Source organism: Nicotiana tabacum, chromosome 19 (assembly GCF_000715075.1).
Source record: "Nicotiana tabacum cultivar K326 chromosome 19, ASM71507v2, whole genome shotgun sequence".
NCBI lineage: Eukaryota > Viridiplantae > Streptophyta > Magnoliopsida > Solanales > Solanaceae > Nicotiana > Nicotiana tabacum.
In genome coordinates this window covers 55,245,722-55,317,810 of record NC_134098.1, presented here as the reverse complement: position 1 = coordinate 55,317,810, position 72,089 = coordinate 55,245,722, and the positions used below count along the sequence as shown (strand labels likewise).

The 72,089-nt window shown below is 41.1% G+C and overlaps 1 protein-coding gene and 1 pseudogene across 1 annotated transcript; one reads left to right on the top strand and one right to left on the bottom strand.

Moving 5' to 3' along the window:
* The first annotated feature begins 27,674 nt into the window (after positions 1 to 27,674).
* On the top strand, positions 27,675 to 29,303 carry LOC107826539 (protein ELC-like). Its single transcript, XM_016653526.2, has one exon. It carries the CDS (start codon positions 28,111 to 28,113, stop codon positions 29,152 to 29,154), a length of 1,044 nt encoding a protein of 347 aa, XP_016509012.1. The 5' UTR covers positions 27,675 to 28,110; the 3' UTR covers positions 29,155 to 29,303.
* Positions 29,304 to 43,114: 13,811 nt separating this feature from the next.
* Positions 43,115 to 57,677, bottom strand: LOC107826538 (3-ketoacyl-CoA synthase 2-like; annotated as a pseudogene).
* Positions 57,678 to 72,089: the final 14,412 nt, after the last annotated feature.

Sequence of the window (72,089 nt, the reverse complement as noted above, 5' to 3'; positions counted from 1 at the left end):
TATTCTGATAAACAAGATAAATAATGGCACTTAGTTTTCATTCTCGTTTTACAATATGTGTTTACCCCAAAATTGGGTAACAATTAAATTTGTACGCGGTTTAAAGGATACGTGATTTAATTCAACACGAATAATTAAGAGTAATAGATAAATAAATTAAAGATGAAATAAATGATGAAACCAATATCAATGTTAAGACCAGGACTGATCTTAGATTGAATAGTGACCTCGTCCTCGATTGGACCCTTTGTCGAGCCCAGTCGTGAATGAAGTAGAGAACAAGTGAGCAAAGTTTTTAACAGTATCTAGAAGGCAAAAGTAAGCTTTTATTACTTTGAATTACGCGTTACAATGTGTCAAACTAAAGAAAAACTTCCCCTTTGTATAGTAGGAGAGTTTCAATCCTAGTATAAGTCTAAAGAAGGTAAAAATCTTCTTTTTCCGGTAATTGTTGATCCATAATTGACATCAAGCATGATTTGCACCGTGATATCCGATTTAGGGCGAGTATTACGGCCCTCTATCCGTCATTCATAACAGTTCACCGTGTCTCCCAAAGTCTAGAATATATACTCGGCCTGGGCGCGCCGCTTTACCATGTCCGATGTTATACCGTTCACTCTTCCTGGGTCTCGATACGAAGGGTCTCCGACCTCGATTACAATCTCGCGGATCTGTGCCCCATTCCTTTTCTCATCGAGAAATCGGGGTAGACATTACCCCATATTTTACTCGCACACAGATAGTCCCCTCGTTTTCGGAGAGTAGATTTATCGAAACGACAGAAAGCGATAAATGACCCCAGGTTCCTTCCTTCGTACGTTACAACCGAGATGACATGTCAACGAAACATCCCATCAGTCGCGTCGTTCTAACTTCGGACATGTGTCAACCGCCGGTTGACTGCCCTCGAATGTGAAACATCACGCAATGATTGTACTTCCTCTATAAAATCTCCAACCCCCTTTTTACTTCTCCATTTTCCCATTTCAGAGCTCTTTGATTTACCCTCGAATTTTCTATTTAACTTTAACTTCTTCAAATCTTCATATACTACTCCTTATATCTTCATATCTTCAAACTTTCTCTTTGGATCTTTAACTCAGGCCTTCATATTTTCATCCCATCTTCAAATCTTTATATATTTTATTCAAACCTTCGTATTCCCAGAACCCGATGGCGAAAACTTCCAAATTCGTGCCTCAGCAAACCGCCCCTTTATCTTCAAACCCGACCACAGACGCCGAGGTGGCTCAGGAGCTTCGCTTGAAGAGCTTCATCCCCGGAGGCTGCTCCATCGAGAATGACATTAGTGTCGATAAGGCCTCCAGTCAACATGACCGAGGCGAGGGAGCGTGAAGGTACATATGCTCAGTTACTGAGGAGACACTACCCAAAATTCAGGTAGATTGTAAATGTGAGGGAAATGAGGTGGTCGTCCCCGATCCCAACGAAGACATCACTACTCATGTGAAGGGTACCTAAGTGTTTATATTTACCCCTTCACGCTCGCCCCGATGGACCCCATAATCCTCGACTTCTGCAAAAGGTACAAGGTCTGCCTTGGGTAGATTCACCCGTCCTTTTAGAGGACCGTAATCCTCCTCCGACACTTCATAAACAACACCGAAGCACCTCGGTTCACCCTCGACCCTTTGCTTCGTCTATACAGTCCCCTAATCTTTTGAGGGGGGTTGATCAAGCTCGTTCGCCGAGCAAGTAAGGCTCCGTTCTCTAGCATTGATAAGAATTGAGATCGAGGTTGGCAGGGGAGTTTCGTTCGAGTGAAAAACGAAGACCTCATCCCCTCCGAATTTCTACCGTTCCCGAAGAAGTGGAATGCCTCCCATAAGTCTTTTCCTTCTCGAATATTCGGCATTCCCTTTTATTATTTTTCTAATTGCCTGTGTTTGTCGTTGTGCTGCGGTTGCCCAGGTTCCTAATGCAGTCCCCCGCATCAAGAGGTGGATCGAGGGGATCTGCAAACAGATGTCATATTTTGAGCGCGCATGGCGCAAGCTCTTGAAGGTCAAGTAGGAGGCCCGTTCCCATGGCGAGGATCTCTCTCGAAAGATTACATATATACTCTTAACTTATACATCGCTAAGTCTTCTTCCTTCTTACAAGTTTTCCCAAGGCCACCGAGCTCCGGCCGTTGGATGAGGATCCATCCTCGCTCGTCGAACCCTCCACTTCGGGACAGCCCGGGGCTGCCGCAAAGGAGGAGAACAAGAAGAACAAGAAGAGGAAATCCTCGGGCTTCTTGGACACCGAGGTGAAGAATAAGAGGGTGACCATCCGGGTCCGAAAAAGCAAAAAGAGCACCAAGTCTAAGGCACCGGACTCTGATTCCCTCTACTGACTCAGGGATTACCCCAAGGACGACGACCTTGAGTTAATTGCTCATAAGTCGACCCTCAACGAGTGGGAGCAGGCGGCAATCGAGAAAGGTGACCACGAGGTCGATCCCCCTCTAGCTCGGGAACTAGAGGGAGAGACGGAGGCTGCTGCCTCCCGATAAGCCGCTCCTGTACTGAAAGAAGTAGCTGGTGTCATTGACATCGTGGAGACGCCATCTTATACTGAGCCCATGCTCGATGAGGCTCAAGCGGGTAAAGAAAAATCAAACGAGACATCAGGCCCAGATGATGCCCTCAACATGTTCTTCGATGGCATGGACATGGCCGCGTTGGAGGACTTTTCCGGGCTTGGTCACCTGGAGGTCCCAAAAAAGGGAGCGGGCGAGCTGAGTTAGATCCTGAAATTAGTGAAGTGGTTCCCTGCCCCGAGTGTGGACCCCGACCATAAGAGGACGACCGTTCTTACTATCCTAGCAGACGCCCGCGCCCTGTTCACTCCGGTGGGCTTAGCCAGCTACCTTCGTTGCATGGTGACCGAAGAGCACCGAGCAAAGATGAATGAAATGGGTATGTGGAGCCTCTTCAACGAGGCGCAACATGCTCTGAACCGGGTAAGGCGTCTTCCAACCCCTTGCGAATATTGCTTAATTTTAGACATATTCTAATGACTTTGTTGTTTTTCAGGCTTTTGTGCTTCATCATGAAAGCTTCCTTCTGTCCCGCTTGGAGATCAGCCAGCTCGAGTTCGAGCTCAAATAGCAAGTCCGGAAGAAGGACATATATAGGGCTCTCAGTGAACAACAAGATGAGGCCCTCAAGGACCTCCCAATTTTTCGAGCCAAGCTAGAAAATTCTTAGAAGGAGGTTTTGTCCGTGAAGTGGGAGAACGTCGACCTGGTCGAGAAGGTAAGGATCTTTGAGGCTAAAAACGAGAAGCTACTCGTGGTGACAAACAACGCAACTTCACAGGTGCAGGAGAAGGTAGACCTGATCGACCAACTTCGGACTGAGATGGATGAGGTTAAGGCCACGACTGAGGCGTGGAAGGGCATGATGGACCTATTGGCTTCGGGAAAAAAAGGCTGCAAAAGCGGAGCTGTAATCGGTCAAGGACCAACTCCGGGTAGCAAAGGATAAGGTCGACAAGTGGTCTAGGATAAATGATGAACTTCGGGCATAGCTGAACTCAACCGTCACGGAACGGGATGCCCTCGGCCAAGAATATAGTGAGATGAGGTCCAAATTGGAGGCAACTTCGACTGATTCCTCCGATGTTGAGGAGATGCTGGCCCAGTATAAGGCTGATGTGGAGATAGTTAAGTCTTGATTAAAGACGAAGACCGAATATGTGAAGCGACTATCCCGGAGAGAAACCCTCGAGGAGATTCACACCCGAGGTTTTGACCTGTCGGCCGAGATCGAAGAAGCCAAGAAACTCTAGGCCGAGGAAAAGGAACTCTACGAGACTGCGGGTCCCTAAGGTTCTGGTGACAAGTCGAGCCCTGGTGAAGATCAACCGTAGATGCCTTAGTTCTTTTTTTTGGTTTTCCCTTGTATATTTTCTTTTTTATTCATTTTTGGTCCGTTTTATCGTGTCTTTGTAATATTTTTTTTTGACATATATAAAATTTCTCCTCTTTGGTAATACCGTATCTTTACCTTTCAACACCTATTTGCAATCTTTTGCTTGTGAAATGATTTTTAATGCCTTAACATAAAATCAAATGTAGTCTAGAGCATCTGTTCTTCGGAGGTCTGAATGGGCCCCGATTTCGATGACAACCCCGGATTACTCGTGGTTTCAAGTCTTCTATAAAATCGAAGTCCTTTAAGATGCTTAAGTATTTTATTCATACACGACGATATTTTTACCGAGGGTGAACTTTTAATAGGTTTTGATTATACGTAAGGGCCGTACTTTCTGGGTACGGACTTCAGACGTCTCCGAGCCATTTTTAAGGTGGCCGTAGCCTTTAATATTTGGGCACTGTCTAATAGGCTTTGTGCCTCCAGGATTTGATTTCCCGGACCGTTCGAAATTTTTATCGGGACGACAGTCCTCGAGTAGGGGTAGCTTGTGGGCTTTAGGTTCTCGGATCGAAGAAGCAAAATGCGTAGTAATAATGTATATGTGAAGCAAAAATTTCTTTCATTGCTTTACATATAGGATACATGATCAGAGGCTCATAAACTTTGTGTCGTGGCTAGAGTGGGCTATATGGGCACTACTCGAATGACCTTTTGACCCTTACAATGAATCCTAACCACCAAGCCTTGGCGTTCGACATATAAAATTTTCTTTTCCCTTGCTAAAGATCTTAATCTAGGGGTAATGGCCCCCAATATTCGAGGTCGAATCTTGCCAGGTCTCGGATACTGTTGATTTGGTGCAATCGATCATCGATTTCGTTCTAAGGTCAGTCTCTAAAACTAAGGTAGCACGCTTTACTATTGCCTAGTTAAAAATCATGCCGAAAACCCCGCTTCATGACAAAATCGGTTCAAGGAAAAAAGATTACAACACGTGCTTTCGTCCCTAATAGTCGCTTCCGTCCCTGGCCGAGTACCTGCATACGTTAGTCCGTAATGTAAAATTAAAAAAGAATTAAGTTCGTACCTTAGCAGTAGTACCGCTTTAAATGTGCCACGTTCCAGTTGTTTGGTAGTTGTATACCGTTTTCCGCTTCGAGTTTATATGAGCCTTTGTCGGTTATTCTGACGACTCGATACGGTCCTTCCCAATTCGGGCCCAGTTTTCCTTCATTTGGGTTTCTGGTGTGTAGTGTTACCTTTCTCAATACCAAGTCCCCGACTTGAAAAATATTGGAGGTTGGATCTTCGGTTGTAGTACCTCCCTACTCGTTGCTTCTGGGTGGCCAACTAGACCATGGTGACTTCCCGCCTTTCGTCCAATAATTCTATGTTCGCGGTTATGGCCTCGCCGTTTGACTTTTTGGTAGCATACTAGAACCCGAGGCTCGGTTCCCCTACCTCGACTGGTATTAAGACTTCCGCTCCGAAGACCAGAAAGAACAAGGTCGCCCTGGTACTTGACTTCGAAGTCGTATGGTATGCCCACAGGACTTCGGCCAAGGTTTCCTTCCACTTTCCTTTAGAACTGGTCAACCTCTTTTTCAAGTTTTGGAGTATAGTTTTATTCGTCGATTCCGCTTGCCCGTTCACACTAGGGTGGTTAGGCGTTGATAATATCTTCTTGATCTTGTGATCCTCGAAAAACTTACATACCTTGCTGCCGACGAATTATTTTCCATTGTCGCAAACGATCGCAACTGCTATCCCAAATCGACATATTATATGATCCCAGATGAAGTTGATGACTTCTTTCTCTCGGACCTTCTCGAACGCCTGAGCCTCAACCCATTTGGAAAAATAATCGGTCATGAATAGTACGAATTGAACTTTACCGGGTGCCCATGGTAGGGCACCGACAATGTCCATTCCCCACTTCATAAAAGACCATGTTGCCAGGATTGGGTGGAGCATCTCTCTAGGTTGATGAATCATCAGAGCATGTATTTGGCACTTGTCGCATATTTACACGGAATCTTTCGCATCCTTTTCCATTTCATTCTAGTAGTACCGGCTCTGATTAGCTTCCGAACTAAGGATTCTGTCACGACCCAAAATTATGTGACCGTCACCCGATACACTGGCCAACCCGGGAGGACCAACCTGTACAAGAAAGCCTATCTATATTCTTAATAGCTACATGCGAAATCCTTTATGAAAATATCATCCTTTTAAATAATTAAACTATACATAAAATATAATCTTTAAATCCCTTATTTTCAATAATTAGAAATACATAAAGATAATAATTTGTTTTACGCATGTAGTATAATAACTCTTGATTACAACTCAAAAAAAATAACAACTATCTATGAAATCTGTAAGACACAATAATGAAATAAATATGTGGGACAATCCCCAATTTAAAAGAAAAACAAAATATGATTAGCTACCACAAAATAAAGTGGTGCCTCACAATATACCTCGGAAAGAGAGTCATCCTATATATCCATATCCATTCATCATGAACCGCACCTCATCCTGAAACATGTAAAGTAAGCGGGACCCTAAAGGGGCCCTTAAGGACTTAGTACACTACCACGATACTCAATAAGTATAATAGACTCTCTCTAACTCAAGTTCCTGAAACAAGACTTTTCAAAACTAATACAACCAATATTCAATATAAAGAGGTTAACAATTATAACAATCGTGCTCTTTATCATTATTAAGTGAAATGTAAATGAGGATATAAACTTTTAAATTATTTATGTCAATCCAAAATTTTAATAAAAATCATTTAAATTGTATTTAGTCATTGAAATCACTTTCGGCTCCTTAGGCCTAAACATAAGAAAATCCTCTTTTACCTTTCACTAGGGATACTATACCGACACCAATATAAGAATAAGGTCAACTAGGTGATGAACCTAGTGGCAAATATCATATACCCTACTTGCTCATGTCGTCTCATCGTAGTATCGCACGAATTGACCCAGCCATGCTAATAAAGTACATTTGTCCCGCTTGGGGACTTATTCCACAAACCTCGGCTTAGCCTTAGAATGTGTCCCTACACCGGCACATGTAGTTCCATGGAAACGAACTCAATATTCAAACTAATCTTGGTGATCTCCGCTAGTAACTCCCAAAACATTTATAATCATCAAAATGGAATAATACGACACCTATAGGCCTCACAATTTCTATTCTTGAGCACTTTGCAAATATTGCCCCTTTTAAAACCTTAAAAACATGTAACATGTAATTCAATTCACCGACACACACAAAGCTTTTAAAAATATGAGAACAATCCGATTTCCTTTTTAAACTAATTGTCATTTTACACATTTAGCTTTAAAGTTTAAATACCATTAAAATATCATTTAATCCGAATGGCACTTCAACCTCATACTTTGGCAAACAATTTCGAAAACCCCATTTAAGTCACATTTCATGCTTTTAACATCAAAATAAGTTTTTAATAAAACTTATCACATTTCCATCTCAAGTGTCATTTTTATCCCGTAAATTTCAAAACGAGAATTTTATTCATAAGAATTATTTACAAAATCAAACGATATTTTATATGCACCACAATTTATAACACATTGTGAAACTCGCACTCGCTCGTCCCCACAAGCACATATTCACATTTACAATCAATTTATATGAAGTTATGCATTTAGAGAAAATCCCTCAAGCAAGAGTAAGTTTCATAAACTTACCTCAAGTTGCTTTTCAATTCTTATCCCAAAATAATACTACAATGCTTCAAATTTGATTAAACTTCCCAAACGTTGCCAACAAGCCGATATCTACCTAATGAACGTATATCCATCAACCAAGTATCAAAACAATACAACTTTATCAAGTAAATTCCCAACACTTAGGTCTAGTTCTAAAAGTTCTCCAAAAATTCATATTTCACCATTTGAAGTTTCTTCTTGAGTTTAGCTCCAAATCACTTAATAATTGAGTGACGGAATGTAGTCACTTCAATAGAAACCCAAAACGACACCGTGCAAGTAAACCCAACACTATTCATCTTCTCTACCAATAAATTTTTCATCTTCAAAACTAACTTTCTAAGTTTTCATGAATTGATGCTTAGATACAAATCTCCCTTCATACATATACTCAACCATGTCCATGGAGTATAATATATATGATTTTAAAGAATTACCTCTTGATAACCCTAGAAGTTTCAAGACTTGTGTTCTTGAAATACTCTTGAGAGATTCTTCCAGAATCTAAAGATTCCATGTAATTGGAGTATTAGGAATTGGAGTATTAGGAGATGGACTAAATGAACCAAATTTACCAAAATACTCATTAATTACTCGTGGCATCAATAGTGCAGGAGCTTCCCCTTCTCTCTAACCTTCAAGATCTTGCCCCAAACAAATAACTTTCCTCTCTCCCGAAATAGCCTTTAAAAGGCTTCAGTTGCCTCAGCGCTATGACAGGCACGACGCACCACCATAGCGCGCAACCTAACTACCTTGTAAATTTTTGGTTGCCAAGTTTGTGGCGTTGAGGGCAGTTCACTGCCAAGCTTCTTGGCAATAGAGGCACTGAAGAGAGTTTTTGATCAATGTTGTTCCTTATCTTTGAGGGTAGGTCTATTTTGGTCCCTCAAATATAATCTTGAGCATATTTAGTCTCTTAAGTATGTTAAAGTGGAGCACCTTTAGTCTCACTGACACAATTTGTTCAAAAACTAACGGTGTTACCCAACTCTTATTTATGAAACAAATCTTCTGCTCTAAAGCAAAATATATATATATTTTTTTTTGGATAACGCAAATTACCACTTTAATTCCTCATTTTTAGATAATGTCTTCTAAAATTTTGACCTTGAAAATATCCCCTTCTGTGCTAGTTTTTAATGAGAAAATGACAATGTATAGCCGCTGTAAAAATAATAGCCGAAAATATATATAAAATTTATATATTATTTTTATATATATATATATGCATTTAAAAATTTCGGTTGATTTTTCCAAAAAGAAAAGTTAAAATTTGAAAAAAATAGAACTGCCAGGATCACTTCTAGGCATATTATTGAAGCAAACAAATAACCAGGTTGTATTATCACTTTTAGCCCGTGCTAGAAACTATTTACATCTGGTAGCGGAATACATTTTTCGGCTATTATTTTTACAACAACTATACAATGTCATTTTCTCATGGAAAACTGGCACAAAAGGGGATATTTTCAAGGTCAAAATTTTAGAAGATATTATCTAAAAATGAGAAATTAAAGTGATAATTTGTATTATCCAATAAAAGGAGAGGAAACGTTTTGCTTCATAGCAGAAGATTTGCTTCATGAATCAGAATTGGGTAACATCGTTAGTTTTTTAACACATTGTGTCGGTGAGACTAAAGGTGCTCCACTTTTGCATGCTTAAGGGACTAAATACACTCAAAGCTATATTTGAGGGATCAAAATAGACCTACCCTCAAAGATAAGGGACAATATTGGCTAAAAACTCCACTAAAGATATAAATATATTTTTGGTTTTTCCCCTACATGAAGCATGATTCTTGGTTTGTCCCCTTATAATATTATATTATAATCATATGATCCCAATGTACCAATCTTATTTTCAAATGATTCCCATGATTTTTGTCTTATTTTTTATTTATTTATCCAACTAACTTGTTCCCTATTTTGGTTATTCAATTACATGGCTTCAGCTAGAGATGTTCGTCGGTACGGTACGATACGGTATAATATTTAGATATTTCGGTTCGGTATTTAGTTTCGTAAAATGCTATATCAATACCGTACTTAATTAAATTCGGTATGGTTCGATTTTCTTCTTTCGGTTTCGTTTTATTCTGTTCGGTAACTTTAGGTTATTCGGTTTGAGTACTAACTAGTGCATAGAGTCATAGGCAGTAATATTCTTAATTAAAGTACTCAGAAGTACAAAACTAAAAACGTTTGCTGACAAAGGTTTTGTCCAAAATCACCAAATACCAACCTAGAGAAATGTCTTGTTACTTGTTTAGAGTTAATTGATGAACTTAGAGAATAAAGGAAAGTAAAATTTTAAATTTCTTATATTTATGCTATAATTAATAAAATGTGTATTGTGTAATATAATATATATTTCGGTACGGTATCGATATTTCGGTATTTCATTTTTAAATACCAAATACCATACCTAATACTAATATTTTTAAAAACTTAAACCAAATACCATACCGAATACCAAAATATCGAATACCGAATACCAAAATTTTTAATTTTGATACATTAATTCGATATTTACCAAATTATGCCCAACCCTAACTTCAACATTAATTTCCTTAGTTCATTTCAATCTTTCTTTGCTTACTAAATTCCAAGGCTTCCGGTTCTAGTTTCATCCCTTCAACTTAATTCCATAGCTTACAATTAGTCCAAGCACAAATCTTATTACACGTAAGTCCAACACCATCTATTTGTGGTCTAATAGTGCCTAATGACTTGTTAAGTCAACGAAATGTTTTTCTTTCAATTTCTTTTCTTTCCTTACCCATTCTCATGAAATCCATGCTCAATCATTGATAAATTAATTATCTCCGAGCATTCTAACAACTTTATCCCACTCATATAATCTTATGTAGCTCGAGTTTAATTAATTTGTATTCTTTGAACTTGAAATCAACCCGAATCACTTGTTGAAACTTACAGGGATTTACAGATTCTGTCCCCGAATGGTTCCCGCAAGTTTTCTCATGAATTTCTCTCATGACATATTCGGTCTCTCCCGGCCCTAAGCATCTGGCCAGTAGGCCAAAGAAGGATCTCCTGAACAATGCCCCTTCGACCAAGCAAAATCTGGCAACATTGGTCTACATGGCTCTCGATTCCTTGGGATCCGAAGGCAATTTTCCTTTCTTCAGGTAGTCTATGTATTTGTTTCTCCAATCCCAAGTCAAACTTGTCGAGTTCACTTTGGCGTGACCTTCTTCTTCCACCGAGTTCATTAGTTTCCCCTGAGCTGAATACATCGGAGTCAACGACCGACCCCATGTTGGCCAGTGCATCGGTCTCACTATTTTGATCTCGGGGTACATGCTGCAAAGTACATTCTTTGAATTGGTGCAGGGTCACCTGCAATTTGTCCAAGTACCTCCGCATCCATTCATCTTTTAATTCGAATATTCCGTTGACTTGATTTATCACGGGGAGGGAGTCGCATTTGGCTTTGATCACTTCAGCCCCATGGCTCGTAGCCAGTTCTAGACCTGCAATCATGGCCTTATACTCGGCTTCATTGTTATTCAATTTTACAGTTCTAATAGACTGCCTAATTACGCTTTCCGCAGTTAGTTTTAACACGATACCGAGCCCGGATCCCTTCACGTTGGAGGCACCATCCGTGAATAGCGTCCAGATTCCCGAATTAGCCACCGAGGTGAGCAGTAATTCCTTTTCGACTTTGTGTATTAAGTCCGGCTTAAAGTCAGCCACAAAGTCTGCCAAAATTTGAGATTTTATGTCAGTTCGGGGTCGGTAGTCGATATCGTACCCACTAATCTCCACGGCCCATTTGGCCAACGGCCCCAGATCTCGGGCTTATGCATGATATTCCTTAGCGGGTAAGAGGTTACGACACATAGGGTGGCATTGAAAGTACAGTTTTAGCTTCCTAGAAGCGCTTAGCAAAGCGAGTGCTAACTTTCCAGGTGAGGATACCTCGATTCGGCATCGGCTAGAGTCCCATTGACATAGTAAATAGGAAATTGCGTGCCTTCTTCCTCCCAAATTAAGACACCACTTACCGCCACCTCGAAAACTGCCAAGTAGAGGTACAACTGTTCGTCTGCCTTCGGAGTGTGCAGCAGAGGGGGCCTCGACAGGTACCATTTGAGTTCTTCCAAAGCTTGCTGGCATTCCGGAGTCTAGGAAAAATTGTTCTTCTTCTTTAATAGTGAGAAGAATCGATGGCTCTTGTCCTAGGACCTCGAGATGAACTGACCCAATGCGGCTATACGCCCGGTCAGTCTTTGAACCGCCTTGACGTTGTCCTCTACGATGATGTCCTCTATGGCCTTTATTTTATCGGGATTGATCTCTATCTCCCGATTGGATACCATGAACCCGAGGAATTGACCCGAACCAACCCCGAATGCGCACTTCTATGGGTTTAGCTTCTGTTGTGTTTCCTTAGTATGCCGAAGGTTTCCTGCAAATGTTTTAAATGGTCCGCTGCTCGCAGGGGCTTGACCAACATATCTTTAATATAAACTTCCATTGATTTCTCTATTTGTTCTTCGAACATCCGGTATACTAGGCATTGGTAGGTGGCACCGACGTTCTTTAATCCAAACGATATTACATTATAGCAGTAGGTACCGAATTTGGTTATGAAAGAAGTCTTTTCTTAATCGTCCAGGTCCATCCGAATATGGTTGTACCCGGAGTAGGCGTCGAAAAAACTAAGTATCTCGTGCCCGGTCATCGTGTCGATCATTCGATCGATGTTAGGCAAAGGGAAGAAATCCTTTAGGCATGCTTTGTTTAGGTCTTTATAATCCACACACATCCTTAATTTATTTCTCTTTTAGGTACTACCACTACGTTAGCTAACCAATCCGGGTATTTAACTTTGCGGATGGATCCTATTTTTAGAAGTTTGGATACCTCATCCTTGATGAACACTTGTTTGATCTCGGATCGTGGTCAAAGATACTCTTATGCTTAATCAGATGGAACTTTGGGTCCAAACGCAGTTTGTGAGTGGTTACCTCCGGTGGGATCCATCTCATGTCAAGATGGGACCAAGCGAAATAATCAGCATTAGCTTTAAGAAAATCAATAATTTTTTTCCTGAGCTCGGGGGTTAACCCCGTGCCCAGGTATACCTTTCGATCCGATAGATGCTAGATTAATATGACTTGCTCCAACTCTTTAACCGCTAATTTGGTGGCGTCGATGTCATCATGAACTATGACTGATCTCGGGACGTCATAATATCCCTCCTCGTTCTTCATGTATCTCCAGTTCGGCTGAGGCCGATATCAGTGATTGCTATTTAATCTTTTCCCTTTTGGTCGGTTCCGTGTTCCTTGATGTTGAAGTTACGGGCACCAGGATTACCTCATCGACAACAAACATCTCCATTGTAGCCGACTATTCTTAGTAGACCATTTTGACTCTCCTCGGTGTGGGAAATTTCAACACTTGGTGCAAGGTCGAGGGTACCGCCCTCATGTTGTGGACCCACAGACTTCTGAATAGAGAGTTGTACCTCACGTCCCCTTCGATCATGTAGAAATTCGTTTCTTGGATTGCCCCAGCGATTTTTACTGGCAAGGTTATCTCTCCTTTCGTGGTCTTACATGCCATGATAAACCCGTTCAACACTCGGGCTGTTGGTACGATTTGGTCCTTTAGCCCCAATTGTTTTATGACCCTTGATCTGATGATGTTGGCCGAGCTACCTGGATCAATCAGCACACGTTTAACTCGAGATTTATTGATAAGTACGGATATTACCAGTGCATCATTGTGAGGCTGTACGATGCCCTCGGCATCTTCGTTGCTGAATAAAATGGCTCCATCTGGAATATAATCCCGGGTGCATTTTTCCCTCGTAATAGACACTTTAGTTTGCTTTATCACTGTCCCTTGAGGGACTTCGACTCCCCCAATGATCATATTGATCACGTGCTGAGGCTCCTCTTATTCGAACTGTTTGTTAGCGTCCCTATTTTTGAAGTGGTTTTTGGCTCGTTCACTTAGGAATTCTCGGAGGTGCCCATTGTTGAACATCCGATCAACTTCTTCTCTTAGCTGTCGGTAAACCTCGGTCCTATGACCGTGAGTGCTGTGATACTTACATATCAAGTTAGGATCTCTCTGGGCTGGATTGAACTGCAACAGTCGGGGCCATTTGGTCTCTTTGATGCGTCCTATGGCCGACACGATGCTTGCAACATCTACGTTGAAGTTATATTCTGATAACCTTGGTGCCTCCCTACTACCGAGTGACCTATTGAATCCATTCTTCTCATTAGACCTCGACAACTGTGCCCTCAATCGCCCGGATCTATTTCCTCTTCGGTCCGTGTTGTAGGGTTGATATCGATCATCTGATCAGTCTTGGCTCTTGATCAATGGCTATCATAGATCTATCATCGGCCCTGACGGGGTAAACAGATCCATAAGGGGCCCCGAGTTGGTTGTCCTCGACCTTGATCTTTGATTGGTACCTGTTGTGGACGTCGGCCCAGGGTACCGTCGGGTACTCCACAAAATTTAATTTAGATGTTGAGAGGCCAAGGAACTTCGGGGATTGAGCCCCTGAGTGATTGCCTGAATGACCCAATCATCTGCAACCGGTGGTAGGTCCATCCGTTCCATCTAGAATCTTGACATGAACTCCCTGAGTATCTTGTTATCCCTTTGTCTGACCTTGGAAGGATCTAACTTTCTGGTCTCGACCTTGATAGCCCTGGCATGGGCCTTTACGAAAGCATCTGCGAGCATAGCAAACGAGTAAATGGAATTTGGGGCAAGTTCTGATACCATATCATTGCTCCCTTGGATAAAGTTTCCCCATACTTTTTCAGTAACACATACTCGATTTCATCATCTTCCAAATCGTTCCTTTTGATTGCGCATGTATAGGAGGTCACATGCTCATTTGGATCTGTCACGACCCCAAATTCCCTCCGTAGGATGTCGTGATGGCACCTAGTCTCTAAGACTAGGTAAGCCTATCAATGCAAAATAATAATAAATATCTGAAATAAATAAACTACAATTCAAACAATTTTAACTCCCAAAACCCGGTAGAAATAAGTCACAAGCTTCTAAGAATTTATTCTCAATGTCTCTATATGTCAAGGTCCTAATAAAATATAAGGAAGCAACATAAAATGATAGAAGGGGACTCCAGAGTCTGCGGACGCTGGCAGATATACCTCGAAGTCTCCGTGCGCAAGTAACTCACTGACGTCTAGGCTGGTAAAGTGTACCAGGATCTGCACAAAAAGATGTGCAGAAGAGTAGTATGAGTACACCACAGCGGTACCCAGTAAGTGCCAAGCCTAACCTCGGTAGAGTAGTGACGAGGTCAGGTGAGGCCCTACTGAATATAATAATGGCATGGTAAAATGTTTATCAATGTAGTAAAATAAAATAACATTGAAAATGAATCAAATAGTATGTCACATTTAATGACACCAAATAATTGCAAATAATATCTCGTGGAAATCAAAACAGAATTTCCTTCAACTTTATGAAAATCACAATAGTAATCAAAGGCAACTACGACCATAAATCAATATCAACAAGGGCACTCCCGAGGTACCGCCTCGTAGTCCCAAATCATAAATAAATTCACAATATCTCATTTTCTTATATCACCGCGGGAGCCTTCACAATTTATTTAAAGAAAATATTTTTCCCGAAATAGCATCCCGCGTTTTAGCCACCCTTATCACACCGCATGACTTCTAGTAGTCACCCCTACTAGCCACGCGTATCAAGCCACCCTTATCTCACCGCATGCGTTTCAACACCCAGACCTTATACCACCGCATGCATATCAATATCACAATATATCACAATTTGCACCTCAAGTGATCAAATAATTTAACTTGCCAAAATAATTCAACAACAATATTTTTCCACAATAAAGAGCTCACGACTCATGCCAAAATAAATCATCAATAATAGTTTTCCACAATAAAGAGCTCACGGCTCATGTCAAAATAATTCATCAATAATATTTTTCCATAATAAAGAGCTCACGGCTCATGTCAAAATAATTCAACAATAATATTTTTCCACAATAAAGAGCTCACGGCTCCCTCACAATGAGTATAAAAATATTCAGGAGTAAATAATTTAAGAAAATAATATTTCAAAATCTTTACTACGTTGCTTCAATATCAAGTTTAAAAATGTCAAATACTTCATATTAATAATATTTAATTTAAAAAAATCAACCTTCAAATAATGCACAGAATAAAAGAAACCAAGTTTCAACTAAACAGGTAAAAAAATTAGTAAGAAAAGATCAAACAAATTTGAAGTATATATCTCAGATCAATGATGAAGAATATAACAAGATAAAATAATTTAATAAATGCGCAACAGTGATCTACACAATTTAAAATATAATCTTTCACAATCTAGTCCGTGTACACACTCGTCACCTCGTGCACACGATTTTTAACACATTTCAATAATCACATCAATACCAATCCTAGGGAAATTTTCCCCCACACAAGGTTAGACAAGTCACTTACCTCGACTTGCTCCAATTTAACCAAGTATTATGCTTTTTCCTCGATTTTCCGACTCCGATCGACTCGTATCTAGTCATAATTAATTCGATACAGTCAACAAAAATTATAGTAATCACTTTCATAAGAAAATATTACATTTTCATTAAAATCCGAAATTAGCTCAAAATTTGTCCGTGGGGCCCACATCTCGAAATCCGGCGAAACTTATAAAATCCGACAACCCATTCAATTACGAGTCCACCCATACCAATTTTACCAAAATCCGATAACAACTCGACCTCCAAATCTTAAATTTTCTTTTTTGGAAGATTTTACAAAAATCTTGATTTTTCTTCCATAAATTCACGGATTCATGATGTAAATGAGTATGGAATCATGAAATATAATCAATATAGGATAATGAACACTTACCCCAATGTTTTCCCGTGAAAATCGCCCAAAAATCGCCCAAGAACCGTGCTCCAAAAATCCAAAACGAAATGAATGAAATGATCATTTTTGGTCCTTAAGTTTCTGCCAATCCGTCACTAAAAGTCCATTTTTCGTCACTAAAAGTCTACCAGAAATAGCTCTACTAGTCTTACTTCAATTGATCATAACTTTATGTACAAATGTCCAAATGATAAATGGTTTACCTTTCTGGAAACTAGAATCCACCGACTATAACTTTCATGTTTCGCAATTATTCTGATTCCTTATGCATTGCGAGATATAGGCTCCCAAAGTCGGCTGCATGCATCAGAATTTCTGGCGAAAATTCTGGCGAAACTGCTCTACAAGTCTTCATTCAATCCATTATAACTTTCTGTACAAATGTCCAAATAATGCATAGTTTAACTTTCTGGAACCTATAATCCAACGACTACAACTTTTATGTTTTGCACATTTTCTGATTCCTTATGCATTGCGAGATATAAGTTTCCAAACTTGGCTCCACGCACGGAATTTCTGCAACAGAAATTTTTGCAAACAGAAATTTCCAGCACTTTGTCCGAAATCCATTCCGTTTACCTTCCGAAATCCACCCGAGACCCTCAGGACCTTAACTAATTATTCCAACATGTCCCAAAATACCATACGAACTTAGTCGAGGCTTCAAACTATATCAAACAATATCAAAACGACAAATCACACCTCAAATCAAAATCAATGAACTTTGAACTTTCAAATTCTATATCTTGTGTTGAAACACATCAAATCAATTCGGAATGACTTCAAATTTTGCACACAAGTCATAAATGACATAACTGAGCTATGAAAATTTTCAGAATTAGATTTCGACCCCGATATCAAAAAGTTAACCTCTCGGTCAAACTTCCCAAAAATTCAACTTTCGGCATTTCAAGCCTAATTCTACTACGGACTTCCAAATAAAATTTTGATCACGCTCCTAAGTCCAAAATCACCATACGGAGCTGTTGTAATATTCAAAATTCTATTCCGGGGTCGTTTGTACATAATTTGACATCCGGTCACTATTTGAACTTAAACTTTTAATTTTTCATCAAAATTCCATATCTCGGGCTAGGGACCTCAGAATTTGATTCCGGGCATACACCTAAGTCCCAAATCACGATACAGACCTACCAAAATTGTCAAAACACTGATCCGAGTCTGTTGTTTAAAATGTTGACCAAAGTCAACTCAGTTGAGTTTTAAAGCTCTAATTCACATTTTAATTCATTTTTCACCTTAAATTTTCCGGAAAAGTTTTACGGACTGCACACGGAAGTCGAGTAATGATAAATAGTGCTTTTCGAGGTCTTAGAACATAGAATTAATTATTAAATTTAAAGATGACATTTTGGGTCATCACATTCGCCACCTCTAAAACAAACGTTCGTCCTCGAACGGAGTTAGAAAAAGTACCTGAGCTTGTGAATAAGTGTGGATAACGGCTACGTATATCATGCTCGGTCTCCCAAGTCGCCTCCTCGACCAGATGACCCCTCCACTGAACCTTCACGGAAGCAATGTTCTTTGACCTCAGCTTTCGAACCTGCCTATCTAAAATAGCCACTGGTTCCTCAATATAAGATAGATCCTTGTCCAACTGAACCGAACTGAAGTCTAACACATGAGACGAATCCCCGTGATATTCTTGAAGCATAGAAACATGGAATACCGGATGAACTGCAGAGAGACTAGGTGGTAGCGCAAGTCTGTAAGCTACCTCTCCAACTCTTTCAAGAATCTCTAAAGGCCCAATATACCTAGGGCTCAAATTGCCTTCTTCCCGAACCTCATCACACCCTTCATAGGCGAAACCCGGAGCAATACCCGCTCATCAACCATGAATGCAACATCACGAACCTTTCGATTCGCATAACTCTTCTATCTAGATTGGGATGTACGAAGTCAATCCTGGATCAAGTCTGTACCCAATAGCCTAGCCTCGCCCGGTTCGAACCAACCCACTGGGGACTGGCACCACCTACCATACAAGGCCTCATACGGAGCCATCTGAATGCTTGACTGATAACTGTTGTTGTAAGCAAGATACGCAAGTGGTAAGAACTGATCCCAAGCACCCCCAAAATCTATCACACACGCACGAAACATATCCTCTAATATCTGAATAGTGTGTTCGGATTGCCCATCCGTCTGAGGGTGAAATGTTGTACTCTTATCCACACGAGTACCCAACTCTTGATGTACAGCCCTCCAAAACCCGTGAGGTAAACTGTGTACCCCAGTCAGAGATGATAGATACCGGTTCACCGTGAAGTCTGCCAATCTCGTGAATATATACCTGAGCCAGTTGCTCTGAAGAGTAAGTAGTAATCACAGGAATGAAATGAGCTGACTTGGTCAATCTATCCACAATCACCCAACTACATCGAACTTCCTCCGAGTCCGTGGGAGCCCAACGACGAAATCCATAGTGATTTGCTCCCATTTCCATTCTGAAATTTCCAACTTCTGAAGCAATCCACCCGGTCGTTGATGCTCATATTTCACCTGTTGACAATATAGGCACCGAGCTACATATTTCATTATGTCTTTCTTCATCTTCCTCCACCAATAATGTTGCCTCAAGTCCTGCTACATCTTTGCAGCACCCGGATGTATGGAGTACCGCAAACTGTGAGCCTCCTGGAGAATCAATTCACGAAAACCATCTATATTAGGCATACATAGCCTGCCCTGCATATGTAATACATTTTCATCTCCAATTGTGACTTCCTTGGCATCGCCGTGCTGAACTGTGTCCTTAAGGACAAGCAGATGGGGGTCATCATACTGACGTTCCCTGATACGATCATAAAGTGAAGACTGGGAAACCACGCAAGCCAAAATAGGACTCGGCTCGAAAATATCCAATCTAACAAACTGGTTGGCCAAGGCCTGAACATCCATGGCTAAAGGCCTCTCTATTACCGGTAAATATGTTAAGCTACCCAAACTCTCCGCCTTACGACTCAAGGCATCGGCCACCACATTGGCCTTCCCCGGATGATAGAGAATGGTGATATCATAATCCTTAAGCAACTCTAACCATCTCCGCTGCCGCAAATTAAGATCCTTCTGTTTAAACAGATGCTGTAGACTCCGGTGATCGGTGTAGATTTCACAATGGACACCGTACAAATAATGCCGCCAAATTTTTAAGGCATGAACAATAGCTGCTAACTCCAGGTCATGTACAGGATAATTCTTTTCATACACCTTTAACTTTCTGGACGCGTAAACAATCACCCTACCGTCTTGCATCAACACTGCGCCGAGACCAATACGTGACGCATCACAATACACAGTATAAGATCCTGTACCTATAGGTAATACCAATACTGGGGCTGTAGTCAAAGCTGTCTTGAGCTTTTGGAAGCTTTCCTCACATTCCTCGGTCCATCTGAATGGAGCACCCTTCTGGGTCAATCTGGTCTTAATAGTTGTTCATAATCAATTACCGAATCATCAATTAACTTCATGTTAACGAAAATCTCATTTCAAACTTTCACAATACTGATAACGAGACACGAGGCATAAAGACCTCAAAATTATTTACCCAAATTAACGAGTCACATTTAACGCCACCTAGGCGGGCACCTACCTCGTAGGTTAAAAATTAATAATAACAATAAGAATTTGACAACTATGCACAGAGAATTTCATATAAGAATTTTCAAATAAGCCTAACAGGCATGACTCCCTATTAGTACTATAGTATAAATTTAATTTCACAAGGGAGAACTTAAACACAAGAATTTTTCTCACAAGGATCTCGTCCTTATATAACTTCCACCGCAGCTCGTAGCCCTGTTTAAACATATCAATTTATATAAAAATGTGAGGATCTCGTCCTCAGTTCTGAATCACAAGTAATATGCAAATCGTGCCAATTGAAAATTTCTATTTTCTCCTTTTAAATAAATTCGGTTACACCAAATCACAACACATAATGAACCCCACACCGGTAGGGCATATAATTCATAATTTGCAATTAATTATTCGGAATTTACATCAAAATTTACCGAAATGAGTAACAGAAAGCCACATTTAGCCTCGCAGCTCTTATTAGTGACCAACACGAAATGATAGGCGTAGTTATCTCCATAAAATCTCCCAACAGGGGTAAACACATAAGTAAATTATAAAATTATGAAGCTCACTCATAAGTGGAGCACAATAGGAAGACTCGTTTCGATATTGAGAACTGAATCAACTTAAGGAAATTATTCCTTTATATTAAATCGAGGTCGTACCTGTAACGACACCATCTGATGTAGCGACCTCCGCCATACCGTAAAATAAATATATCAACGGCTGGGTCTCCACCTCTAGGACGCCTTTTACCCGTCTGTCCTCCACCCCTAACTGGTCGTGTGGGTGGTGTAGTAACTGCAATGGAACAAGTAGCGTGAGTGCTTTGATGAAATAAGTCTCTCCCAAGTTTTTGACAATTTTTCTCATGATGAGCCTAGTATCACCGTATTCATAACAGCCCTTTTGCGGATTAGGCTGCTCATATTGAGTCTGTGCAGATAACTGGAATAACCATTGTAGGAACTCATGTCGGTGGTACATTAAAAGAACTTACTAGAGCACCCCGAGTAATCCGATGTGTGGACTGGGCTGGACGACTGCCTGAGCCAAGTGGGCGGTGTTGCATTGGCTGGTCTGCCCTCTTCATAGGCTTACCACGAACACTGGTGGAGAATTATCTCTCCCAAGGCAAATTTCTTCTTTTGTTATGCTGACTCAACACTGTTGAGCTGACCCATTTCTTAACATACTCTTTGATTCTTCTTTGGGGTAACCCTTACCCCTATTTATACACACGATCACAAAAGTAGAGCTCCATACAGACAAATCTTGGCACGAACCACATAGTCCAGAATCTCGTCAACAACTATACTTACTCCGAAGCACTCCAAAATCCGCAACAGTGACGTCCACGCTGAGTAGACCTTCTATAAATTTAGAGTTGTTTCTATAATTCCTTTGGTATTGAAGTATAGGATTATTAAGGAGGCGGACATACCGTAAGTCCCAACCTTATCCTATACAAAATCTCAGGTCTTAAACATGTGTAAATTTTAGGGAACCTTTCAGTACCACATATATACATTTCAGGCCAAAATTGATATAATACATGACCCGTAATCCACCCATTGGTAGTGGACTCCCCCTACTCAGCACGAAGTCATAGGTCACAACGTCCGATAATCCACAATAATAATCTTCACAGCTTGTATAAATCAACCAGACGCCAATGTTCGTTGCACCCCGCACATGATTCACTAGGTGATCTCTCAATACGTCCGCATCTTCAATCGGAACCACACGTTGAGGCAATGTTTGAGCATCTCTGGCTCCCTCATAGTCCATATACGGCATTACGAACCGTCGACGCACAACTGATATCGAGTGCGCAATGTCATACACGAGTGGATACAAAGGAATATAAGATATATGTTTCAAGCTAAATCAATGCCGCACGATAATGAGTCAAAGAAGTGAATATTTCCTAACAATTCCATAGCCTCTCGAAGATAAGTACAGACGTCTCCGTACCGATCCGCAAAACTCTACTAAACCTGTTTGTGACTCATAACACCTATGAACCTAGTGCTCTGATACCAACTTGTCACGACCCCAAATTCCCTCTGTAGGATGTCGTGATGGCACCTAGTCTCTAAGACTAGGTAAGCCTATCAATGCAAAATAATAATAAATATCTGAAATAAATAAACTACAATTCAAACAATTTCAACTCCCAAAACCCGGTAGAAATAAGTCACAAGTTTCTAAGAATTTATTCTCAATGTCTCTATATGTCAAGGTCCTAATAAAATATAAGGAAGCAACATAAAATGATAGAAGGGGACTCCGGAGTCTGCGGACGCTGGTAGATATACCTCGAAGTCTCCGTGCGCAAGTAACTCACTGACGTCTAGGCTGGTAAAGTGTACCTGGATCTGCACAAAAAGATGTGCAGAGGAGTAGTATGAGTACACCACAGCGGTACCCAGTAAGTGCCAAGCCTAACCTCGGTAGAGTAGTGACGAGGTCAGGTGAGGCCCTACTGGAATATAATAATGGCATGGTAAAATATTTATCAATGTAGTAAAATAAAATGACATTGAAAATGAATCAAATAGTATGTCACATTTAATGACACCAAATAATTGCAAATAATATCTCGTGGAAATCAAAACAGAATTTCCTTCAACTTTATGAAAATCACAATAATAATCAAAGGCAACTACGGCCATAAATCAATATCAACAAGGGCACTCCCGAGGTACCGCCTCGTAGTCCCAAATCATAAATAAATTCACAATATCTCATTTCCTTATATCACCGCGGGAGCCTTCACAATTTATTTAAAGAAAACATTTTTCCCGAAATAGCATCCCGCGTTTTAGCCACCCTTATCACACCGCATGACTTCTAGTAGTTCCCCTACTAGCCACGCATATCAAGCCACCCTTATCTCACCGCATGCGTTTCAACACCCAGACCTTATACCACCGCATGCGTATCAATATCACAATATATCACAATTTGCACCTCAAGTGCTCAAATAATTTAACTTGCCAAAATAATTCAACAACAATATTTTTTCACAATAAAGAGCTCACGGCTCATGCCAAAATAAATCATCAATAATAGTTTTTCACAATAAAGAGCTCACGGCTCATGTCAAAATAATTCAACAATAATATTTTTTCACAATAAAGAGCTCACGGCTCATGTCAAAATAATTCATCAATAATATTTTTCCATAATAAAGAGCTCACGGCTCATGTCAAAATAATTCAACAATAATATTTTTCCACAATAAAGAGCTCACGGCTCCCTCACAATGAGTATAAAAATATTCAGGAGTAAATAATTTAGGAAAATAATATTTCAAAATCTTTACTACGTTGCTTCAATATCAAGTTTAAAAATGTCAAATACTTCATATTAATAATATTTAATTTAAAGAAAATCAACCTTCAAATAATGCACAGAATAAAAGAAATCAAGTTTCAACTAAACAGGTAAAACAATTAGTAAGAAAAGATCAAACAAATTTGAAGTATATATCTCAGATCAATGATGAAGAATATAACAAGATAAAATAATTTAATAAATGCGCAACAGTGATCTACACAATTTAAAATATAATCTTTCACAATCTAGTCCGTGTACACACTCGTCACCTCGTGCACACGATTTTCAACACATTTCAATAATCACATTAATACCAATCCTAGGGGAATTTTCCCCTACACAAGGTTAGACAAGTCACTTACCTCGACTTGCTCCAATTTAACCAAGTATTATGCTTTTTTCTCGATTTTCCGACTCCCATCGACTCTTATCTAGTCATAATTAATTCGATACAGTCAACAAAAATTATAGTAATCACTTTCATAAGAAAATATTACATTTTCATTAAAATCCGAAATTAGCTCAAAATTTGTCCGTGGGGCCCACATCTCGGAATCCGGCGAAACTTATAAAATCCGATAACCCATTCAATTACGAGTCCACCCATACCAATTTTACCAAAATTCGATAACAACTCGACCTCCAAATCTTAAATTTTTGTTTTTGGAAGATTTTGCAAAAATCTTGATTTTTCTTCCATAAATTCACGGATTCATGATGTAAATGAGTATGGAATCATGAAATATAATCAATATAGGATAATGAACACTTACCCCAATATTTTCCCGTGAAAATCGCCCAAAAATCGTCCAAGAACCGTGCTCCAAAAATCCAAAATGAAATGAATGAAATGATCATTTTTTGTCCTTAAGTTTCTGCCAATCCGTCACTAAAAGTCCATTTTTCGTCACTAAAAGTCCACCAGAAATAGCTCTACTAGTCTTATTTCAATTGATCATAACTTTATGTACAAATGTCCAAATGATAAATGGTTTACCTTTCTGGAAACTAGAATCCACCGACTACAACTTTCATGTTTTGCAATTATTCTGATTCCTTATGCATTGCGAGATATAGGCTCCCAAAGTCAGCTGTATGCATCAGAATTGCTGGCGAAAATTCTGGCGAAACTGTTCTACAAGCCTTCATTCAATCCATCATAACTTTCTGTACAAATGTCCAAATAATACATAGTTTAACTTTCTGGAACCTATAATCCAACGACTACAACTTTTATGTTTTGCACATTTTCTGATTCCTTATGCATTGCGAGATATAAACTTCCAAACTTGGCTCCACGCACGGAATTTCTGCAACAGAAATTTGTTTTCCAGCACTTTGTTCGAAATCCATTCCGTTTACCTTTCGAAATCCACCCGAGACTCTCGGGACCTTAACTAATTATTCCAACATGTCCCAAAATACCATACGAACTTAGTCGAGGCTTCAAACTACATCAAACAACATCAAAACGACAAATCACACCTCAAATCAAAATCAATGAACTTTGAACTTTCAAATTCTATATCTTGTGTTGAAACACATCAAATCAATTCGGAATGACTTCAAATTTTGCACACAAGTCATAAATGACATAACTGAGCTATGAAAATTTTCAGAATCGGATTTTGACCCCGATATCAAAAAGTCAACCTCTCGGTCAAACTTCCCAAAAATTCAACTTTCGGCATTTCAAGCCTAATTCTACTACGGACTTCCAAATAAAATTTCGATCACGCTCTTAAGTCCAAAATCACCATACGGAGCTGTTGTAATATTCAAAATTCTATTCCGGGATCGTTTGTACATAATTTGACATCCGGTCACTATTTGAACTTAAACTTTTAATTTTTCATCAAAAATTCCATATCTCGGGCTAGGGACCTCGGAATTTAATTTCGGGATTACACCTAAGTCCCAAATCATGATACAGACCTACCAAAATTGTCAAAATACTGATCCGAGTCTGTTTGCTCAAAATATTGACCAAAGTCAACTTAGTTGAGTTTTAAAGCTCTAATTCACATTTTAATTCATTTTTCACCTTAAATTTTCCGAAAAAGTTTTACGGACTGCACACGCAAGTCGAGTAATGATAAATAGTGCTTTTCGAGGTCTTAGAATATAGAATTAATTATTAAATTTAAAGATGACATTTTGGGTCATCACAGGATCCGTGGTCCCATTATTTGGGGATGTCGGGCATACGAAACCTCTTTGGGATCGACTTTGGTGTCGCGCTCGGAGGAAATGGCTTCTGGATAAACTTTTTGGAGTCCGGTCCCTTCAATATTGGGGGTTCCCCCGGGATCTGATCGACCTTGGAGTTGTATGTTTCCACCTTCTTGTCATTAACCTCGATCTTTTTCTCGCCCGACTCCACCTATTTTGTCAATGCTTCGAGCATCTTCATTATCTCGGTAATTTGTTCGTCTCTTCGAACGCTTTCCCGGGATTGTTTGGGCTCTATCCTGTTGGGGAGGTGGCTTTGGTTCTGCAACTGTGCCATTGCCGCTTGTTGAGCTTGTAGTATTTCGAAAATCAGCTGTAAGCTTACCCCATCACCTTCGCCTTCGAGCACTTCTCGAGTTGTTAGTCGAGGTCCCCCGCAAATACTATTTTCGGGATCAGTTGACAAATTGATGTTGATAGCCACCTACGAGTTAGCATCGAACGGGTCGGTAGCTGGGACACCGTTGGCATCGGCAAGAAGCATATCGTTGCTGGGCCCCAAATTATTATTTTTGCCGTGATGGCCAGACTTAACGTCAAGGTTTAAGTGGGTTGGCTGAGAGTTTGACATTTTTAGGCTGACCTAAAACTAAGATTTCAAAGAACAAGCGTAAAATAGGATGTGTTATGGAGATTCTTATCAAATCACCACTATTACCCTTAGCCACACGGTGAGTGCCAAATTGTTTACCACAAAATTGGATAACAACTAAATTTGTACGCGGTTTAAAGGATATGTGGTTTAATTCAACACGATTAATTAAGAGTAACAGATAAATGAATTAAAGATGAAATAAACGATCAAACCAATCACAATGTTAAGATCAGGATTGATCTTAGATTGAATAGTTACCTCATCCTCGATTGGACCCTCGGTTCGAGCCCAATCGTGAATGAAGAACATAACATGTGAGTAAAGTTTTTAATAGTAGCTAGAAGGCAAAAGTAAACTTTTATTGCTTTGAATTGCGTGTTACAATGTGTGAGACTAAAGAAAAACTTCCCCTTTATATAGTAGGAGAGTTTCAATCCTGTAATAAGTTTTAAACATGTGCAAATCTTTATTTCCCAATAATTGTTGATCCATAATCGACATCGAGCGAGATTCGCACCGTAATATCCATTTGAGGACGAGTATTATGACCCTTTATCCGTCATGCATAATCGTTCGCCGTGTCTCCCAAGGTCTAGAACTTATACTCGGCCCGAGCACGCTGCTTTACCATGTCCGATGTCGGATATACCGTTTCTTCTTCCTGGGTCTCGATGCGAAGATCCGTGCTCCCCCTTCGTTCTCTCATCGAGGAATCGGAGTAGACATTACCCCCGATTTTACTCGCACACAACATGTGTGCAAGCTAGTTCTCCATAAAAATGCCAACCGTGACCAAATCATTAGATAAATAGAAAAACAATCGTACAAGAAAGATGCAAGTGGGTTGCTGCCGCTGATTTTCCAACTTTGTTTAATTTTAGACCTAGATTATTTGTTATAATGGTAGTGTTCCAATTAACATGCTTGTAACTCAATTATTTCACTCTATACATGTGACTCGTTGTGTTGCAATTTATGTGATGTATTTTACTTTTTAATTTATCCCAAAGAATGATATCTTTATATATTTAGAAATAATTTAACTTTAAATTTTTTATTTTAACTTAATAAGATAATTTATAACTAAATTTCAAAAGTTCTTTTTTTATTTTTTATTTTAAACTCCACGATCCAGTCAAATATATCACATAAAATGGGACAAAAGAAAGTCTTTATCAGCTAGCACAAACATGAGATAGTAGTACGTCCACCAATACTTAACCGGATAGATAGAAAGAAATCAATTCAGCATTTATCCACTTTTTTAAGGCATAGATCTTTCTTTTATGCAACCACTCTAACTTCTATTTTCTGTTTTCTGTTCTGATTTAGTCAAATAACTACTAGTATATCATTGTTCCCCTCCATACACCTCCCTTTTTTCCATGCCAATTAACTCCCGATCCATAGATGCAGAATAAACAATGAGAAAGAGGGAGATCAACACTTGTGGATCAAGCAATTTGGTCAACAAGTTTGGTTTTATAAATGCTTGAGTTACAATCTTATCCAACTAATCTGCTTATTTATGTAACATTTGCATTTATGTAAGATTTTGCAACTCGTTGACTCCACGAGTTGGACAGAGTGGAAGCTAAACAGCACCTTTACTCACATCCAAAGAAAAGTTCCAAGCAATTACATAACACTTAAAAAACTTTAGAAACAATTGACTTCATTGACTCAAGAACATTTTATATACTGACTGATCACCACTCCCAAAATCAGCATCTTTCACTTCAGATGGATTACCTCAAATCACTGACTGAAGTATTCTCCACAAATCTTGAAACCCCTCCATCTTCAGTCCAATTTATAGATGCAGCCCTTTCTTGTACAAGCCCACCCTTTGCACCACCTTACACAGATCCTAATCAAATATGCATAATTCGTAGGCACCTCATTTCTTTGCTTCAAAATTATCCTTCTTTTAGACCTTCCATCGATACCTTTACACACGACGATGGCAACACCGCAAACTTACTTAATGCAAATGGGGAATTGCAAGTCTCTTCTTCAACACCTGCAATTCCTCTTACCATTTGGTTACATGAAAGTTACCCTTTTATGGCCCCTATTGTCCTTGTGTCTTTAAATACTGCCTATCCAATTTATGATAACCATCCTTTTGTGGGCTCTTCAGGTTCTATTTCTTCATTTTACCTAGTAAATTGGAAGTACCCTGGCTGCAACCTCTCAGACCTTGTGCACAACCTTATCAAGATCTTCTCACATAATCATCCTTTTTACTATTCAGCTCTTAGTGCTAATTCCTTTCACCCTTCTCTAGCTTCTAAAAGGGAGGCTGTGGACCGACTCTCGTGCACACTTCATTATGACATGACAGAATTGCTGTCCAAGACTCTTGAACAAGTGGAGGAGCTTTCAACACTTAGAGAACAAATGGTTAGAAGGGCTATTATTGCAGAAATTTCAGTTGATGAGCATAAGAGTGAAATGTCAGAATTGAAGGAAAGGGTGAAGATTTTGACAGACGAAGCGGATAAATTATCGAGTTGGTTAAGAGTTAATGATCAAAGTTCATTTTCAGAACATCCAATTGAGGATGCATTTGAAGCCACTGATGAGAATTCAAAGGCACTACTTGAATGTCTAGTAGCAGACAGGGCAACAGAGGACTTGATATACTCATTAAATAAAGTAGTTGAGCAAGGGGTAGTGAATTTAAGCACATATCTAAAGCAAGTGAGACTTTTGGCCAGAGATCAATTCTTTGGTAGAGCTAAGCTTGTGAAAATGGGAATATCACTCCAGTGGCTTGACTGAACAGTTTATGATATTTTCACTACTGAAAGCCAGCAGGCCCATATGTATAGAAAGCCGAAGTTATGTTTACCTCAAACTTTTTGTTATTTTGATATCCAAGTTGATGTAATGCATTTTGTTACTCTAATGTCTACTGGTTCATTATCTTCTATGAAGTGTAGCTTGACTCCATTATATCTTCAAATTTTCAACTCTTGAATATTCCGAAGGAGACAACCAAGGGCAGAGCTATTTGTTCGAAAGTTATACTGTGCAAATAGGGTAAAAACAATATTTGTTTGTACATATACATAAATCGTTGAATATCCTTGACCTAAGGGAGGCTTTTAGTATAGTTGCAAAGGTAGTTCAAAATTGTTTTATGTAGCAAGTTTGGATAGAATCCTCGGCTCCGCCGCAGGAAAGGAGGCACTCTCAGCTGCACATGCCTACATAAAAGTTTCTCCATTCTCTACAGATAAAGAAATGCAACAACAACAACAAGGAAATGCCAGGGTTGGAAATTGGAATCTTGGTTCTGTATCTATAATGCAAGGGCCTTATATTGGGAGAGTTTTATCCCACACCAGGTATTGGTTTTGGTTCAAAATGGTAAAGCCATTGCGCAGAAATCCAGAGAAAACAACCTAAGCACAAATAAGAAATGTATATAACAAACAAAACAAAATTACATCCTAAGATCAATCAAGGACTGTCGGTTGCCCTTCAGTTGCAAAAGAAAAAGATTATGCTAAGTGCAAAATGAAGTACCGATACATATAAAATAAAATACATTGCACCTGGAAGAACGTTGAAGATAGAACAAAAATATCATCATTAGCAGACCGTCTAGGAAAAAACTTATCGACACTCAGATCTTTATACCAAAACATATTAGTCAATTATAGTTGAGTAATATGTTGAGGTAAAATTTTACATTCATTAAACATAGTTAAGTGATAGAAGTGACTGTAAAGACACATGGTATCTATTCATTTGCTTGATGTAAATAGTAAGTTAGGATAAGTTAGCTTTCTTCGTCGCCTTAGCCCCCCTCCCCCCTTTTCCCATTTTTCACTGTTAATCAAGGGAAGCAGAATAAACAATCAAAAAGAGGGAAATCAACGCTTACGGAGCAGACAAATTGGTACAGAAGTTTGGTTTTAAATGCTTGAATGACAATCTTATCCAACTAATCTGGTTATTTATGCAAGAATTGTAAACTGCTCAATCTCATTGACTCACTAGTTGGAGAGAAAGGAAGCTAGAGAGCACCTTTTGATTGACTTCCAAGGAAAAGTTCCAAGCTACTACAAAACACTTAAAAGACTTTATAAACAATTGATTTCGTTGCTTCAAGTATCTTTTAATCTTCTGCAAAACCACCTCTGTCATTGGCATCAAATATATAATAACTGATTAGCCCTCCTAAAATCACCATCTTTGACCTCAAATGGATTACCTCAAATCACTGCCTTACTTTCTAGGGTTTAAGGAATAAGGTAATGAAATTCCGATATGAACTTTTGTTGTTGTTACGACAGGCGGAGAGCAGTGCCCTCTTGGTCTAATTTCTCCACAAATATAGAAACACCAACATCTTCAATCCAATTTATATATGCTATACTTTCTTGTACAAACCTCTTCACCGTGTCACACAGATCGTAATCAAATATGCATAATTCCGTAATTCGTAAGCACCTAATTTCCTTGCTTCAAGATTATTTCTTTTATACCTTCCATAGATACCTTTACACTCGACGATGACACCAGTGTCAACCTACTTAACGCAAATGGGGAGGGAGTTGCAAATCTCTTTCTCCACCCCTGCTATTCCTCTTACCATTTGGTTACATGAAAGTTACCCTTTTGTGGCCCCTATTGTCCTTGTGTCTTCAAATACTACCTGTCCAATTTATGACAACCATCATTTTGTGGACTCTTCAGGTTCTGTTTTTTCTTTTAACCTAGTCCTTTTCCACACGACGATGGAACCACCAGTTTCTGCATTCTATCATAACTTTATGAGTGTTTCCTGAATTGAGAATTGAAAACATTGATTGGCAACTGAGTTTGAAAACTGAAATATAAGTAGAAAAATAAACGTGCCATCGAACTTTTGATGCATTCCGGAAGAGAAAGTAACATTTATATAAAAACAATAACTACGCCTCAATAAATTAAATAGTTTTATGCTGGCTGTCTGCTTACTGCAACCTTCCTCCTTTATCTGGACTTAAGACCGGCAATGTGAGCTAAACAATATACTACCTTTAAACGAACTCAAAAAAGTTATTGGCCTCCTCTCTTTAAAGATAAGAGGGAAATGGCAAATGAAAACATGATTGAAGACTTGGCATCGAAGAGATATGCACCGTTTGCAATGTTCACGTTTTTACTGATATGCTGTTTTGCGGCAATCGAAACACACACCCCTAACCCCCCGCCCCTACCCACGCCCCTTGTTTTTGCTTTGCCAGTATAAATGATGCAATACTGTTCTGTTTTGGGCTTGAAAACTACAAAACAAAAGAAGTTGATATGAAGGAAAAGGGAGGAACCATAACAATAGGAAAAGAAACAAGATGATTACCCTAAATAGTTGTTTGATAGTTAGAATTGGATTGTTCATAATGATAACATTGTATACGATGTATAATTGAGCTCGTAATATACCCTAGCGTCCGACATGATAGGCCAAGCTTGAGACATGGCAATAAAGAACTGAAGATCGGCCCCAAGCCCCACCGGGATAGCAACCGGGACCAAACACCTGCCTTCGATAACACCGAGGCCGTGACCCCAGAATCGGTTCTGGTTCAAACGACCTCGAAGAAACATTGTTAGCATAACAGAAGACCGAAATATTTGTGACCGGTCGGATATTACGGCGGGAATCTCGGCACGTATGAATAAGGAACCGACAATCAGCAAATCAAGAAATTTTTAAACCTTTTATAGAGTTGTAACTAATGCAGGACTCCCCTACTATATAAAGAGGGTTTGATTACTTGTAAAACACATTGTAATACACATTCCAAAGCAATACATTATTATTCTCTATAATCTCTTATTCTTCTATGTCTTGATACCGATCGAAGTACGTCTGACTCAAGGGTGGCTAACCTTCCAAGGCTGAAATTATCCAATTTGTGTAGTTTGCATTTATTTATTTTAATTGCAATCTAATTTATCATTTTGTGTCAAGTTAATCCACGTATCCTTAAAATCACTTACAAATTCAATTGTTATCCGATTTTGAGGGTAAACAGTTTGGGGTCCACCTTGGGGCTAAGGATAATAGTGGTTATTTGATACAAATCTCCATAACACACACTAATTTACACTTGTTCTTTGAAGTGTCTCTGATTTCAGGTTAAAACTCAAAAAGTCAAACTTTCAATTAGCACCCCTGCATGTTGGCAATGAGTCCGGTCATCACGATGAAAATAACATAGCGCCCGGTGACGAGGTAACGCTCGTTGATCCCATCGGAATTCCGGTCGCAGATCCAATTGACTCTAATTCACATATGGCTATCAACATAAACCTGCCTACTGACCCCGAGAATAGTGTCCGTGGTGGAACCCGATCGGTAGCTCAAAATACACAAAACATTGGAGGAGACGGGATTAGTCTACGGGTGATCTTCGAAATGTTGCAGGCTCAATAGGCGGCGATAGCTCAGTTACAGAACCAAAGCCACGCACCGAGCAGAATTGAACCCGATCCATCACGGAAAGTCACCCGCAGGGATGAACCGGTCGCAGAGAGGTCGAATGAAAATGAATCAGGGACTAACCCCGAGATCATAAAGATGCTCAAGGAACTGACCAAACAGGTAGAATCAGGGGAGAAGAAAATCGAAACTAATGACAAAAAGGTGAAAACCTACAATTTCAGGGTCGACCAAATCCAGGAGCACCGCCAATATGGAAAGGCCTGGATTACAAAAAGTTCGTGCAAAAACCTTTTTCTCCGAGCGCGGCTCCAAAGCCAATCCCTAAGAAGTTCCCCATGCCCGAGATTTCTAAGTACAACGGAACAACCGATCCAAATGAGCATGTAACCTCCTACACATGTGCCATCAAAGGGAACAACTTAGAGGATGATGAGATCGAGTCTGTCTTGTTGAAGAAGTCTGGAGAGACCCTGTCAAAAGGAGCTATGATGTGGTACCACAACTTACCTCCTAATTCTATTAATTCATTTGTTATGCTTGCAGATTCTTTCGTGAAAGCACACGCCGGGGCTATTAAGGTCGAGACCAGAAAATCAGACCTTTACAAAGTAAAGTAGAGGGATAATGAGATGCTCAAAAAGTTCGTGTCCCGGTTTCAAATGGAACGGATTGACCAACCACCGGTTGCTAATGATTGGGCCGTTCAGGCTTTCACCCAAGGATTCAAAGTTGGGAGCTCGTTGGCTTCACAGCAGTTCAAAAAAAACTTGGTAGAATATTCGGCTGTCACTTGGGCCGATGTCACTTGAGACTGAAGAAGCAGTGGGTCCGGGCGGAGCTCTATGAGAAATGAAAATAGAAGTGATCGAGGTTAGAGAAACCGGGGACTCATGAGCAAAAACAGCTTCGACAGGCCCGTCGGGCCTAAAGAAGCACCGAGATTATCAGAGTATAACTTCAAAGCCGATGCCGCCACTATTGTATCTGCCATCGGATGCATCAAAGACACCAAATGGCCTCGACCACTACAATCCGATCCAACCCAAAAAGATCCTAACCAGATGTGTAAATATCGCGTCACTCATGGCCACAGAACGGAGGATTGCCGACAGTTGAGAGAGGAAGTAGCCCGACTATTCAACAACGGGCATCTTCGAGAATTCCTGAGCGATCGAGCCAAGAATTATTTCAGGAATAGGGATCCTAACAAGCAGACCGAATAAGAAGAACCTCAACACGTCATTAACATCATCATCGATGGGGTCGATGTCCCTCAGGGGCCGATGTTGAAGCGCACCAAAGTATCCATCACGAGGGAAAAACGGACTCGAGATTACATACCAGAAGGAACCTTGTCTTTCAACGATGAGGACGCGGAAGGGATAGTGCAGCCCCACAATGATGCACTGAAATATCTGTACTCATAAAAAAATCTCAAGTTAAGCGTGTTAATTGATCCAGGTAGTTCGGCCAACATCATCCGATCGAAGGTCGTAGAGCAGCTCGGTCTAGAAGATCAAATCATGCCTGCAGTTCGGGTTCTAAACGGATTCAATATGGCATGTGAAACCACTAAGGGGGAGAAAACATTACCGATGAATACCACCGGGACCATCCAGGAAGCTAAGTTTTATGTAATCGAATGATACATGAGGTACAACGCTTTGTTAGGGAGGCCATGGATCCACAACATGAGGGCAGTGCCCTCGACTCTGCACCAAGTGTTAAAATTCCCAACACCAGGTGGTATTAAAACAATCTACGGAGAACAGCCAGCCACAAAGGAGATGTTTACGGTTGAAGAGGCGATTCCGATATCCGTACTTGTAATGACAAAGGGTCCGAGTTTGGTCACAAAGCAAGAAGCTAAATAGCAATTACCGACACCAGCCCAGACCCAACTGGAGAAATAGGGGACTGATGAAGACGATGATTACGTGGTTCCCGGGTCTTTTATAGCTCCCGATGATTTCGATGCCACTAAATCGACAATCGAGGAGCTGAAACATGTCATATTGATCGAGCATCTACCCTACCAGAAGGTATACCTGGGCACGGGGTTAAGTCCCAAGCTTAGAAAAAACTCATTCAGTTTTTTATAGCTAACATAGATTATTTTGCTTGGTCCCACCTTGATATGATAGGGATCCCGCCGGAAATAACCACTCACAAGCTAAGCCTGGACCCGAAGTTCTGTCCGGTCAAGAAGAAAAGGAGACCCCAGTCCGAGGTCAATCATGCTTTTATCAAGGACAAGGTATCTAAACTCCTTAAAATAGTGTCCATTCAAGAGGTTAAATAACCGGATTGGTTAACGAACGTAGTGATAGTCCCTAAAAAGGAAATAAATTAAGAATGTGCGTAAACTATAAGGATTTGAATAAGGCATGTCCCAAGGACTCCTTCCCTTTGCCCAACATTGATCGCATGATCGATGCCACGGCCGGCCACGAGATCCTCAGTTTTCACGATGCCTACTCCGGGTATAACCAAATACGGATAAACCCGAGTGATCCGAAAAAAACCTCCTTCATCACTAAATACGGCACATAATGCTATAACTTGATGCCATTTGAGTTAAAAAAATGCCGGTGCCACTTACCAATGCCTAGTAAACCGGATGTTCGAGGAACAAATAGGAAAATCAATGGAGGTTTACATTGACGATATGTTAGTTAAGTCCCTGCGAGCAGAGGACCGTTTAAAATATTTGCAGGGAACCTTCAGCATATTGAAAAAAATTCAATATGAAGCTAAACCCGGAGAAATGTGCGTTTGGAGTTGGATTAGGTAAATTCCTCGGATTCATGGTATCCAATCGAGGAATCGAGATCAACCCCGACAAGATCAAAGCCATCAAAGATATCACAGTTGTGGACAACGTGAAGGCCGTGCAAAGATTAACTGGACGCATAGCCGCCCAGGGGCGATTCATCTCGAGGTCCTCCGATAAGAGCCACTGATTTTTTTCACTACTGAAGAAGAAGAATAACTTTTCATGGACCCCGGAGTGCCAACGAGTCTTGGAGGAACTCAAGAGGTATCTATCGAGCCCACCACTGCTTCACATGCCAACGACAGACGAACAACTATACCTGTACTTGGCAGTATCGGAGATAGCAGTAAGTGAAGTCCTAGTCCGGGAAGAGCAAGATACACAATTTCCAATTTACTATGTTAGCAGGACTCTAGGTGAGGCCGAAACTAGATACCCTCACCTAGAAAAATTGGCGCTCGCTTTGCTAAGCGCCTCTAGGAAGCTGAAACAATATTTTCAATGTCATCCTATATGTGTTGTGACTACTTACCCATTGCGAAATATAATGCATAAACCCGAGATCTCGGGATGATTGGCCAAATGGGCCATAGAGATCAGCGGGTACGATATTGAATATCGACCCCGAATCGCCATTAAATCTCAAATATTGGCAGACTTCGTGGCCGACTTTACGCTGGCCCTAATACCCGAGGTCGAAAGAGAGTTATTGGTGAACTCGGGGGCATCCTCGGGGGTCTTGACCCTCTTTACGGATGATGCCTCGAACGCAAAAAGGTCCGGACTTGGCATCGTATTGAAGCCACCAACTAGCAATGTAGTTAGACAATCTATTAGGACTGTGAAATTGACTAACAACGAGGCCGAATATGAGTCCATGATTACATGTCTTGAACTAGCCAAAAGCTTGGGAGCGGAGGTGATCGAAGCTAAGTGTGACTCCCTCCTCGTGGTGAACCAAGTTAATGGGACGTTCGAGGTCAGAGAAGAACAAATGCAAAGGTACCTAGATAAGTTGCAGGTAACATTATATCGGTTCAAAGAATGGAATTTGCAACATGTACCCCGGGATCAAAACAGTGAGACCGATGCCCTTGCTAACTTAGGATCATCGGTCAAGGACGACGAGTTCAACTCGGGGTCAGTCGTACAACTTATGAGATCGGTAGTGGAGGAGGGCCATGACGATATTAACTCAACGAGCTTAACTTGGGACTGGAGAAACAAATATATAGAATATCTAAAGACCGTAAAACTGCCCTCAGATCCAAAAGAATCGAGGGCCCTGCGTACGAAGGCAGTTCGATTTACTTTGTCCGAAGACGGAACCCTGTTCAGAAGAACATTCGATGGCCTGCTCGCGATATGTCTATGACCGGGAGACACCGATTACGTTCTGAGGGAAATCCACAAAGGCACCTGTGGAAATCATTCAAGCACCGAATCATTGGTTTGAAAAGTAATCACTACTACTGGATCGATATGGAAAAAGACGCGATGGAGTCGTACGAAAATATGATGAATGTCAAAGACATGCTCTGATGATTCATCAACCCGGGGAGCTGCTGCATTCGATTCTGTCACCATTGTCATTCATGAAGTGGGGAATGAATATTGTTGGCCCCCTTCTATGGGCACCTGGTAAGGCTAAATTTATATTGTTTATGACTGACTATTTTTCTAAAAGGTAGAAGCCCAGGCATACGAGAAGGTCAGGGAGAAGGAGGTCATCGAATTCATTTGGAACCACATCATATGCCGGTTCAAAATGCCGGCCGAGATCGTGTGCGACAACGGGAAACAATTCATCGGTAACAAAGTAAGCAGGTTTCTCGAAAACCACAATATCAAAAGGATCTTATCAACACCCTATCACCCTAGTGGGAATGGACAAGCATAACCGACCAAAACAATCATACTCCAGAACCTCAAAATGAGGTTAACTGACGCCAAAGGAAAATGGAATGAAATTCTGCCCGAAGTCTTATGGGCATACCATACGACCTCAAAGTTCAGTACCGAGGCCACCCCGTTTTCGCTGGTTTATGGCGCCGAAGCTCTAATACCGATCGAAGTCAGAGAACCAAGTCTCAGATTCCAATATGCAACCAAGGAATCAAACGACGAGCCCATGAATACAAGCCTGGATCTATAAGATGAAAGGTGCGAAGCCGTTCTTGTTCGATTGGCCGCCAAAAGCAGCGAATCGAGAGGTATTACAATCGAAAATCTAACCTTCAACACTTCAATGTTGGGGACTTGGTATTAAGGAAGGGAAGTTGGGGCCGAACTGGGAAGGTCTGTATCAAATTATCGAGATCACCAGAAAGGGGTCCTACAAAGTCGGTGTAATGAACAGCGAGCAACTACCGAACAACTGAAATATAACTCACTTGAAACGATATTTCTGCTAAGGTACGGCCCCATTCATTTCTTTTATTTTTGAACTAACACTTGCAGGTAACAAGCAAGGAATGATATAATTTTTAGGCCTAAAGCACGCGTTGCACTCTTTTTCCCTTGAACTGTTTTTGTCCCAAATGGGTTTTCCAGCGAGGTTTTAATGAGGCAACAATAAATCATGATAACTTAGAATTGATGGCCGGTTACGAACCGGTATCGAAGATCACGACAACAGTGTTCGAGGTCTCTCTACGATCGGCCCCGAACACTAGGGCATTACCCTCGGATAACGACTTTAGCAAGGCAAGAAACTTTATGATTGAATGGTCTCAGCTCGATCGATAGGATTAATGTAAGGGCCAAACGGTCAAATAAACCATGCCCGCATAGACTGCTCAAGCCCTGGCACAAAACTTTTACACATGTGTAACTATTACGCAAAAGAATAAAAAGAAGTCTCTACCTTGCGGATAAATATCTTGTCCCTTAAAATTTCTCTTTTTTCTTTCCTCTTAAGGAATTTCCTACATTCGATCCCCTAAAGGTATCGAGCCCAAGGGTCGCCTTTATCTGGGTTCAAACGATCACCCCCAATCGGGGACTGCCGTCCAAAAACAAACTCGGACGGCTCGGGCTAAGGGAGCCCGGGGGCACAAAACCTATTAGGCAACACCTGAACCTTAAAGGTTATGGCCATCCCCATTCGGGGACTGTTATCATAGGCAAGCCCGGATAACTCGAGGTGACAAGCCCACTGGGCAACACCAGAACTAAAAAGGCCACGACCATATTAAGTCTAAAAAAACAAGGCCTTGAAAAATTTCTAAATCGGTTCTAAAGGCTACCATCGGCAAACTATAGTCTAAAAAATTATAACTACTTTGGGGAAAACTTCTGGTCATACCGAACTCCCACGATGCCTTAAACAAAATAATGTCAAAGGCAAGGCGTGTTCGAACCACCGAACATGACCTAACTAGTTCATGCTAAGGCATTTCGACCTTTGCGAACATAAAGAATAAAGCAAAGAAAAAACAAAACTCAGAAATTGTTGAAGGGAAAAGGAAGCCTTGTATTATATATACATGAAGTCTTTACAAATGCCAAACGGCCTTGACAAAAAGCACAAAAGTACACAAGTACAAAAATATGAAAAATATACAAGGCACTTAAACGGCCTAGTCTTCACCAGAGCCCGCCTCGTTACCAGGTTCTTCGGAGTTCCTCTACCCTCGGATCCGCTAGAACCCTCGTAATCTTCCTCGAGATAAGCTAACTTCTTGGCCTCGGCTTCGAGCCCCTTAGCACTTTCAATTTCGGTCGACAAGTCGAAACCCCGAGCATGAATCTCCTCGAGGGCCTCCCTTCGGGATCGCCACTTCGCATGTTTGACGATATCCTTCGTTCGATCCTGGCCCGCCTCAGCATCGGCCTTGTATTGGGCCACCATCTCGTCGACATCGGCTTTAACCACCAAGACCACCGACTTGGCTGTTTCGAGCTCCATGGCAATATTTTCTCGATCAGAGACGACTGCACTTAGTTGAGACTAGAGCTCCTTAACATTTTGGCCTGCACCTCGGTTTTTTCCTTTGTCGCTCGAAGCTGGGTCTCTGCCGAAGTCTTCTACACCCGAGCAGTCTCTTTTTCTGAGGCCAGACGGTCAATCATGCCTCTCCATTCGTCGGTCTCGACCTTGACAATATCCATCTCAGCTCGCAGTTGGGCTCGACCGGTCGATTTTTGGTTGGACCTTCGGATTCCGACCATTATTCACTGAGCCTAGCTTGTCGTTACTAACCTCAAATATTTTACCTGCTCGGCCAGGTCGGCATGCTCCTTCCAAGCAACCTACAGCTCAGCTCGGAGGCTCTTAGCCTCCCCTTCAAACTGCTCGCTGAGAAGTTTATAAGCATTTATCTTCTCAGTGAGCCCTCAGACCTCGGCTTCGAGCTGTTTTAGCTCATCCCGGTATCGGAAAAAAGTCTCATGGTGAAGTACTGAGGCCTACAAGCACAAAGAGAAAATGTAAGAGATATCTATAAAATAGCCTAAGTACAAATTGAAAACCATCGAGGAATATCTAAAGATTACCCGGTTTAACGCCTGTTGTGCTTCGTTGAACAGACAGGGTGCATCCACCTCGTTCATCTTGGCATGATCATCCTTGGTCACCAGACACTGAAGATAACTGGCCACCCTTACGGGGGAGGAGAGGACCCAGACGTCCTCCGGAAAGGAGATAACGATGGATCGTTTTCGGCCAGGATCCACACTCGGAGCAGGGAATTGATTGACCAGTTTGGGGCTCGAGGAAGGTCCGCTTGCTCCCAAAGATGGGCTCTTCCTCAGTATCTCTAATTCACCCAACCCGGTGACGTCCTCCATGGCCGTAGAGTCAACTCCGTCAAAAAACCCGCAGAAGGGGTCGTCCACTCCATGGACCCCCTCATTGGGGAGTCCTCTAGCCGTTTGGGCCTCGTTGTACATGGACTTAGTAAACGAGGGTGACTCGGTGATCTCTATCACACCGAGTGCTTCTTTCAGGGCATTGCCCACATCCCGGGAAGCTTCGGTCCCGGCCTCCTCCTCGACCTCCCTAACTTGATGGAGATCGGTATCGCCTACCTCTGGTTCGGAGGCCCTTTGCCTTTCGAGCCGCGATGACACACTGGCCATCAGATCGAAGTCTTCTACTTCTCCTTCTCCTTCTCCTTCTCCTTCTCCTTCGGATTCGTCCCTCAGCCGATAGAGTGAATCCGGAGATGGTGCTCGAGCACTGGTGATTTCTTTGGATTTACGCACCAACCTTCTCCTTGGCTTCTTTTTCTCTGAGCTCGGAGAACTTGGAGTCCTTTTTCTTTTCTTCTCTTCACCCTAACTCAGAGCAGGGACTCGGTGGGGAAATCATTGCTACCGGATGGGGGCCTCATTTTGACATCCTTGGATAAACAAACAAAAAGAAATAAAGAAGTGAGAACTTAATGATGCAAAAAGGAAACCAAATATTACTCATGAAAGAGATCCCACCGTACGAACAGGCCTCCCATCGGCCCTTTGAAGGCCCGCGCTACGAACGCTCGGAATAAGGCCTTTGTAATACGATGCCCTTGACCCACTCCTTGAGTCGAAGAACTGCATTCAGGATCCAAGCAACAGCTGCACCACCATAGAACACCGATAAGAAGAAAGGAAAAAAGTGATAAATTAAATCTTGGAAGAAAAATTATACTTACGTGACATGTTCCACTTCTCAGGGAACGACATGTGCTTGGCCAGGATCAAGTCTTGTAAAGCCTTACTCGAACGAAACAGCCTAGCCAACCTTGATCCCGATCTTCGTCGATACTCAAAAATAGGGCTTTACAAGCCCGACGGGCGAGCTTGATCAGTCCCCCCGATAGAGTCGGGGATTGTATAAACGCATGAGGTGGTCGATAGTGAAAGGGCGAGGAGGATTACGATCCTCAAGAAAGAAGGGTGAATTTGACCAAGGGTTACCTCGTATCTTTTGCAAAAGTTGATGATAACCAGGTCCAAGGGGCCCAGCGTGAAGGGATAACTGTATACACTTAAAATCCCTCAACGTGGGTGGTAATGGCTTCGTCAGGTTTAGGAATCACCCCATATTTGTCAACCCAGTTGCAATCCTTTTAGACTTTGGAGAGAATATCCTCGGTGATCGAGCAGATGTGCCTCGAGACCTCCTCGCACCGACCTGGTACGGAGGAAGGCTTATCGACCTTAAAATCAACATTAACCGAGCAGCCCCCGGGGATGAACATTTTTAGAGGAGGTTCCGGTACCGGTTCCTCGACAGCAGTACGCGAGACGACTTCCTCGGTAGCCGGCTGCGAGGTAGAGGGAGTTTCTTTTTGGGGAACGGATTTTGAAGTCTTCATATTTCTTTGAAACATAGAGAAAACATGAGGAAAAAGAAGAAGTTAAAAGAGTACACTTAATGAGAATATAAGTGCTTGAAAGTATTGAAATTTCTTAGACACGAGGGCAGAAGGCTTGGATGTAAAGTTTGAATGAACAAATAAAGGGGTATTTATAGTTTTCCAGTGACGGTTCACATCTGGGAGTGGCCGACCGGCAACTAACAAGTATTTAATGCCATTAAGACTAGACCGACGGGACGTTTCAACTATTTTGTCATTTCTGTCACGGTATATCGAAGTGAGAATCGGGAGCTCACATCGTTTCTCGTCATCTACTCTCCGAAAAATGAGGGGACTATCTGTATACGGGTAAAATCGAGCTCGTAGTATACCCTAGCGTCCGACATGATAGGCCGGGCTTGATACATGGCAATAAAGGACTAAAGATCGTCCCCAAGCCTCACCGGGTTAGCAACCGGGACCAAACACTTGCCTTCGATAACACCGAGGCTGTGACCCCGGATTCGGTCCTGGTTCAAACGACCTCGAAGAAACATTGTTAGCATAACAGAAGACCGAAATATCCATGACCGGTCGGATATTACGGTGAGAATCTCGACACGTATCAATAAGGAACCGCCAATCAGCAAATCAAGAGATTATTTTACCTTTTATAGAGTTGTAACTAATGCAAGACTCCACTACTATATAAATGGGGTCTGATTATTTGTAAAATACATTGTAACACGTATTCTAAAGCAATGCATTATTATTCTCTTTAATCTCTTATTCTTCTGTGTCTTGATACCGATCGAAGTACGTCCGGCTCAAGGGTGGCTAACCTTATAAGGCTGAAATTATCCAATTCGTGTGGTTTGTATTTACTTTATCGCTATTTATTTTAATTGCAATTTAATTTATCGTTTTGTGTCAAGTTAATCCACGTATGATTAAAACCACTTACAAATTCAATTATTATCCGATTTTAAGGGTAAACAAATATACGATCAGAGTATCATGCTTAAATGCGCACAAGTCCAATCTAACGTAATACAACAAATAGTCAAACAAGTAGGCTATTTTTATTCAAATACAAATATTTTTGACGGGGACTTAGGCTAGAACTCATGCTCATGCCTTGTTAGTTTACCGTCTAAGATTAACATTGGGCCTTTCCATACAAGAACTTTGGGAGGGAAAAAATTAGCACGCACTCACAGATATTATTGATTTTTCCTATTTGGAAGCAACGAATAGGTCCGGGAGCGCTTCGATCTCGCTAGCATCCAACAGAAACTCATCAATTTCATCGCGCCATAGATTCATCTCATTGCGATCAATGGAGCGGGTCACCCGCCAAATCACACTGCTACACTTAAAACCCGACACAAATACAATCTGCCACAATGCGTCTCCCTTTTTTACACTACCTTTCGCCTTCGCATAAGCCACTCCGTACCATATCGAACTGCTGGAACTGTTACCAAACCTGTACAATGTCATTCTAGAAGCTTCCATTTGTTTATCGCAAAATCCCAATTTCTTCTGCAAATCATCTAGTACAGGTTTCCTGCCAACGTGTGGGAAGAAATGTGTATACGGTCGAAATAGATTTCAGCCTTGGCATGTCCGATCGAGTTTGAAGGGTGATGTATCGAAGTAAGATTCCGAAGGGGGGATGAACTAACCTCGAACCTGGGGAGGCCGATCCGTGTCGAGATCGATATCATAATCAAACTCGAATAAGAATCGAACCATGATGCAGGGTAGACCTATCATGCTGATAATCCAGAGACCAACCAACATTGACCTGGAATCAATTCGAGGGCTCGAACCAGGATCGAGCTCGAACCAAGATCACAAGTTCGAGCCGAAATCAAGCTCAAACCAAAATCGAGGATTCTAAGCAAGATCGAGCTCGCAGACAAAAGCCGTTGCAATCCCACTAGAGAGAATCTTGGCAGAAATTATGGAAAAGCTGACTTATTATGGGTCTCCCACTGAATGTTTATTTTATTATGCTTGGAGCCTAATCCTTCCACTATAAAAGGGCTTGGTTATCATTTTTGTAGGACAAGTTTTCTGAGACTTACATTGTAATAAAAGTACTAAATTCTTCTACAAGAAAGAATCGCTCTTTCAGTTTCTTAGATTGATTCTATTTATCGAATCCTAAGGTTCATTGTTCTTGATAACCTTATCTAGATTGCATTCTCTCCAATCTACATTTACATTTTTATTTATCCTTGCATTTTGTATCAAATTACGCCACATATCCTCGGAACTGCGTATAAATTTAACTCTATCCATTTTTCGGGTAAACAGCTTGGCGCCCACCATGTGGCCGAGGATAACAGTGGTCATTTGATACAAATCTGAAAAAACATGCCATTGTGCTTTGCACTTATTTCCAAAAACATCTTGAATTTCGGATCAGCTACAAATAACCACCGATCGAATGGCTTCACCGATCGATTACGAAGCCGGCCTTCAAGATGAAACCAACAACTTGGCACCTGAGGCTTGTATCGAAGTACCCGAAATTCGAGCCAAAATACCATTGGATATCAATTCACAAATAGCTTTGGAGGCGAACCAGCGTTCCGAACCGGAAAGAAGCATTTAGGGCGGTACTCAATCCGTAGCCCGAGACACTAAAAACCCAGGGGAAATCGGGGCCAGCTTACGTATGATCTTCGAGATGCTGCAAGCCCAACAAGTAGCGATAGCTCAGCTACAGAGCCAAACTCACGCACAAAGCAGGCTGGTTTCCAATCCACTTCGAGAAGTCACCCCCAGAACAGAGCCTGCCATAGTGAAATCTAACGAGCAAGAATCGGGGACTACTCCCGGAATTACTAAATTGCTCGAGGAACTCACAAAACGAGTCGAAGCCAACGACAAGAGGGTGGAAACGTACAATTCCAGGGTCAACCAAATCCCGAGGGCTCCACCAATGATAAAGGGGCTTGATTCGAAAAAATTCATACAAAAGCCTTTTCCGTCGAGTGCGGCACCGAAGCCAATCCCCAAAAAATTTCCGTATGCTCGAAATTTCCAAATATAACGGTACGACCGATCCTAACGAACATGTCACCTCTTACACATGTGCCATAAAAGGCAACGATTTGGAAGACGATGAGATCGAATCTGTGCTGTTGAAAAGGTTCGGGGAGACCCTCTCGAAAGGAGCTATGATCTGGTACCATAATTTATCGCCGAATTCCATCGATTCTTTTTCCATGTTAGCAGATTCATTTGTAAAGGCATATGATGGTGCCATAAAGGTTGCAACAAGGAAATCAGACCTCTTCAAAGTAAAACAAAGGCAGGATGAAATGCTGAGGGAATTCGTATCCCGATTTCAAATGGAACGCATGGAATTACCCCCGGTCACAGATGACTGGGCCGTACAAGCCTTCACCTAAGGGTTGAATGAGCTAAGTTCGACAGCATCACATCGGCTGAAACAAAATTTGATCGAGTATCCAGCGGTAACTTGGGCAGATGTGCACAACCGATATCAATCGAAAATTTGGGTGGAGGATGATCAGTCGGGAAGCCCCGTACGGACCCGTTCATCAGAACATGACAGTTATTAAAAATCAAAAGCAGATCGATAGAGAACAAAAGTCGAACGATATCGACCGTACGTCACAGATCGGGTGAACAACGGTTCAGCACGCAACGCAGTTCAGAACAGTCAAATGATTGATCGAGGACAAAATTCTCAGGGGCTTATGAGTAAGAGCGGCTTCGATAAATATGCCGATCCTATAGAAGCACCTCGATTATCAGAATATAACTTCAGCATTGGTGCATCCGCTCTCGTGTTGGCCATCAGACGGATCAAAGACACTAAATGGCCTCGACCAATGCAGACCGATCCTGCCCGAATAAATTCCAATAAAACGTGCGAATATCATGGTACCCATGGCCACCGAACGGAAGATTGCAAGCAACTAAGAGAGGAAATAGCTCGCTTATTTAACAAAGGGCACCTTCGGGAGTTTCTGAGTGATAGGGCAAAGAGCCATTTTAGAAGTAGGGATTTCAGCAAGCAAAACGAGCAAGAAGAACCGCAACACGTCATCCACATGATCATCGGCGGCATCGATACCCCTTAGGGACCAATGCTGAAACGCACTAAAACATCGATGGTGAGGGAAAACTGATCTCGAACTCAAGATTACGTACCCATGGGGACTCTATCCTTTGATGATGAAGATGCAGAGGGGGTCATCCAACCTCACAACGACACACTGGTAATATCCATACTCGTGAATAAAACTAAAATTAAGCGTGTGTTAATCGATCTAGGTAGTTCGGCCAATATCATCCGATTGAAGGTAGTTGAGCAGCTCGGCCTACATGATCAGATCGTACCCACAACTCTGGTCCTAAACGGGTTCAATATAGCATGCGAAACCACCAAAGGTGAGATAGTCCTACCAATAAATGTGGCCGGAACCATCCAGGAAACAAAGTTTCACGTGATCGAAGGCGATATGAGATATAACGCCCTTTTTGGAAGGCCATGGATCCACAACATGAGAGCTGTGCCTTCGACCCTACACCAGGCCCTCAAATTCCCGACGTCGGGAGGTGTCAAAATGGTGTACGGAGAACAACCAGCCGCGAAAGAAATGTTCACCGTCGATGAAGCTAAACTAGTGTCCTCACTTTTGCCGATAAAAGGATCGGGCCCGGAAGGAGAACGGGACACCAAATAGCAATCACAGACATCAGCTTCAACCCAGCCAAACAACCTAAAAATCGAAGAGGATGTTGATCAAAGGGTCCCTCGATCTTTCGTGATTCCCGATGACTCCGACGCCACAAAATTGATGATCGAGGAGCTAGATCGAGTCATATTAATCGAGCACTGGCCTAAGCGAAAGGTATACTTGGGATGGGGTTGAGCCCTGAACTCAGGAAGGAACTCGTTCAATTTCTTATAGATAACATCGATTGTTTTGCCTGGTCCCATTTAGATATAACAGGGATCCTGTCGGACATAACGACGCATCAGCTAAGTTTGGACCCCAGGTTCAGACCGGTGAAGCAAAAGAGAAGACCCCAGTCCGATAGAAAGCACGCATTCATAAAGGACGAGGTAACCAAGCTTCTCAAAGTAGGATCCATTCGGGAGGTGAAATATCCCGAATGGCTAGCCAACGTAGTTGTAGTCCCTAAAAAGGGAACAAACTTAGAATGTGTGTGGACTATAAGGATTTGAACAAAGCATGCCTCAAAGATTCCTTTCCGCTGCCCAATATCGATCGCATGATCGAGCCACGGCCGGCCACGAGATCCTCACTTTTCTCGATGCCTATTCCGGGTATAATCAAATCCAGATGAACCCGGAGGACCAGGAAAAGACTTCATTTGTCACCAAATATGGAACGTATTGTTATAATGTGATGCCCTTCGGGCTAAAAAATGCAGGGGCTACTTACCAACGCCTAGTAAATAAAATGTTCGAAGAACAAATAGGAAAATCAATGGAAGTTTATATTGATGACATGTTAGTTAAGTCTCTGCGTGCAGAGGACCATTTAACTCATTTGCAGGAAACGTTCGAGATTTTAAGGAAATACAACATGAAGCTCAACCCCGAGAAATGTGCTTTCGGGGTCGGTTCGGGCAAGTTCCTCGACTTCATGGTGTCACATCGGGGAATAGAGATTAACCCCAATAAAATCAAGGCCATCGAAGACATCATTGTTGTGGACAGCGTGAAGGCCGTACAAAGGCTAACGGGTCTGATTGCCGCCTTAAGCCGGCTCATCTCAAGATCATCTGATCGAAGTCATAAATTTTTCTCTCTACTCAAAAAGAAGAATGATTTTTCTTGGACCCCGGAGTGCCAACAAGCATTAGAAGAACTAAAGCGATATCTATCAAGTCCACTACTGCTTCACACTCCAAAAATAGACGAGAAACTTTGTTTGTACTTGGCAGTATCGGAAGTCGCCGTAAGCGGTGTCCTAGTTCGAGAAGAGCAAGGTACCCAATTCCCCGTTTATTATTCGAGTCGAACCTTAGGAGAGGCGGAAACTAGATATCCGCTCCTAGAAAAATTGGCACTTGCACTGATAAGCGCCTCAAGAAAGTTAAGGCCGTACTTTCAATGTCATCCCATATATGTGTTGTCCACTTACACGCTTCGTAATATTTTTCACAAACCCGAGTTATCAGGCCGACTGGCCAAATGGGCCGTCGAACTTAGTGGGTACGATATCGAATATCAACCCCACACGACCATCAAGTCTCAAATTTTAGCAGACTTCGTGGCAGATTTCACACCAACCCTCATACCCGAAGTCGAAAAAGAACTGTTGAAATCAGGTACATCATCAGGGGTATGGATCCTTTTTACGGACGGGGCTTCGAACGTAAAAGGGTCCGGGCTGGGCATAGTTTGAAACCACCCACGGGTAGCACTATTAGGCAATCTATTAAAAATATCAGGTTGACTAACAACGAGGCCGAGTATAAAGCCATGATTGCAGGTCTCGAGCTAGCTAGAAACTTGGGAGCAGAAGTAATTGAAGCCAATTGCGACTCCTTGCTGGTGGTGAGTCAAGTAAACAAAACCTTCAAAGTTCGAGAAGGTAGAATGCAAAGGTATTTAGATAAACTGCTTATCACTTTGCGCCATTTTAAACAATGGACTTTACGGCATGTACCACGGGAACAGAATAATGAGGCCGATGCACTTGCCAATTTGGGGTATCGGTCGAGGTAGATGATACGGGCTCGGGGAATGTTGTTCAACTTTCGAGATCGGTAATCGAAGAAGGTCACGCCGAAATAAATTCTACAAGCTTAACCTGGGATTGGAGAAACAAGTATATTGAATACTTGAAAAGCGAAAAACTCCCATCGGACCCTACAGATTCCAGAACCCTATGGACCAAAGCTGCTCGATTCACATTGGCTTCGGACGGAACGTTGTACCGAAGAACATTCGATGGACCGTTGGCAGTATGCTTGGGTCCGGGTGATGTCGATTACGTCCTACGGGAAGTGCATGAGGGTACTTTCGGGAATCACTTTGGAGCCGATACATTAGTTCGAAAAATAATCAGAGCAGGGTATTATTGGATCGATATGGGAAAAGATGCGAAAGAATTTGTTCGTAAATGTGACAAATGTCAAAGGTTTGCACCGATGATCCACTAGCCCGGAGAGCAACTCCACTCAGTCCTATCCCCGTGGACATTCATGAAATGGGGAATGGATATCGTCGTCCCTTTGCCATCGACCCCAGGTAAAGCCAAATTCATTTTGTTTATGACTGACTATTTTTCTAAATGGGTTGAAGCGCAGGCATTCGAGAAAATAAGAGAGAAAGAAGTTATAGACTTTATTTGGGATCATATCATATGCCGATTCGGGATACCCGCCGAAATAGTATGTGACAATGGAAAATAATTCGTTGGCGGAAAAGTAACAAGATTCCTCGAAGACCACAAGATAAGAAGGATAATGTCGATGCCATACCATCCCAGTGGGAATGGGCAGGCCGAATCAACAAACAAAACTGTCATTCAAAACTTAAAGAAGAGGTTGAACGACGCTAAAGGGAGATGGAGAGAAATCCTACCCGAAGTCCTTTGGGCATATCGGACAACGTCAAAATCCAGTACGGGGGCGACCCCGTTCTCCTTAGTATATGGGTCCGAAGCATTGATACCAGTCAAAGTTGGTGAACCCAGTGCCAGATTTCGATTCGCGATGGAAGAATCAAATAACGAGGCTATGAATACAAGCCTCGAACTATCGGACGAAAGACGAGAAGCTGCTCTCGTCCGAAAGGCTGCCCAAAAGCAGCGAATCGAAAGATATTATAATCGAAGAACCAAGCTCCGCCATTTCAAGACAGGGGACTTAAAAATTACCATCAATACCCGAAATTCGAATGAAGGGAAGCTAGGACCGAATTGGGAAGGACCATATCAGGTACTCGAGAACATCGGAAAGGGGTTGTACAGGATCGGCATTATAAACGGCAAACAACTATCAGGAAGTTGGAATGTATCACATATAAAACGGTACTACTTCTAAGGTACAACATTTCCATATTCATTTATATCTCAAAACTGACCCCTGCAGAAGTCCGAACAAGGGACGGATCTCTCGCTAGAAAGCACGCATTGCACTCTTTTTCCCTTAGACCGGTTTTATCCCAAATGGGTTTTTCGGCAAGGTTTTTAATGAGGCAACCATTGATCGTGCAGTATTTACGACAATATCCGAGGTCCCGCAAGAAAGTTATTTCATAGCAACAGGGTCCCAATAGGAAAACCTGTAAGAGCCAAATGGTCGAAGCGAACCATGCTCATATAGATTGGCCCGAACCCAGGCGTGTAATAACGTGCGAAGAAAGTTCTCTTCTTTATTGGCATCTTATATCCAATGAAAATTCCTCTATTTTGAGATTTATTGTGCAATCAGAATTAAGATACACTCGACCAAGCCTACGGGCTATTTTTATTTCGAGTTCGAGCAAACACTCACTCGACCATTAAGCCTACGGGCTACATTACTTCGAGTTCGAATCATTAACTCGACCAAGCCTACGGGCTATTTTTATTTCGAGTTCGAGCAAACACTCACTCGACCATTAAGCCTACGGGCTACATTACTTCGAGTTCGAATCATTAACTCGACCAAGCCTACGGGCTATTTTTATTTCGAGTTCGAGCAAACACTCACTCGACCATTAAGCCTACGGGCTACATTATTTCGAGTTCGAATCATTCACTCGACTAAGCCTGTGGGTTATTTTTATTTCGAGTTCGAGCAAACACTCACTCGACCATTACGCCTACGGGCTACATTACTTCGAGTTCGAACCATTCACTCGACTAAGCCTACGGGCTACATTATTTCGAGTTCGAACCATTCACTCGACTAAGCTTACGGGCTACATTACTTCGAGTTCGAATCATTTATTCGACTAAGACTACGGGCTACATTAATTCGAGTTTGAATCATTTATTCGACTAAGCGTACAGGCTACATTAATTCGAGTTCGAATCATTCACTCGACTAAGCCTACGGGCTATATTTTCGAGTTCAAGCAAACACTCGCTCAACCATTACGCCCACGGGCTATATTTCTTCAAGATCGAATCATTGACAACTAATAAGCCTAAAGGGCTACATTGCCCCAAGTTTGAGTAAACGCTCGCTCGGTTACAGAGGCTACGAGGTCTAAATTTGATTAAGTTGTTTAAAACACTGTGGAAACATTCATAAGGCGAATAAAGTCCTCGCAAGACGGGAAACAAAAACAGAAGCAAGTCGGCAAAATGGGAGATATGTCTATACACAAATTTATCTGCATGGGTGATTATAACGTAAAAACTAAGAACTAAATTTCTCGACCAGGAGCGGTCTCTTCTTCATCAGGTTCCCCCCCATTTTCGGATCCGCTCTTTCTCCCATCGTCATCGTCATCACTATCAGAAACCAGAGCTTCAGCATCAACTTTGAGTTATTTTGCCCTTTTTATCTCTTCAGCGAGATCGAAGCCACGAGCATAAATCTCCTCGAGAGTTTCCCTTCTGGATCGGCACTTAGCAAGTTCGGCGACCCAATGCGCTCGACTATCGGCGGACTCGGCTGCCTCTCTTGCCTGGACTTGGGCAGCTTCAGCATCGGCCCGATAGACGGCCACGAGCGCATCCGCATTGGCCTTTCCCTTTTCAGCATCGGATTCGGCCTTGGGGAGTACAGAGGCCAACCGAGCCTCAAGCTCATCAATTCTTCTTGCTTGAACTAGGCCTTTTTCCTTCATTTTTTGAAGTTGGGTTTCGGACGATGATAACTGGGCTCGAGCAGTCTCTTTTTCTATAGCAAAGCGGTCCATACCTTCTTTCCACCGCAAGGACTCCATCCTTATCACGTTAACCTCCTCACGAAGCTTCCCGATCATCACAATTTTTAGCTGCTGCTGTGAGACCAAAATGTTAGCTATCATTCCAGTATCAAGCCTATAGGCTTTCAAAAGCATCATTACCTGCTCAGACAAATCATTCTGATCTCGATAAGCCTTGGCCAGCTCAACTCGAAGGTCTTTTATTTCCTCATCTCTCTGCCCTAAGGAAAGTCTAAGGGAGTTCCTCTCTTCAGTAGCGCGGTGTAGGTCATCCACGTATCGATGTAGCTCATTCTGGGAACGAGAACATTGTTCTCGATGGACTGCCGCTGCCTACAAAGAAACAAGAAGCAAAGTTAATGAAAAACGAACATAAAGATAGTATCGACAAAATAATTTTAAAGGCTCACCTGATTCAAAGCCTGTCACAATCCGTGAAAAAAATCTGACTCATCACCGGCACCGGCAACGTCCTCAATACCGGTAAACAGCACGAAACAGATCTTCTTCATCGTGAGGCCTGTCTAGATCGAGGGCTCCCGGAGCTTGAGCTTCCCGAATCACCCTTGCGGAAAAAGCGGGAAAGGTAGGCGAATCCTCGATCGCTGCTGCCCCAAATGACTCACTTGGAGCGTTCCCCTCGGCTCGGAGGGGTTCGAGGGGCTCTTCGATCGTATCCCCTGCCGGTTCACTCCGATAAGAGGCATCTTCGACATCCGATAGTTCAGGGACTCTACCTGAATCTTTCTCCGGTATATCTTCAGTTCGAGGCGGAGCCTCATAGAGCATCATCGATCCAGCCGGCGATGAGGCATCGGTGGCTCTCTTCGTTCGGACCGCCAGCGCGGACTCATTATTCTCTTCTTCTTCTTCTTCTTCATCTTCATCCCTTAGACGCAGAATGGATTCCACGATCAAAGGAATGACATTCTTGTTCGGCTTACGAGTCGTCCTCTTCTTCAGTTTTGGATATTTGGGAACCGAGGCTCTCTTCCTTTTATTTTCCTTCACCGGCTTTGGGACAAAGGTCGAAACATCCTCCTCATTGGACAGGGGCCTCAAGACCACGTCTTTACCCAAACCTACATATGGGAAACCTTATAAAAAATATTTTGAGAAACGCCTCATTCGGATCATCAGAGTCCGAGAAATGAGCTTACCGTGATTTTTGGCCTCCCACCGACCCTTTGACAAATCACGCCATGAGCGCTCGGCGTATGTGGAGGTCGAAACAAGAGCTCGTACCCAGTTCTTGAGATCGGGAACCGCTCCGGGCATCCAGGGAACTACTACATCACAAAAGGAGGAGTGTCGATAAGAGAATAAATGGAAGAACAAAATAGAAGCAACAACAAGATCACACTTACGTTTCATATTCCACTTCTCGGGAAAGGGCATCTTTTCAGTCGGAATCAGGTCCGAAGTCCTTACTCGAACGAACCTCCTCATCCAACCCCGGTCCATGTCCTCGTCAATACTCGAGAACAGAGCCTTGGTAACCCGACGCTGGAGTTTTATTAACCCTCCTAAAAAAAGTCGGGGACGGTACAGCCGGATAAGATGATCGAGGGTGAACGACATCTCCTCGATTTTGCTCACAAAATATCGGATCAGGATAACGATCCGCCACAAAGAAGGATGGACCTGGCCTAGGGTTACCTGATATTGTCGACAGAAGTCAATAATGATGGAATCGAGGGGACCCAAAGTGAAAGGGTAAGTATATACATTCAAAAACCCTTTCACGTAAGAAGTGATATCTTCGTCAGGGGTAGGTATTATTATTTCTTTTTCACCTCAATTGCAATCCTTCTTTAACAGATTCAAGGTGCTTCTCGGTTATCGAACACATGTACCTCGATACCGGCTCATACCGGTCAGGGACCGATGAACCTTTATCAACCTTAAAATCTGAAGTAAGGACGCACGCCCCGGGAACACACTCCTCAGGCCGTGGTTCTGCCGGTGTCTCATCGGCGACACACTGTGAAGATGAAGCCTTCTCTTTCTGAGGAATGGTTTGCGATGTTTTCGCCATTTTTGAATTCAAAAGTAAGGAATAGAAGAAAGTGACAGAGATTTGGTAGAATTGAAGAGGGGTTTTTGCAAAAATGAATCACAACTTTACTGGTAAGTTGGAGAGTACGAAGAAGAACTTGGGAAATTTTGGAAGATAGAAGATGTAAAAATGGTAAAAGATAAAAGTAAGGGTTATTTATAGGTTCAAACGATGGCGGTTAAGTATCAGTAGTGGCCGACCACCGCCTGACATGCATTAAATGCCTTGAAAGACTAAACCGACGGGACAGCTACGAGATGCGTCATGGTCGAACCCGATGGAAACGACAAGATATAATCCGATCTAGCTGTTGAAAATCATATCGTTTCTCGCCATATTCTTTCTGAGAAACGAGGGGACTATCTGTATACGGTCGAAATAGATTTCAGCCTTGGCATGTCCGATCGAGTTCGAAGGGTGATGTATCGAAGTAAGATCCCGAAGGGGGGACAAACTAACCTCGAACCCAGGGAGGCCGGTTCGTATCGAGATCGATATCATAATCAAACTCGAATAAGAATCGAACCATGATGCAGGGTAGACCTATCGTGCTGATAATCCAGAGACCAACCAACATTGACCTGGAATCAATTCGAGGGCTCGAACCAGGATCGGGCTCGAACCAAGATCAAAAGTTCGAGCCGAAATCAAGCTCAAACCATAATCGAAGATTCTAAGCAAGATCGAGCTCTCAGACAAAAGCCATTGCAATCCCACTAGAGAGAATCTTGGCAGAAATTATGAAAAAGCTGACTTATCATGGGTCTCCCACTGAATGTTTATTTTATTATGCTTGGAGCCGAATCCCTCCACTATAAAAGGGCTTGGTTATCATTTCTGTAGGAAAAGTTTTCTGAGACTTACATTGTAATAAAAGTACTAAATTCTTCTACAGTAAAGAATCGCTCTTTCAGTTTCTTAGATTGATTCTATTTGTCGAATTCTAAGGTTCATTGTTCTTGATAACCTTATCTAGATTGCATTCTCTCCAATTTACATTTACATTTTTATTTATCCTTATATTTTGTATCAAATTATGTCACATATCCTCGGAACTGCGTATAAATTCAACTCTATCCATTTTTCGGGTAAACAAAGTGATTAATGGATTTGGAGAAATCAGGATTACAAGGCTCCACTTTACTTCCGGTGAGAAAGCGCCGCACTGTAATATTCATCAAATAACGGAATTTTTCAGATAGAGGAAGGACTACAGTGGATATGTTTGATCGAATGGTTTTTATAGCTGCGTATAAAAAGATCCTTGTTAATTGTGATTCCTCGATATCCTTCTTTATTTCTTCCATGAAAATGCAGTTGTAGGATCGATCATTGTCTGTGGTTTGAGAACGGACGGTGTGGATGAGCTCATACTTAGAGGTGGTTTGATCGGACGGTTTGTTGGAAAGGAGGAGAGCGACCCCACCGACACGGAATATGCAATTGCTTAGCAATTTTGACCGATCATTGCCCTCGTATACGCTTCCTGTAGTGCTGTCGGTGGTGACTACTAGTGCACAAGAATTATCATGCACCTGCGCAATAATACATTAGGATGAGTTTAACTTTCATCTAGTACAAATTTATTTACATTATTAAGTTAATTAAAAAATAATAGTACATAATTATTCATGATTAGTTGTCGGAAGAATCAGCTTACATAAGTTAAATCTATTATAAATTGATAAATGATGCTATTGCGTATTCAGAATTTCAAATGCATGGGTGCACTTAGGGACGGATCAGTTTAATAGTTACGGGTTCCCGTAAACTCAGTAGCTTTTGTATAGAGCCTGTATCCGTATTGAAAAATTCATTAAATGTATAAAAATATTTAGCTAGGAACCCAGTCTATTAACTCAAAATTTTTGTAGGAACCCATAAACCTAAAATTCTGGATCCGCCTCTGAATGTACCATGAACGCCAAGAACCTGAGTTTTCAAGAGGGTTATTTTTTATTTAAGAATTTTAAAAGTCAAAACAAATATTACAGAAAGAGAAAAAAAAAACAAAAAAGAAAACGTATGTTTAATTAGAAAAAGCGGCAGGGGCATGGAGATTTAACCTTATTTATTAATTAAAATATGATTTAAAGAAAAAAGAATACAGGGATTGATTCCCTAACTAAAGGGAATAAGATGCATCTCTTATCAATGTATTAAAATGCTCACTTGAACTTGAGTTCACCTATGTTAATTTAAGTATTTGAGCTGAAGTTCACTAATACTATACATAATTTAGGGAGAGGGGATGTGTATTAGTGAACACACCTCTCCCATGTACATCCGCCCACGAGTGTGACTTCCTTAAGAGTTTTGCATTGACTATTACACTTTTAATATCAATTGAAGGCCTAAGAATTTAGTTTGACTTCTACTTTCAAGTTTTTTTAAAGTGAATTTGTAATAATACATATTTCCTACGTTCGAATTTACGTGCAATGTTTGACTAGGCACCATATTTAAGAAATAAATGAAACTTTTGAAACTTATGATTTAAAATAAGCTATAGATATTTATATGATTAAAATCTCATTAAGGATAAATGAAAAATTTAAAGTTAAACTAAGAAATTTGTGAGATCGACTAAAAAGTAAAGTATGACACATAAATTGAGACGAAGAAAATAATTCCTAGATATATAGTATTGATGGGGAAACCAACATATAGATGAGTCCTTGTGTGTTCATGAGATTGCAGTAACTTTTAAATTTTTTACACCTCCTGTTTGTTCCAAAAAGAATGACCAAATAAAACGTAGAAGAGTCAGAATATTTGATGAATATTTGATTTTCAGTATGTCCCCAGACGATTTTTCAATATTTGCATATGAAAGAACTACATAAACAGTACTATAAAAGAGAGGACACATAAAAGATTATGTATTTCAGATTCCATGCTGAGTTTCGTCAAAGTCGAGGATAAAATAGGATAGAGTAGAGTGTCTTAGTGAAATAATAAGGTACAAAACGAGGAAATGACCAATTATGGAGGGTCTTTTAGGGCTTAGAATTACTGAGGAATAAAAAGTACTGCCTCCGTCAATAGGTGGCATTTTTTAGATTTTGAGAATCAAGCAAATTAATTTTTATCGCGAATTTTTCAAAAAAAAAAAGAAGAAAAAAGAAGGTAATGACAATATAGTTTAATTAATAATGGCAAAATTATCACTTCATTTTTCAACTTAACATATATCCAAAAAAGAGTTACCAGTTGCAAGAGCCAAAAAAAAAACAAAAACAAATATAGCATGAAGAACAGTAAGATGTAGTAGTTGAGAGCAGAACCTTGAGCAGATTTTGGACAAGTCCTAAGGCGACAAGACCAGCGCTGCTCCCCATTCCTGTAATATTATAGCTGCGGATATCATCTCTGAGCTTGTAACGCTTCACTATTACACTGGACAATGATGGCATAATATTGAAGACACCAGAGACACAAACCAATATACCTATTTCCTCACATTTAACTCTAGTTTTCATAAGAAGTTCATCTATGGCTCCGAAAATCGCCATCTCCACTTCTTCCTTAGCAGCTTCCATGCTCATATCCGGAGGCTCTGTTAACAATCCTTTAGAAATATACGTTTTATCTCCTAAGCCAGATCTTTGTAAGATTCTGTCCATGAACTCCACTGAATCTTTGTTAAACTTTGAACTTCTGCTGCTTTTATCGAGAATTGTTCGTCTGCAAATTTGCTCATTTTTCGGGGGCTTGTGACATGCAAAATCTACCAGGAAAACTCTTGGCCTGGTGTTTTTGCAGAGAACGTACCAAAATAACAGTAGTACTAGTATTAAATTTGGCACTAAAATGTGAAACGGCTCAGGGCATAGCTGATCTTTCATTATAATCAATTCCATGAGATGGACAATTGAAAGAGTGTTTTAAAATAAGTGGGCGTAAGACGAGGCGTTTTATATATGCCTCGACGGGGCGTAAGCCCCATAGGTATTTAATTTTTAATATTTTATAAAATAATATAATGACAGTTAATATTTATAAACATGTAAAATTGCATAAAAATTGAAGAAAACTATATATATGTGTGCTCCATCCCCACAAAAAACTAATCAAAACAATATATTATACGTTACTTACAAGTACAAGTAATTTGAGTCTAAAAGAATAAAGTTTTCTATATGGAGGAACAAAAAGGATGATTAACCTGCAATTTGAACTTTGAATTTGCTGCTGTGAAGAAAAGTATAGTTCTCTTTGTATTTGTAAAAAAAATTAAATAATCATTGCTTTTGGGAGATATTAGCAAACTAGCGGACAAGATAAAAAATTAAAAAAATCATGAATTAGGGCTTAAATCAATAAAAAAGGTATTTATTTTTAAATTTAATACTTTTGAGTTCCTTTTAAACCTTTTGAGTAATTACCAAACTGACTTTTGAGAATTTGGGTATTATATGAAGGACTAATTCAACAAATTTTGTTTTAATTTGAAAAAGTCTCTAGGGCTTACTCCTTACTAAAGAAACGCGCCCGGGCGTACGCCCCAAATTGCGGGGCGTACGCCTCTTGAGACTTTCACACCACACCATCGCCCCATGGCCGGCGTTTTTGGTACGCTTCGTCTCAGGGCTCGCCCCAGAAACACCTTTTAAAACAGAGTTGAAAGCATGGTGCTAAATTTCAGTATTTAAGTTTAGCTAGTTGCCGTGTTGATGAGTATCTCCACATTTCTTTCCCTTCTCTTTATAACATTTATGTCTAGGGTGTGATTGTAACGAAGTTTCGAGGAAAATAAGTGATTTTCTCTTTATTACTCAATCTGTTCACTTTTACTTGTCCATTATACTAAAATTATATTTTTATTTTTACTTGTCCACTATACTAAATCAAAAGAAAGACAATCTTTTTTTCTATTTTATCCTTATCATTAACTACTCATTCCTCAAATCATTTTTCAAGACTTTTGGAAACGCTATCATTATTATGAAATTGTAAAATACATATTTTATTTATTGTTTCTTAAGGGCATGAAAAGTTCAAATTGGATAACTAAATGTAAACGGAGGGAGTATTTTCTAGTGTTTGGTTAGTACGCGCATGAAAAATATTGTCCAAGTTTTATTTTTTTAATAATTTAGGCAAATACTATAGAAAAAGTGGTCAAGCACGTGAGTCGAGGTTGAGGTCGAGGTTCGAGGGCAAAGTCAAAGTTTGGAGTGGGGATCTGAGGGTCGAGGTGGGTATCGATAGGTCAGGGATCGATGGTCAGTTGATCGGGGTTCGGGTTTGGGTTACGGGGGTCAAGATCGGCAGGTCGACGGTGGAGTTCTATAGTTGGGTGTCGGGGGTCAGGGGTCGAGGGGTGGGTGTTCAGGGGTCGAGATCGACAGGTCGGCGGTGGAATTCTATAGTTGGGTGTTGGGGTTCGGGGTTCAAGGGTCGAGCACATATCGACGATGGAATACTATAGTTAGGTGTTGGTATCAGGGCAGGTATACGTATTCAGGGGTCGGGTAGTAGGTGGGGGCTGAGGAGTGGCAAGGGTGGATTGGGTGGTTGGGATAAATGTGAAAATGATTGAAAGAAAATTTTGAAATATGTTTTCCCTCTTGTTGATAAAAAAGTCACTTTCTTGAAATTGTATGAAAATGAGTTCATAAAATAAATAAATAAATAAAGAAAGATATATAGTTTTAGCCACTCCCAAAAATAATAGTTGACAAAATAAATATTTTTGTATAGATGTATATTACATACAAAAAGATATACATATTTTATTCAATTTTTGGCTAAGGAATGCAATTAATTTCTGCCGGCCAGTTTTACATTTTGGGCAAAAATAATTTCCCAAACATTAAGCCCATCGAACATGAATATGTTAAAAAATATTTTTTGGAAAGTATTTTCTTCCTACTAAACGCAGTAACCCTAAAGACGGAGAAACGGGGACTGTTGGTAACCCTAAAGACGTAGCAGGTGATACGTAACAAGCTTATATACCGAGTCCACCAATAATTTATAGCGTTTCCCAATGCAATATAATGTGGCCTATCCGTTTTCGATGGAAAGTCATGTTTTCCAATCTTGCATTCAGCTGCAATATAATGCGCTTAATACATAGACCCCACTAGGAACTGTATTATATTGAAGTCCTTGTTTTCACCATAACCTCTAGAACTCTCTTTATTACTACTACTACTATTCAACTACTGGAATTTATTCAAACACCAGCTTGCACAATCACATAAACTCTATATAAATAATAATGTTGTGGTAAGTAGTTCTTTCATATTTTGTCACGACCCGAAATCCCAACCGTGAGATCGTGATGGCACCTGATGTTAGGCTAAAAATCCATATTTTCGCATGTAATTTGCCTTGCATTATACCTCAATCTTGTTAACTTTGGTGTAAATATTTGTGACTCGAGCGTAATAATGGTGTTTATATGTGTATGAGTCAATTTAAAGTGATTTGACAAACTTGCATGTAAAGTAAAGTAAAAACAGAAGAATTTGGAGGGAGTATGAGTTTGGTGCCACGCACCAACCAAAATGCTAAAGGCATAATGTGGAAAATTTCGGTGTCCTGGTTGGCGCCAGGCGCCAAGCGAGACGGCTAAGGACGAGTTTTACCCTACACGCCCCCAACATGTATAAAAGGGTTCTAAACCTATTTTTTAGGGTAGAGACGATTAGAGAGGCAAAGGGAGCCACCACTCTTGAGGGAGAGCCTCCACTCTTGAGGAAGAGAACACTTTGGGGAGGCAAGAACACCATAAGAGCAAGGAAAATGATTCAACTTCAAGTTTTTCCCTCTTTCTTCTTCCATTTCCATTATCGGTTATGAATTCTAGTATTGAAGTTATGTATACTATTATGAATAGCTAATTTGTTATCTAGGTTTTGATGGAACATGTTGTAGGATAAATTCTTGTCATGTTTTCATATAATTGAGCCATTGAATTTCTCTACTTGTTCAATTATGTGTTTGTTATTGTTGATTGAATGGCCATCAATTGATTGTGCCTATTTAGTATATATTGCTCGAGAGAGAGTATACATTTAGGTAGTTGTTAAATAACACCACTCCTAACGTATTTGAGAGATCAATACGGAGGATTTAAAGGCAGGATTAGAGATAACGAAACCTTGGTGTGGTTGTAGTTCGAGAGAATACGTTTAGTAAATTGTGGTAGTTGCTTGAGAGATATCTACGACACCCAAAGTACTCACGATCGAGAGAGAATACTTAGGCGAAATTATAGAAGACGTAGCGAGAAGTATTCCGATAATTGAGAAAATCATAACTCTAGACCTCCTTAATCTTGTCTCCAACTCTTAGTCTCCTTAGTTGATAATTTTACTGCTTTCTAGTATTTGTTAGTTAATTAGTTAGAAATATAAATCTCAATCTTTATAACTAGGAAATTGTTTGGACTTATTTTTCTTAGCAATATTGAACAACTTTAGCTAAGCCTTAGTTCTCTGTGAAATTCGACTCCGGACTTGTAAACCGGATTATATTTGCAACGAACGCTTAGTCCTTTTTATAAGGCATAGTTGGGCGTGATCAGTGCCTAACATCCATTTGCTAGGCAAGTGAATTAGATGTGATAAATACAACCGTAGCGCAGTCTAAACATATCCCAGAAATCTGGAGTCACGAATACATGAGCATACTAAAGTTCTACAAATAAATTCTGAAGAAAGTTGAGTTCAAATAGTGGAAGTAATAGTATAATAAAGGTCTATGTCTACCCAGACATATCATGAATTTTAGCTACGAACGGACTCTCGTCACTTCGTGTGTACTTAACACCCACAATTAGTAGCAAATAATAATTTAATTACCTAAGGGGTTAATTCTCTCTTACAAAGTTAGGCAAGAGACTTAACTCATTTTCAAGTCTACTTTCCTATCCACAAATCACTCTAAAAACCTCAAGTCAGTGCCGAACAATCCGAAACTAGCCAAAGATTGTACAAACTAATCAATAATTGCTCAAAAGTTCATACTTTAACTATTAGAGTGATTACCCAACCCAATTTGGAAGGTTCCTAAAATTTACCCCCAGGCCCACGTGCCCGGATTCTGGAAAGTTTTGTAAATATTTGTTACTCCTAAAGTCACGAACATAAATATATAATTTCTACTCAATTTCATAACCATTTTTGTTCTCTAATCTCGTTTTTGTCAAAATCTAGGTTTTTCAACAAACTTCTAAATTTTTCACATTTTACATGTTAAAATCTACCCATATTCTATGTATTGAACTTACAATGTATAGAAATCACTTACCTTCAATAGCTTCACCCAACCTAATAATGTGGAAGTTGACTTGAAACCTTATATGACCTTTTAAATTGATGTTTTAATATTATTTGAAAGCTCTTATTGAATTTTTGACTGTTCCTCTTGTATTACTATTCATTCTATTGAGTTGGTGTTTAGCTATACATATTAGTGCTATTAGACGGTACTAACGTCCCTTTTGCCAGAAGCGCTGCATCTTTAAATGGTTGCAGGTGGTTATATAGCAGACAATGCTAATCATAGATAGTGCTGCATCCTCTTCTCAGCGGACTCGGTGGGCCCCATTTCATTCCGGGGTCATGTATTGTACCTTTTATTTATATTATGGTCACTTTTGAGGTATAGCCAGGGCCTTGTTGCCGGCACCATCTTTACTCTCTTTTGTATCTTTAGAGGCTCCGTAGACACTATGTGGTTTGTATATGGGTATTGGGAATGTTAAACAAGTATATGTTGTGTTGATCACTTGTTCCACCCAAACTATAAGAAATGTGTATTTTGAGCCTTAAAGGCGCAATGTCTAATGAAACGATTTAGGATTGTATGAATGAGATTCCTACTGTACAATTAATGAAATCACTTATTTTCTCGCTCACGATTTAATTGGGTAGAAAGTATCTAACAGGCTTGCTCGGCCGGGTTCACTCGGTTGAGCGCCAGTCACGCTTCCTGAGGTTGGGGAGTGACAAATTTGGTATTAGAGCCTAAGGTTATAAAGTGTCCTAGAATATCTCGGAGCCGTGTCTAGTAGAGTTCTTGTTATCGGTGTATTGTCGACCATATCTATATGTTGGAGGCTACTCGGACATTTAGGAACAATACCCTTCTTTGATATTCTGGATCGTGCGATGAAACTAAATGTGCAATTGTTCCTGCTCTAACTCGTTCATTCCTTTAACTTTCAGTATCTGGCACCTAAGAAGAGAGCAAGAATTGGCCAAGGAGCCAACGCCGCCTTAGGAGTGGCAGTTGACCCTTTATTTGATGATGCGGGTGAACACCCAAGGGGTGAAGATAATCCCCCAACTGCCACGCTACCTGATTCCACTACACTTGTTCAGGCCACACCAGTTCATGCACCTTCTGAGGGTGCAGTGGTTCCTCTAACCGATATTCTGGTTCCACGTCAAGCCCCATCTTCTGATTTTAGTATTTCTGATGGGGATCTTAGGAGATCTATTCAGATGCTAACACAGATAGTGGCTTCTCAAGCCCAGAGATCAAATGTTGCACCCACTTCATCTAGCCAACAAGGGGATTCTAGTGGTTCCAGGGTGAATATGTTTCTTCAGTTGGATCCTCCGATGTTCACGGGTGCTAATCCCGAGGAGGACCCATAGGACTTTATTGATGAGATGCATAAGACTCTCCGGGTTATGCGCTCTACTGAGACGGAGGGAGAGGAGTTGGCTGTCTACCGCCTGAAAGGGGTGGCATATTCATGGTTTGAGCTGTGGGAGGACTCTCGGGAGGAGGGGAGTCCTCCAGCGAGATAGAGTGAGTTTGCGGATGCCTTTATGAACCATTTCTTGCATGCCGAGACTAGGGGAGCCCATGCTGCAGTGTTTGAGAATCTTAAGCATGGGAGTAAGAGTGTGTGGGAGTATCACATGGAGTTCGCGCGCCTGTCAAAATATGCCATTCTCATGTTGCCTACTATGGAGGCTAGAGTGCGCCGGTTTGTGCAGGGCCTTAGCCCCTTGGTTATCAATGAGGCCGCTACAGCTGCCTTAAATTCAGATATGAACTATGGGAGGATGGTAGCATTTGCTCAAGCTACAGAGAACCGTAAGTTGAACAACAGAATGGAGCGAGAGGGTACCATCAAGTCCCGGTCCGCAGGCAACTTTGGGGAGTCATTCGGTGGGTGGAGGTTAGCTTTTAGGGGAGGGTCATCAGGGTCATCCCAGTCTGTTGCTCAGTCTTCATCCAGTGCACCACCAGTAGGGCCCAGTCAGCAGCAGGGGAGTCATTTCAGGCCCAATCAGGGCAGCAGGGGACCCCACCAGCAGGGCCGATTAGGCGGGAGATTCCAGCAGCAGCGGAGACCCCCATGCCCTAGGTGTGGGAAGATGCACTTGGGGATCTGCTACATAAACTTACCTATATGTTACGGGTGCGATTAAGGGGCCATATTCAGAGGGAGTGTCGTTCATCTCGCCAGGGTGCGGGTAGGGGCACAACACAACCATCCAGTTCTGCAGCTGCTACATCTTCAGCACCCCCTCCAACTCGAGATACTCCAGCACCAGCGGGGCGTGGTGTAACTAGGGGTGGTGCGCAAAGTTCAGGAGGACCCAGCCATTTCTCTGCTATGAGCAGTCACCAGAATGTAGAGGCTTCTCCAGATGTTGTCACAGGTATATTGACTGTCCAAACTCATGATGTATATACTCTTATTGATCCTGGTTCCACCTTGTCCTATGCTACCCCTTATGTTGCTATGGAATTTGGGATAGAACCGTAACAGCTTCCTGAGCCGTTCTCTGTATCTACTCCGGTTGGCGAATCTATTATGGTCGCACAGGTTTATAGGGGTTGTATTGTCACGGTGTGTGGTCGGGACACCGTGGCCGATCTCATTGAATTGGGGATGGTTGATTTTGCTGTAATTAAGGGAATGAATTGGCTTTATTCATATTTTGCTAAGCTCGACTGCCGAACTAGAACTGTGAGGTTTGAATTTCCTAATGAGCCAGTTATTGAATGGAAGTGGGAGAATGTGGTGCCGAAGGTTAGGTTTATTTATAACCTCAAGGCCACGAAAATGATCAACAAGGGGTGTATTTACCATTTGGTCCGAGTTACAGACACCAATGCTGAGACATCTACACTCGAATCTGTGCCGGTTGTGAATGAATTTGCAGAGGTCTTTCTTGATGAGCTCCCTGAGATTCTGCCAGACAGGGAGATTAATTTTGGGATTGATGTGATGCCAGGCACGTAACCTATATCTATCCCACCCTATAGGATGGTAGCAACAGAATTGAAGGAGCTAAAGGAACAATTGAAGGATTTGTTAGAAAAAGGGTTTCATCCGACCGAGTGTGTCGCCATGGGGCACACCGGTTCCCTTTGTGAGGAAGAAAGATGGATCAGTGAGGATGTGTATTGACTACCAACAGCTCAACAAAGTCGCAATCAAAAACAAATACCCACTACCAAGAATAGATGATTTGTTTAATCAGTTACAGGGTGATAGATACTTCTCCAAAATTGATTTACGATCCGGGTATCACCAACTGAAGATCAGGGAGCAGGATATTCCGAAAATAGCTTTTAGGACCCGGTATGTGTATTTTGAATTTCTGGTGATGTCTTTTGGACTAACAAATGACCCAGCGGCTTTCATGGATCTTATGAATCGGGTTTTCAAGCCTTTCCCCGACTCTTTTGTGATAGTGTTCATTGACGATATTATTGTGTATTCATGAGGTCGGGAGGACCATGTCGATCATCTCAGGGCAGTTTTGCAGACTCTTCATCAGCACCAATTGTATGCGAAGTTTTCAAAATGTAAATTTTTGCTAGAATCTGTCACATTCGTGGGTCATGTTGTCTCTAGAGAAGGAATCAAGGTGGATCATCAAAAGATTTCAGCAGCAAAGAATTGTCCTAGGCCTACAATGCCAACTGAGATTCGCAGTTTCTTGGGCTTAGCAGGGTATTACAGGAAGTTTGTGGAGGGGTTCTCTACTCTTGCCTCTTCTGATGACTAAATTGACTCAGAAAGCAGTTAAGTTCCAATGGTCCGATACTTGTGAAAGGAGCTTCCAGGAGTTGAAATCGAGATTAACTACGGCACCGGTGTTGACCCTGCTAGAGGGTACAGAAGGGTTTGTGGTATATTGTGATAATTCAAGAATTGGGCTTGGGTATGTATTAATGCAAAACGGCAAGGTTATAGCTTATGCTTCTAGGCAACTCAAAAATCATGAAAAGAATATTCCAACTCATGACTTAGAACTTGCAGCGGTGGTTTTTGCATTGAAAATTTGGCGTCACTATTTGTATGGAGTGCATGTGGAGGTATTCACGGACCACAAGAGTCTTCAATATATTTTCAAATAAAAGGAGCTGAATCTGAGGCAAATAAGATGGCTTGAGTTGCTCAAGGATTATGACATCGATATTCTATATCACCCGGGGAAAGCCAATGTTGTGGCAGATGCGCTTAGCCGAAAATCTATGGGTAGTTTGGCTCACTTAGAGGTATATCAAAGGCCAATGGCTAAGGAAGTCCATCGATTGGATAGTTTGGGATTTCATCTTACGGACTCTGGTGAATGAGGGGTAATTGTGCAAAATAGGGCTGAATCATCGCTTGTTGTGGAAGTCAAAGAGAAGCAATACAACGATCCACTTTTGGTGCAATTGAAGGAGAGAATTCAAAAATATAAGACTACGATTTTGGCTCTTGGCATGGATGATGGTACACTAAGGTACCAAGGGCGACTATGTATTCCGAATGTAGATGGTCTCCAGGAAAGAATCATGACCGAGGCTCACGCTTCTAGTTATTCCGTGCATCCAGGTTCTACAAAGATGTATCATGATCTCAAGGAAGTCTATTGGTGGAATGACATGAAAAGGAATGTGGCGGACTTTGTGGCAAGGTGTCCAAACTATCAACAAGTGAAGGCCGAACATCAACGGGCTGATGGGTTGGCACAGAACATAAAAATTCCAATGTGGAAGTGGGAGATGATTAATATGGATTTTGTGGTAGGATTACCACGCACTCCGTGCAAGTTTGACTCAATTTGGGTGATTGTGGATCGACTCATGAAATCAGCACACTTCTTGCCTGTTAAATCTACCAACACAGTAGAATAGTATGCTCAGTTGTATATCAAGGAAATAGTCAGGCTACATGGCATTCCAGTTTCTATCATTTTCGATCGAGGGGGTCATTTCACGGCCAATATTTGGAAGAAATTTCAGCAAGGTTTGGTTACTCAGGTGAATCTTAGTACAACTTTCCATCCACAGACCGACGGGCAAGCAGCACAGACTAGTCAGACACTTGAGGACATGTTGCGTACTTGTGTTATTGATTTCAAGGGTAGCTGGGATGATCATTTGCCACTCATAGAGTTTGCTTATAACAATAACTTTCATGCTAGTATTCAGATGGAACCATTTGAGGCATTATATGGTAGGAGATGTAGATCTCCCATTGGGTGGTTCGAGATTGGGGAAGCAGAATTGATAGGGCCAGACCTTGTACATCAGGCTATGGAAAAAGTTAAAATCATTAAGGAACGGTTGAAAACTTCTCAGAATCGTCAAAAATCCTATTCGGATGACCGTCGCAGGGACCTAGAGTTCAAAGAAGATGATTGGGTATTCTTGAAGGTTTCCCCCATGAAGAGTATTATGCGGTTTGGGAAAAAGGGGAAATTGAGTCCGAGGTATGTCGGGCCGTACAAAATCATTCAAAGAATTGGCTAGGTGGCGTACAAGCTTGAGCTACCACCCGAAATTTCAGTAGTCCACCAGATATTCCATGTGTCTATGTTGAAAAAGGTAGTTGGAGATCCGTCAGCTATTGTGCCGGTTGAGACCATTGAGGTTAATGAAGAATTGTCATATGAAGAAATTCCAGTTACCATTTTTGATAGATAAGTCCGAAAGTTGAGGAATAAAGAAATTGCCTCCGTAAAAGTGTTATGGCGAAACCAGCAGGTTGAAGAGGCCACGTGGGAGGCCGAGTAAGAAATGAAGAAAAAGTATCCTCACTTATTTGAATAGCTGTGTAATCCTTTCTTTTATGAACATGTCGCCTATGAATTTTGTATCACTTGTTCAGTTAATGTAAAGGTGTTCCTTTTGATTATATGTTGTTTACATGAGGCCATGGTTGGTGTTGTTATAAGTTATGTTACATCGTTGGGTTCTGTACAAGTTTGTAAGATGTGTTTCTGGGGCTCTCTAGCAGGTGGATAGGCCTAGTTACAAAGGAAACTCTGGCGAAATGTTTGATGAATTGAGGAGTTGGTGAAATTTGGGGTTGCGGGTGTAGGGTATGAAGAGCTGAGTTATATAAGATGCTAATAGTGAACCATGACCCTCATTTGAGGATGAATAATCTTAAGAGGGGGAGGATGTAAAGCCCGTAAAATTTTCCCTAAAAACCCGTATTTTCGTGATGCCAAAGTAGGCGTAGAGGTTAATAATAGTAGAAATTCTTCGCAGCAAGCTTGCGAGCCGCGGTTCGAACTTTTTTGATTGAACAGTGCACTGGGAGTTGAAGGAAAATGTTGTGCTGAAGTACGCATTTCTGCGGCCCATTCTGCGGCTGCAGAACCACCTGCGGACCACAGACTGGTCGTAGAGTGGGCAGATTTTCTGGGGCATTTTTGATGTCCAATTTCACGGCCATTATTAGACCACATAAACGTTTCGCGAGCCACATTCTTGTCACATTTCCCACCTTGGGATTTTTCGGAGGGAGGTTCTACGATGCAATATGCGACTACAGAACCGTTATGCGGTGCATTATGCGACCGCAAAATAGGTCTACGGGCCGCATAGTGACCGCAGACTAGGTTAGTTTCTTTCCAGCTCTGGCACCATTTTCGCGGTCATTTTGCGGAGCGCATAACCACTATGCGGTCGCATATGCGACCGAAGAACCCGTTTCAGAGCTTCAATTTTGGAGTTTTTAAACCCGACCCTATTTCGTTAAAATACATCCCATGGACCATTTTGATCATATTTTCAGATATTTTTAGAGTGAGAGAGAGGGTCCTAGAGGGAGAAGTGATATTCACCAAATTGTTCTTCAATTCTCACCTAAAACCTTAAGGATTATCGAGAGAGGCACCTAGGTCTTCTTCCTAAGAGGTAAGATTCTATCACCCAAACTCTTAATTTCAAAATGTGACTAGAATGGGCCATTAGTGAGGTAATTCACGGGGATGGGGTGCTTACTTTGCATGCATATGTTCCTAAGGTATGTGGGAAGATTGTGAACTAAAAATGATAGAGAATGGGTTGGGGAAAGAGGGAATCTTCCACAAAAAGGGGCTTAAAATATTGATGCACACGTAGTGTTTGGTAATATGCTCAAATGAGCTAAAACCATGTCCGTCTTCCTATTTTTGGTTCAATTTTGTTATATTGCTAAAATAGATTGAAGTGGCTAATATTCCGAAACATCTTAGTGTTTTAAGAAGCTCAATTGAGGTATATTGGCTAAACTCCCTTCTTCTTAGAATCAAATCCCACGGTGTTCGTGTAATTGGAGTAAGCCCTTGATTATTACAGAATTGGAGATTTCTAATATGTTTGTGTTGAAGGATGTAAGTTCAATATTTATTCTAAATGCCCCATAATGTTATCTTGTTATTGAGGATGTGTTCAAAAATATAGAATATGTGTTAGAAATGTTAAGACTTTATGTCAAGATCGAAATAAAGGTTGTTATGCCCAATTTGTATCAAAAGCCTCTATGTGCCTAAGTTTCCCAAATTGCTCATATATGAATTTAATGTCCTAAATGGGAAGACTTATTGTTGTTGATGATGATAATGATATTGAATGTGAAAAAGGGGTCTGGAATTATGAAATACGGCCAAGTGCCAAGAATAAATTTGTAATCGTGATCACTAGTGCCAATGAATTGAAAGATATGAAAACAGTATGAGGTGAGATGGTTGACTGAAAATGGTAACGTCTTGGGTGATACGACCTAGTCGATCAGGCCGTGATCGGACGCCATGCCGCATACATAGTGGTACTGTGATGGGAATGATAATTGAAGTTGTGGTTATGGTTGATGTCTCAAATGAGACGACCAAGACAATCGGGTCGAGATCGGACTCCGTGTAAGAATACGGAGGCACTGTGAATTGTGAAATATCGGCACTAAAGACCACACAACCTAATAACGTGGAAGTTGACTTAAAAACTTATGTGACCTTTAAATTGATGTTTTAATATTATTTGAAAGCTCTTATTGAATTTTTGACTGTTCCTCTTATATTACTATTCATTCTATTGAGTTGGTGTTTAGCTATACATACTAGTGCTATTCGACGGTACTAACATCCCTTTTGCCAGGGGCGCTGCATCTTTAAATGGATGCTGGTGGTTACATAGCAGACAATGCTGATCATAGATAGTGTTGCATCCTCTTCTCAGCGGACTCGATAAGCCCCATTTCATTCCGGGGTCATGTATTGTACCTTTTATTTATATTATGGTCACTTTTGAGGTATAGTCGGGGCCTTGTTGTCGGCACCATCTTTACTCTCTTTTGTATCTTTAGAAGCTCCGTAAACACTATGTGGGTTGTATATGTGTGTTGGAAATGTTAAACAAGTATATGTTGTGTTGATTACTTGTTTCACTCAGACTATAAGAAATGTGTATTTTGAGACTTAAAGGTGCAATGTCTAATGAAACGATTTAGGATTGTATGAATGAGATTCCTACTGTACAATTAATGAAATCACGTCTTTTCTCGATCATGGGTTAATTGGGTAGAAAGTATCTAACAGGCTTGCTCGGTTGGGTTCACTCAGTTGTGCGCCGGTCGTGCTTCCCGAGATTGGGGCGTGACAGAACGGCGACCTAGAAAGAATAACGATTGGTCGGGTCTTTACATTTACCTCAAGTGTCCTGCTATAAGTCGATCAGGGCAAGAACTCCTCTACACACCGTTGGGACCAACACCGGTATATGCACAAGAAGTACATAAATGTAGCATGAGTTCAACCGGCCTGGTATACTTTGTAAGCGCCGAGCCTAACCTCGACGAAGTAGTGACGAGACTATGACAAGACACTTACAATAAACCTGTAGAATAATAATAACGGAATACAGAAATATAGATAAAACGAAAAACTCATATAAACAGACCTGAAGGTTAACTACCAGAGGGCCCTAGAATAACATAATCTCAAATCTCATATCACAATACTAAGAATAAACTCTATAGCCACAAACAACTACAACACATCAAATCTGTTGCGGCGCGCAACCAGATCCCAACACTTAACACAATAACTGTTGCAACATGCAACCCATTCCTAATATTATATCATATCATTTTCTACTGTGGCATGCAACCCAATCTCCCAATATCAATTTATTTTAATATCGTTGTGGCACGCAACCTGATCTTCCAATATCAATTTATTAACATAAATAACTCAACACCACGATTTACGAAATATCAAGACAAAATAGAAATAAAACACGTGGAACAATAAGGAACTACTAGTACAATCGGAGAATAGCCAATATTTCGTAATCCCAAACCTTGGAAAAATATTAATACCAAAATAGCTAAATGGATCACATAAATGGAATGACGTAATAAAGTGTTTCAAGTAAAATAAAGACAATTAAAACAATTAAAACATGAGACAACAAAAATATTCAATTAATGCAATTAGAAGCATGTAGCAGGTAAGCAAGTATTGGGTGAGAAATGTACAAATCAAAACAAGTAATAGTTAATTAAGAAATAACAAGTAAAGCATGGATAACAACTAAGAACATGTAGCAACTAAAGCATGTAACAAGAGATAACATGGAATAAATGAAGATATGGAAGTAAATAGCCCAATCTCGCATGCTTTAACCTCACGACGGTGCATATACACTCGTCACCTTGCATATATGCCGTTTCACCATATAGTTCATATAACAAATAAACAATAAATTCTAATTCCCTCAAGTCAAAGTTAGACATGATACTCACCTCACTCCACAACCAAATCAATCAACCAACCATGATCTTGCCTTTCAAACAAGCCTGCAAACCAGCCGAATATAATCTATTGTCGTTCAAACAATTCAAAATAGGCTTTAGAAACTACCCATTAATGAAAAAAGTTCAATATTTGATAAAATTTAAAAAGTCAAAGAAAGTCAACATCGAGCTTGCTTGGTCAAAATCTGAGATTCGGATCAAAATTCGATTACCCATTCACCCCCGAGCCCGGTTATGTGATTTGTTTCGAAAT

Coding starts and splice junctions, on each gene's coding strand:
- LOC107826539 (XM_016653526.2), top strand. CDS start 28,111: ATGGATTACCTCAAATCACTGACTGAAGTATTCTCCACAAATCTTGAA.